At 41.4% G+C, this 72,089-nt stretch overlaps 2 long non-coding RNA genes across 2 annotated transcripts in view; both read right to left on the reverse strand.

Moving 5' to 3' along the window:
* Window positions 1-6,401: 6,401 nt before the first annotated feature.
* Window positions 6,402-29,429, reverse strand: LOC138739841 (uncharacterized). Its single transcript, XR_011342472.1, has 3 exons — window positions 29,344-29,429; window positions 9,135-9,313; window positions 6,402-6,474 (listed from the first exon to the last, which is right to left on the reverse strand). It is a non-coding gene; the product is annotated as an uncharacterized lncRNA (long non-coding RNA).
* Window positions 29,430-66,583: 37,154 nt separating this feature from the next.
* LOC138738821 (uncharacterized) overlaps window positions 66,584-72,089 on the reverse strand; it is a 20,057-nt gene continuing 14,551 nt past the window's right edge. The window contains exon 3 of the long non-coding RNA XR_011341785.1: window positions 66,584-68,137. This is a non-coding gene — a long non-coding RNA (uncharacterized lncRNA). The remainder of the gene's footprint in view (window positions 68,138-72,089) is intronic.

The raw sequence follows: 72,089 nt of genomic DNA on the forward strand, positions 1-72,089 counted from the left end.
TAGTGAACCCATACATTCCAGACAACTTATTCCTTCCTCAAATAAGGAAATCAAATTGGTGCACAAATCATCTCACCAAACCATGTGCAATTATGTCAAGACTTCATTACTTTTGTCTTGAAACAAAAAAAAAATCAACCATTTGCATCCTTAATATTTTTATTTTCAGCATTTCCTGGAACCAGCACAAAGATCCTCGTTTTTCAACATTTTCAAGTTCTCTCAAATTTTTTAAGTATTTAAGATTCAAGATTTAAGATTAAAGGTTCCTTTATTGTTCATGTAATAAAAACAGTTCAATATCACATATCATTTGCTTTTGTCTGCCGAGAGTCTGTGGATTTGCCTTAGTGCTTCTGTAGCCCCTGCAGTCACACAGAGTCCGGTCCAAACCATCGGCAACCTGAGGCTCCAAATCCGAACTTCCGACATGGTCAGAAAACCTTCAGCGCCCTTGGCACCCTCTTGCATCCCAGTTCCAATACCTGATACCTCTTCAGCCAGTCTCCAGTCACCTGGTGTGAATCCCTCAACCCCAGTTGCCAGCAGCCCACAACCTGTGTGAGTTCCTCATCATGAGTCACCAATAGCCTGCCCCATGTACATTCTTCAGCTGTAGAACCTATCACTGATTCCCGCCATGGGTCACTGACCCGTGAGTTATCTCTTCTGCTTCTCCTTCTCAAAAGGTGGGTGGGAGAGGGGGTGTTCTCTCCGTTCCCTGGAGTCTGTAATCCTCATGCCTGCTATCGATCGTAGATGCTACCATCTTTGGTACAGACCCCACTGTCACAGAATTTATAAATAAATCAGCTTCACAATTCCCCACTTCATCTGCTATGTTTTTGTCCATTAATTTAACCTCTTTATAATACCAAGGATGGCTAGAGGGCAACTCATGAAGGACAAGCAGCACTTTAATAGTTCCCATGTAATCTCATATTTTGTTATGAGATAGGAGGCTGTTCAGCCCATTAAGCCATTGTTGGCCCTGACAGCAATTACATTTCCCCCCACTCATTTTGCTCCCTCTCATATGCTCATCAATTCCACCTTGATTCTCCTCACATTTTCCCATACAATGCCAACTAACCTACCAACCAGAACACTTTAGAGATGTAGGAGAAAACCAGACCACCTAAGAATGAGAGAGGGAGGGAAATAAGTGGAGGGAAATAGCACTGCATTGGTTGTGAGACAAGGGCATGCAGTCTTTGAACATACACCATTGGAGATCGGGGTTAGGATTGCTTGTGTTATGTGTGGTGGAACACATGTGGGATCCTCAATGGACTGTTCAGCTGACTCGCCTCTAACCTGGTAACTCCTCCCCATGGTTTCCCAATAAAGGCTGATAGCCCTAATCTTTTCCATCAGTACCAGCCTTAGATTTGGGCCAGAAGCATGCAGTTATGTGCTGGATAATTCAGAATATTAAAGCCTTTAGACACTTGCTTTGTGACTGCCTGTGGTTATTGATTGAGCTCCTTTGAAGAAGACCGCAGAGCCCACCTCACTGACAAAAGACAAAGGAGGAAAAACCCAACACCCAATCTCAACCAACCAATTTTCCCCTGCAACTGCTGCAACCGTGTCTGCCTGTCTCACATTGGACTTGTCAACCACAAACGGGCCTGCAGCTGATGTGGACATTTTACCCCCTCCATAAATCTTCACCCGCGAAGCCAAGCCAAAGAAGAAGAAGAACATTGTGTGGTAGTGGTATTACCTGCTGTTACCTAGTGTGATTCTTAGAAATTCACAGCTGTTCTGCTCTTTGGCTCTAACTTCAACAATCAAGTACTACATGTACCATCACAAGACTAGATACTAGTTGGGCACAGTAAAAAATTATTCAGCCATGTCTACAGACACCCTGCAATGTTTTTAATTATGATAATAAATATGTATTACATTAAAATTTTAAGGTGCTTTGCATAATTTTTAATTTACAATTGGATATACACCCTGGTTACAGGCCCTTGCTGCCCACAAACCGCACTACCCAAATATATTTATATGACTAATTAACCTACTAATCCCATAGGTCTTTGGAATGTGGAAGAAAACTGGAGTATCTGGAAAACCCATAGAGAGAATGTACCAGCTCTTTACAGACAGCAATGTTTTCGAATGCAAGTCACTGACGCTGTAATGACATAGTACTAAACATTATACTAAACATGTTGGTTCTACGTTAATCTTGTGAATGACTGAGATGGAGAGGGATGTAAAACAGGTGGGGGGAGGGGTTGCACTACTAATCAGGGAGAATGTCACAGCTATATTTAGAGAGGGCATCCTGGAGGAAATTGATCGACTCTTCTTCGAATTCAATAAAGCAGCACAAACTTGAGGCAATTTCCCACCATCTATTGGGTACTATCTGCTCAAAGTCATTTTGAGGAGCTAAGCTGCTGCTTGGAATTAAGGTAATGGAAGTGAAATGTTTGACTTCAAATGATACCCATATTTTTGCAAAAATGATTTTGAGTTCTTTAACTTTTCTGTTTTCTATTTATATTTAAAGAATAACTCAGCAAATTTTAAAAAGATTTAACTTCCCAAACTACCTTGGTCAATTAATCCCTTCATGCTTTCATTAATTTGTTTCAAGTTCAATGCAACTTTTTGACAATTGCAGCAGTCCAAAACACAAAGCATTTTATTACGTTGTAAATATTTTTCCCCAAAAGGATCCCCAACTATTAGACTATTTATTAATTCTCTGTTTTTATCAAATTTAATATTGTTCATTCCCTATAGCCATCCCAAACAAAAGAGAATATTAGCAACCACATACTTGGAATTGCATTGTTATCACACTCACCTGGACTGATATATAAAATTATGGCTGTTTGAACAGGTTCGAAAGCATATATGGTAAAACACCCATTATTAAGCAACCAGCAGCCTCAATGACTCACAGAAACATGTATGCTCTCTGGAGAAAGCATTGCAGGGAGAAAGCCCCGTGGGAGTGGAGCTTCCCATGCATGACCCACTCTGACCAGGACCAGCCTCCCTCTGATCCTCCCCCACCGAGGTGGCTCCTGACTATCTTGTGAGCTCTCCAAATCCATCCCCCCCCCCCCCCCAACCAGGAGAACACTACCCTTCAAGCTGTACTTCTTAATGTGAGAGTCTACAAAACTCTCATCAAAACAGAGTGGTGCAATCCCATCACTGATTCCAACCATCAGCACCAGCTCATTTAAGCTGCAGGAGCTGTGGTCATGAACTATGCAGAAAACCTCCAGCAGACAGCAAGAGCTGTTGGTATGGACAAATTATCACAGTAAACTCCATCTTAGCAATGTCCACAATCTTTGTCATGCACCTTTCAATCATAGCCTTTAAATTTAAATTTTGACATACAGCATGGTAAAGGGCCCTTTCAGACCACAAGCCTGTGCTGCCAAATTACATCCAATTGAGCTACAAACCACCCCCCCCCCCCACCACCACCCCCCACCCTCCCAGTACATTTTTAAGGATGGGAGGAAACGGAAGCACTCAAGGAAAACCCACAAAGACATGGGGAGAATGTACAAACTCCTTACAGACAGTGTGGAATTTGAACCCCAGTCTCGATCACTGGCCCTGTAACAGCATTGCTCTAACTGTTACGCTAACAATGCCACCCTTTATAATGGATTTCTTTAATTGAAACTTAAGCTGTGGTATTTACTCTTCTAATGTCTCTCAACACACTCTCAGGAAATTGTAGTTTCAGCTTTTAAATACGATGTTGCTGATCATCCACTAGCAGAAAATATTGTATATATTTTGTCACCACTCAGTGATGACAGCGTCCCTCCAGTCCTCCCCAATAATAGAAATAAAATCCTCATTGGGTGGGTGCTTCAGGAGCTTTTATTTAAAAGCTACTCATTTGGCTAACTTCCAGTCCTGACTCCTCCTGGCTATCATTACAGAGAACCGACAAAGGCATATGTGGCACCCATTTAAAGGGAATGTGAGCAAGAATGGCATCCTGATGTCAGACGACAGCCCAGAAAAATGGAGTCCTCTCATGAGAATAAGGGTACACCCTGGATGAGTGCCTGCCAGCTTGCCCCCTGACTCACTATGGGATAGCATGGCAATGGGCATCTGGGATCTATGCCGGGGGAGCACCCAAATGTGAAGCCAAGGTGTGAGATGCGCTAGCCAAGACTTTGGCACCTAATGGATGACCTTGCACTGCCTGCTCACAGATATTGGTGGTAAAGGTGCACACATATGCCACCTAAGCCGGAGAAACCAGGCATGCGCGTCAGTGAACAGACAATTTTCTTTCTCCCACCTCTCCTCTGACACTGGGAAGCAGTTCTCACAGCAACCTGCTCCATCGGATGGGGGCAGGTTGATGGTGGAGAGCTGTTGTCATTGAGTTTGATTGTGTGTCTTTTCCATCATGCAGAAGGCACTTGTGTATATCAATCCATATCAAGCTCACACCAAGACACAAGAGAAACTTGTCCGTGAACTACTCTTTGCAGATGATGCCGCTTTAGTTGCCCATTCAGAGCCAGCTCTTCAGCGCTTGACGTCCTGCTTTGCGGAAACTGCCAAAATGTTTGGCCTGGAAGTCAGCCTGAAGAAAACTGAGGTCCTCCATCAGCCAGCTCCCCACCATGACTACCAGCCCCCCCACATCTCCATCGGGCACACAAAACTCAAAACGGTCAACCAGTTTACCTATCTCGGCTGCACCATTTCATCAGATGCAAGGATCGACAATGAGATAGACAACAGACTCGCCAAGGCAAATAGCGCCTTTGGAAGACTACACAAAAGAGTCTGGAAAAACAACCAACTGAAAAACCTCACAAAGATAAGCGTATACAGAGCCGTTGTCATACCCACACTCCTGTTCGGCTCCGAATCATGGGTCCTCTACCGGCACCACCTACGGCTCCTAGAACGCTTCCACCAGCGTTGTCTCCGCTCCATCCTCAACATCCATTGGAGCGCTCACACCCCTAACGTCGAGGTACTCGAGATGGCAGAGGTCGACAGCATCGAGTCCACGCTGCTGAAGATCCAGCTGCGCTGGATGGGTCACGTCTCCAGAATGGAGGACCATCGCCTTCCCAAGATCGTATTATATGGCGAGCTCTCCACTGGCCACCGTGACAGAGGTGCACCAAAGAAAAGGTACAAGGACTGCCTAAAGAAATCTCTTGGTGCCTGCCACATTGACCACCGCCAGTGGGCTGATAACGCCTCAAACCGTGCATCTTGGCGCCTCACAGTTTGGCGGGCAGCAGCCTCCTTTGAAGAAGACCGCAGAGCCCACCTCACTGACAAAAGGCAAAGGAGGAAAAACCCAACACCCAACCCCAACCAACCAATTTTCCCTTGCAACCGCTGCAATCGTGTCTGCCTGTCCCGCATCGGACTGGTCAGCCACAAACGAGCCTGCAGCTGACGTGGACTTTTTACCCCCTCCATAAATCTTCGTCCGCGAAGCCAAGCCAAAGAAAAAAAAAAAGAAGATATCAATCCATTAAATTTGCATCATTTTAGATATGTTTTTACAGTTATGACATGTTAATTAGATTTAGCAGTTTAGAAACCAGTTATTTATTGTGTTTGTAGTAATTGGTGAGTGATGTGATTTCTGAGGGGTGGAATGCTACATGTGGATTGTAGAGGAACACGCGGCCTCCCTGTCTGGAACATTGTGGATTGTAGGTGGACACATGACCTCCCTGTCTGAAATGTATTCAGAAGTTGCATCATCTATCAATCAAATTTGAAATCCAGCCACCTATTAGTACATAGCTTACCAATGGTTCATTTAAATGATTCAGGGTCATCACCGGCCAGACACCCAGCTCAGAACAATATAAAGATTGATGCATGCCACATTTATTTCACTCTGCCTCTTGATCCAAGTCCTTGATAACACTCCACACCAGATCGCTACTGTGGACATTACTGGAGGAGTCGTTGGTAAGGTGTGCACTACAGTTGGTACTGTGATAGATCAGTGCTTGCAGAGAGCCACACCCCTGTTAGTACAGGGAATCGGGAGTGTGTTTGAAAATCCCTGTCTGAAATGTGTACACATGGAGGAGTGTGAAGAAGATAGGTGGCCACTGGTATCAAAGTCCAACCTGGGTCCAATATGAATGTCTATAAAGTTGTTTAGTAGTAGAGTAATTAAGTATCATTTGAAATCTTCCCGTTTGTCTCCCATGTATTCAAAAACTTACCTTTGATGGTAACACTTGTGTGCAGCCTTGTCTCTCTGTGAATTCAATCCACATAACACGCAATCTCAAGCAACCAGAAAATTCACTTATCCAGCATCTACCAATCCCCATAGGTGCCAGATACCAGGGGTTTTATTGTATTTTTGATAAAGCAACTCAGCTTCTGACTCACTGAAGGTTTCTTTCACCCACAAGGCAGCAGTTCCAATAGATGATTTCTGTTCTCTTGAATGTGTGCAAGTATTCCCTGTGAAGAAATATTGACGAGGTGATTTACATCCTAATCAAGAACTTATCTAAAATATACCTTACTTGTACTCCACAGCCATCCATTGATATACTGATGCACTTGATGTTAGTTTCTTCCTCCAAAATTGCAGAGTGAATTCAATCATATTATGATCAGTGCCTCTAAAGGATTATTTTATATTCAGGTTTCTTATCAAATCTGCTTTATTACGCAACACTCGATCGATATTTGCCTTTCCCTGAGTCAGTTCAGCTACAGTTTGCTCTAAAGCGCTGTCCCGCAGGCATTCTATAAATGCTTTTCTTGGGATCCAGCAGCAACTTGATTTTCCCAATCAACCTGCATATTGAAATCCCCCATGGCTGTTGTAAGATTGCCATAGACATAGCTGCAGTTTCTGGCTGAATGGTGTACTAACAATAACCACTCACTCAATGTCACCAAAACCAAGGAGCTGATTGTAGACTTTGGGAAGGGAAAACTAGAGGTGTACAATCCAGTGATCATCTGAGGATCAAAGGTGGAGAGGGTGAGCAAATTTAAATTCCTGGAGTCACTATCTCAGATGACCTTACCTGAGCCCAACACACTAATGTCATCTTGAAGAAACCATGTCAGCACTTCTACTTCTTCAGGAGTTTGTAGAGATTTGGTATGGCATCCAAAACCTCTACAGATGTGCAATGGAAAGTGTGCTGATGGGCTGCATTACCACATTACCACCTGATCTCTGAGAGCAGAAAGCCCTGCAAAAGGTAGTGGACACTGCCCAGTACATTACAGGAAAAACTCTCCCCACCATTGAGAAAATCTACATGGAATGCTACTGTTGGAGAGGAGCAGCAATTATCAAGGATCCACACCACCCAGAACATGCTCAGTTCTTGATGCTACCTTGAGGAAAGAGTCTACCCCTATGTTGCTACTCCTCCGTTTCTCCCCCTATGTTTCTATCCCAGTGTTTCTACCATTTCCACCCCTCTGTTTCTACCCCAGTATTTCTACGTCTCAGTTTCCACCCTTTGTTTCTACACCTCTGTTTCTACCCCTCTGTATTTTCCCTGTGTAGGTGTCACAATGAGGTTCAGAAACAGCTGCTACCCCTCCACCATTAGACTCCTGAACAACAGGCTCAATCGAATATTCATTCAAGGACTCTTACTTTGCAAATTATTTATTACTGTATGCAGGAAAACTCCTGTTATCCAGAATTCAACCAACTGGCAACCTCAAGCAACTAGCAAAAAAAACAAGGAAAATAAATAAACTTCCAAAAATAAAATAAAGACTAAATTTTAAAAATTAAAAGTTAAAATTTTTTAAAGTAAATGTTCTCTGAAGTAACACATAAACCTTTGGTGAAGATGGGAACAAATATTCAGCTAGCAGAGTGCTTTGGTTGTGCTTGGCTCGTAGCAGCTGTTTAATAAAGTTATGTTTGAATAAAATGGCGTCACCCAGGATGAAGAGCTGGTTAATGCCGCTCACCGGTGGGGTGACTCTCTTAAAGTGTCTCCTTATTCCTGTTTAGTAAGATTCTTTATCTTTATTAGTATCTTATTAAGTATATTGGTAAGGCTTTGTCTCTAAACTTGAGGAGGGGAGCTTAATTATAATGTTCATCTTCTGGGCGGTTCCATGGTGGGGGAGGAACCTACAGATGCAACAACAGTTAAGTGTTTTCAAAGATTATGACTGTAAATAAATTAAATGCTCTAAGGTTTATATATTCATCCAAGTGAAGTTTGTTCAGTGTAAGTACAGTCTAGTATTTTTTTACTTTTAAACTGTTTATTCTTCATGGAAATGCATTAGTTAGGCAATGTAAGAGTGAGTCTCAAACAACCAGAAAACTTGCTTATCTGGCAATTATCAATCTCCATAGCTGCTAAATACCAGGGGTTTTACTGAATATTTATATTTTTCCATATTGCGAAGTTTGCTTATTTGTTTTTGTGCACGTATCTTTTCTTGAATACAGTTTTTTGCATGGCCAACAAGTAGAAATTCTGCCTGGCCCACAGAGAAAAAAAAATCTTGTATGTGATATTGTGTATGTTGTTTCACAAGGAAGGACTGTTTGGGGCCCGAATGGTGGTGAGGGAGGAGGAGGTGAAGCAACACTTCACTTGTGAATCTCCAGGGGTCACCTACTGGATCCAATGCTCCCGTTGTCATCTCCTTTACATCAGAGTGACTAGGTGCAGACTGGGAGATTGCTTTATTGAGCACCTCAGCTCTGTCCACCGCAATAAGCATGGATCTCCCATTGGCCAATCATTTCAATTTACCGTCCCATTCCCTTGCTGTCCATGGTCTCATGTACTGACAGACTGAGACCACCCTCAAATTGTAGGAACAGCCCCTCATCTTCAGTCTGGGCACCTTGAACGGAATGGCATTAATATTGATTTCTCCAATTTAGTCCCCCTTTCTCCTTTCTTCTATTTCTGTCTTTCTCTCTCTCCCTTTTTCCCTCTGTGACCTTTCATAGAGCCAAAATCACTTCTCACCTTTCCTCATCATATTGAGTTAACACCTTTTGTTTGTTGATGTGGACTCCTCCCTCTCCCATTTTCCCCCTTTTCTCACAGTCTTTATTGAGACGCCTGTCTACTTTTTGCTGAAGCCCCAAAACGTTGGTAATATATCTTTACCTCCTATGGACTCCGCAAGACTGGCTGAGATCCTCCAGCAATTGATCTTGTAGACTGCTTCTCATAGGCTTGTAGTCCAGGATGGAATTGATTATGCTGAGGTAAGCAAATTGGCAAGCGAATCTCCTTCAGGCACCTTAGTAAACAAAATTTCTCTCCCAATTGGCAATGACCAGTCTCTAAAATTAAAAAAAAACCTATTCTGTTATATCAAACATTGGTAAAAAATCGATAATGGCACTTCAAGTATGCTAGCAATGAGGAGAGAAAAACAGAAGAAAATAATAAAGCAAACTCAGTTTTATACACCATTAAATATCTCAGCGTGCCCCATTGTCCTTGGTCAGTTATTTCAGAATGTGATCATATTGTAATGCAGGAAATGTGAATGCCAAATTCACATCCTTGCATCCATGGCTTTAACCCTCATTCTCAATATCCTCTTTCAGAGGACCCTAGCATTGCCCAATGCCAGCCAATTGCTCTCCCTAATGTTTGCTTGATCCCTGTAGCCATCCAGCTGTTCCTCTGTTCCTTTGAAGCTTATTCTCTGACTAAGCCTTCTAGCCACTCTCTGAATATGTTGCAATTTTGCCCATTAATTCTCCTGGGAAGCAACCAGGGATGATTTATTACTTTAAATTTGATAGATGAATATCTGAAGCAAGTTACCATTGGTGTAAAAGTGATGAATTCATGGTAAACTTTCCCAAATCTGCAAGGTGTAATTGATTCTAAACCTGGTAAGTGAAACAAGATTAAACAGGGAATGGGAGGAAATGGCTTTGGTAAACATCAGCATAACTTTGACTTTCCTGTGTCATGTTTTCACTTCCACTGCTCCAGTGAGGATTCTCCACCATAAAGTAATTTTCTTTCTTTTAGCCATCTTTGTCTTATTTTGAATCAGTTTTTCTTATTTTCTGTATAATCTACTCTGTTGGATATACACTACAGCTTTACCTGTCACACTGATAAAGAAGCATGACATGCTTTTAATTATCCCTATTAACCTGTTTGGATTCATCCTATTTGGGATATTTCCTTTGTTCTACCCATTCAAGAGCTATCTTCTCTACTACGAAAAAATAACTTTTTTTCACTTACCAATACTGACAAAGGGTCCTGGACATGGAATGCAAGCTGTTTCTCCTTTCATGTTACCTGACCTAGATGTTTCCATCAGCTTTTGTTTTTACTTCAATTACCTTGCCTTTTTATAAAATGTAGTTCACATATTTAACCTCAACTGTTTCATATTATCCCATTTTATCCACTTGCCTTTCTACACCGTAAACCACTCCTTCACTTCCCAGTTGAATCAAGAGAAGTTAAGAACAAGATCAGAACATTTCAAAGTGCTTCATAACCATTTAAAGTACTTATAAAAGTGTACTTTATGTTACAACTACAACATTCAGCATAACTTCACATTTAGAGTCAGATAATACAGGTGATGCATCTGGAGTTCTCCCGTACTTCAAATATCACCTTGGAGAACAAGATTGCTTCTTCACAATTTTTCTGAAATAAAATTCAATTTTAAAATATTGATCTCTCCTTTTTTCTTTCAGATTTTTGAAGGACACTTGTGTTTTCCCAGCATTTTCTTTTTCATTTAAGAAAATGTTCACATTCCTCTCAATGTTACTTGATGTGCAAACTACAGCCAGCAGAGGGCAGATTTGGCTGGGGAAATTGGATAATTTATTTGCTTTCCTTGGCCTGAAAATTGAGTGCATGGCCTAAAAATGAATTTATCTCATTTTTAAAATAAATAAATGGAATGGGGAGGATAGCTTGGAAACCCTTGTTTCTCCAGATTAACATCTGACTAACCTAATGTCATTTAGAGAAGAAAGCGTGCCATTCTCGCCTAGTCTGGCTTTTATCTTGCTTCCTTCCCTAACAATTTGATTTTGACCTTAGATCTGGGATTGTCGCTGCACCCAGGCCAAATAAAATTGCCATGGTGGGACTTAGTTCTAATTTGCTTCAGTAGCAAGAATTCTGAGGATGATTTCAGGATTGTCGCAATGAGAACAAGAGGGCACCATCATAAAATTTAAATTAATTAAATAATGAAATGGGAAAGAAAAGGGCAGTGTAAATAAGCATCTCTTCCCACAAAGAATATAGTGCCTGAAGTCAATTTTGAGAGTAATCAAAGGTTATCAAAGCAAATAAAGCATTGATAGTGTTAGGTCTGCTTTGTTCATGAATGAGTGAGACAAACACCAGGCTGAGTCGAAATCAGGGTTCTTTGTTCTTTATTACCGGATTGTAACACTTGCGACTAAACATGTTAGTCGGAGAATGCATTCTGCCGTTATCAGCAAAATGGTGATTTTTTATACCCTTGCTTAGAACATCATCATATCATTACTTGTCCAATGACTAAAACTGTTGCTATCCTTTCCCTGCTAGCTTCCTGCCTCTCAATCCATCAATGTCTCTCTTATCTTGTAAGTACAAGGATGCATTTACATCTTGTTACAGCCCTGTACAGGGCAGGGTAACTCCTTACACATTCCCATCTCATGATGTTTTACCTTACAATAGGAAAATAGAGCTGAACATAAAGCATGATGCGATAAATAGCTGGAAATCCCCAATCAGATAGACTATTCGTGTTCTTATTATCTATGAACACAAACTATTCCCCAATAATGGTAGGTTGGTAGATCAAATAAGGATGATGGTTAATTCTCTCCTAAAATTCATTAAGAACTTGTTAAAATATAGTCACCATAATAAGAAAATAATAGTTTTCACACTTATGAATGGTAATAACTAAAAAGTATGAGTTTGTTGTTTCCATTGCCTCCACACTTGAACCTTCTTTCATAATCTTCTAAAACTACAGATTCTGGGGGCCGGGTGGGGAGGAGATGTGGTGTATGCATAAGTTCATTCCAAGATGATTCCTTGATTGTATGATCTCTTAAAAATTCAAAAACATCAGACAATTGCCCGAGAAATCCACTATCTAAGTTTGGCAGACATTGCAGTATTTTAGGACTACTAAAATTCAACCACATAACCTAGCTCAAAATATTTAACAACCAAAGCACAAACATTCTGTTCTCCATCTTAATATGTTACCATGAACTGGACAAAAAGCTAAATTTCACATGAAGATGCCATGCCAAAATATGGCTGTTAAAATGACAGGCCCAGCAGCAATGTCCATTACTCGTGGCTTACATGATCTTCAGAAATGCACCCATGTAGCTTGTGGTTAATATATTAGTCAATGGTGTCATGACGTAGCAAATACGGGTGACTGGAGAGGAAATGTGTTGCTTTTTATTGATGTCACTGTTGCTTGAATATTTTCATAGTTAGGTCTAAAGCTACAGTTCCGTGGATTCTGGCTGTCTCCAGAGATGATAATATGGTCAATCAAAGTGCCACATCCTTGGCCTTAAATATTCTCGCTCTTGCCTTCAGCAGGTTGCAAATCCTCTGATTCATCCAAGTGGAGGGTTATTGGCAGAGAGCGGGAGGTTTGAGCTAGTGGAGCTGTTCGAGTGAACCGGTGCGGACTCGAAAGGCCAACATGGCCTGTTTCCGCTCCGTAATTGGTTATATGGTTAAACGGTTATAAGGGCTGCTGAAAGTAAACATGAAGAAAGATTTTGAGCTTATTGTTGATAATAAAGAAAAAATACAACCCACAGAGTTCAGGTAAAAGTTTATTTTGCATCAATTTCAATCATTTTCCCCAAGGATCACTTAAGAGGGTTGATAAAATGTAAAGAAATTCAGATTTGTTTTCTAATTTTTATTTAAGGACATTTGTTTTGGAAAAAAATGTCACCATGAGAAATGAATGACTTTCATTGCATGACCATTACATAATTTGACAAATACTTCAGATGCCATTATCTCATTTATAGGGGCAAAAAGAAATTGGGCTCCTGTGAAATCATTATCGACAGCAAGAACATCCTCAATGTTACAAAGGCCAGGTGCCATAGTTTGAAATACATCTCGCATTCACTCTTGATATCAGTTAACACATAGCAACCTAAAGACATGGTTTTTAAATTGATGATGTTGTTTTCAATAACATTAGCCCAAATTGAAGACTTGGCCCATGATTATTCTGTCTTCTATCACTATAGTAGGTTCTTATTGCCTCTGAGTCAGAGGGCAAATTTATGCTGTACTGAGCAAATGCTGCACTGTCGGAGGTCCCAATAAAAATGAGGCTCCATCTGCCTTCTTACAGGAACATTAAATAATCTGTGGTGTTGAGGAGGTTTGCTTGTGTCTGGGCCAATATTCACTATTCATCAAACAACAATTTTAAAAAATCAGATTTCCCTGCTCGTAATTTTAATTACTGTTTTTTGGGATCTTGTGTAATTAATGACTACCATGTTTCATGCATTATAGGAGTGATTGCATTTGATGTGTAAACCATTAGGACTTTCTTTGTAGGCGTGAATGTTAGCCCGAGCGATCATTTTCTACCTGAAAACCGATCTCAGACTACTTTAGAATTTCAAGGTAGAATGGAAAGAGAGAAAAATGTTTATACTTCAGATTTTTGTCAGACCAAAATATTAAAATAAAATATGGAAGTGGAGGCAGAGATAATCAGAAATAAATTGGCAAATATCAATTTGAAACCTTTTCAAAGGTGGGGAAGGGGTGGTGATGGGAGAAAATAATAACTAATGGATCTGCTGAAAAAATTAGGAGGAATTTCTTGGCACAATGCTTAATTTGCTGCCATCGTCATTTGTACGTCACTCATTTATTTCCTTTAAACATGCAGCAAGTCTTTGATGCATTAAATGACTTTGAATGTTATTTGCTTGATTGAATGTTTCCCTCTCCCTCATCAGTTATTAGGTTTCATCGTGATCTGTTGATACAAGATTTAATGCTTGTAGAGATTTTCCCTTTCATTAGTTCCTTTTCATGAGAGCTTCTAATCTGGTGACCTTGAAACATCTTGGAGCACACCTGTTAAAGCAATACCATGACTGGCATCAAACATCTCTGGTGCATCTTGTGTCTCTTGGTTTTGCAAATGTCATGCTTGGAGAGCTGAGGCCTGGTTTTGAGTGGTGCAAGATATTGAAGAGATTTTTACTTCAAATGATGGCTTTTTGCTACAGTGTTTCTGACAAAGGTGTGTAGGCTCAAAAAGTGAGTAAGATGGTGTAAATTGCCTATCTTTTGCTTTCAGCTCGTAGTCCCATATTAATGTTTGGCCTTTGGCCTTTGTGCTGAGCTCTTTATCTTTCCACCATCAATCAATCTTAATAGAAAATACAATTGTACAGAATGCATCTGCAGGTCTTTATTCAATGCTTTTCTTCAATTTAATTCCTGGAGTTGGAGGCGTTGCTGACAAAGTCTGTCTCTTGCTGCTTTTGAAACTGTGACAGTGAGTTTCTTTGATGAAGTGCAGTTAGGTCAGAGACTCGAGGACTTTGACTGGCAAGGAAATCTGGAGTTGATGCAGATCCCATGAGGCTGTTTGCTTTTGTCAATAGAGGCTAGCAACATGGAAACAGGCTCTTTGGACCACCAAGCCTTCATCTCTACTAATTCCTTTTACCAATGTGTGCTTCTGTGTCCTTCAAAATCGTAAAGTTTAAGGGTTTGGGTGGTGCTACCAAATAGGCTCAGTGACTCAGTGTACTCTCAGTACTTCATGCTGCAGAAAAAAATATAGCCGAAGTGCAGAGAAATGTTTAAGTTGCTGTTTCTAATTCAACTTCACCAATCCCAGCATAGTTCTGGAGTGCTCAAATGTCAATAATCTGTTCAACAAAACTGACCTTGCAATATAATGTGTCCAGGCAATCCTTGATTTACAAGGATATATTCCTTGAAATCAGAATGCCCTCAATTGGAAATGCTGGACAAAATTGTTATGGATATATCAGGACTCTTCTTATTGTAATTCAAAACTAGATATGTAAGTTGAGTGCACACACCCTGAACAGTCAATGGCATTACAACATCCATCATAAATGAATGTTCATAAATGAAGGAATATTTTGTATCCAAGTACACCAACCTTGTTTAATTAGCCAGTTTTCTTACCATACCTTTATATTGTGAGCCATCAAAGTCTTTAAAATAATGAGGTTCAATAGTCTTCTTCTTTTTTCTTCTTCTTTGGCTTGGCTTCGCGGACGAAGATTTATGGAGGGGGTAAAAGTCCACGTCAGCTGCAGGCTCATTTGTGGCTGACAAGTCCGATGCGGGACAGGCAGACACGGTTGCAGCGGCTGCAGGGGAGAAATGGTTGGTTGGGGTTGGGTGTTGGGTTTTTCCTCCTTGTAGTATTTACTAAATAGAAAGTGCATGACACTGAGGCATAGTCAGAAAATAAATTGGCACTAGGCCAGAGGTGGAGTTAATGGGAAGGAAAAGCAGAACATAGTTGAGAGTCCTAAAGGAGAATGGAGGAAGTTGGATTCCATGAAGTGACAATCATGGTAGAAAGGCGGGATGTTGGAATGAAGAATGGGGGCACCTTCCATTTGTTCAGCTGGTAACGTTTTCTGGAGCAAATAATTTAAGAGGGATGATGCGAAAAATCATTGCTTCTTTTACTTGGTTTATCAAGTCCATTGCAACAATCAGTGCTGTTAAAACATGTCAGTGATGAAAAAATAGTGAGTGCATTGAGAGAAACTTCTGGAAGATTCTCATCCCAAAATAGATGTATGGATCCTTTAAATTATGAAGTGCTGCTTACAGGAATATCAAATGAGGAATAAAGCAGTTTGTTTGTCCAATATAAGGTCTCTGCCAGTGAATGACTCATTTGCTTTGATTCACTTTCTTGGCTTATGAATCATCAGTGGAAAAATTTGCTGGCTGAACAAATAGAAGTTATTTTTCAATATACACCAATATGTCCCTTAATGACATTTTTAAGTTAACCTGCTTGGTTACTATTTTCTTGCAGAGCGCTGAGCAAATGCAGTGACTGAATTAATTTATTTTACCTCAATTATTTAATTGCTTAATAAAAATGTGGATGGCACATTATATTTATTCCTCATATTTGATTTAAAATGCAGTTGTATTTTGCTTGTGTTTGCATGATCTGAAGGTCATTCACTGAGTACTGGTTTATTGATTTTTTTTTATATTGGATGCATTCTTGATCTGTGTGTAATAAACCAAAGTGTGGAAACAGGAAAGGAAATAAAGGTCATTCACATTGATAATATCCTCAAGCTTTCCATATTTTAAAATCATTAGGTGTCCAGCCTCGCTAAAGCTAAGAAGCCCAGTAGGATGGAAAATGTCAGGTATACTGATCATAAATGTGTCTTTTGATCTTGTCCTAGCCTGCCTCAGCCCTTTATCCAGCTCTGGATTATTTTTTTAGTGTTATTGGCATACTTAAAATTGATGTCAGTTCCAATGGCCCTATCAGTCAGGAAAAAAATGCAGACACTCAAGCTTGGGTCTTTAAAATTGATGTCAGCTCCAATGGTCCTATCAGTCAGAAACAAAAATGCAGACACTCAAGCTTGGGTTTAGATGGCATCTGTGCAACCACTGAGGGTTTTGCTGCAGGTAGCATGACTATCTCATAGCTACAGTTACTCATGTTTGATCCTAACCTCTGGGCTTTCTGTATAGAGTTTGCATGCTATGCCTGTTACTTTGTGGGTTTCCTCCAGGAACTCTCATTTCATCCCCCATCTCAAAGATGAGTAGGTTTTTAGATCAATTGATTGGCTACATTAAATTGTCCCTTGCTTTGGTGGATGGGAGCAGAACTGTTGGAGGGGATTTGACAGGTATGTGTAAAAGAAAAGATTTTGAGGAAATGAGTGGTGAAGGAGATTAACGAGGTTGCTCTTAAAAGCTAGCACAGACTGTTGCTAAAGCTTAAGGACATTATTTTCGATGTTCATCTTTTGCATTCTACTATCCACAATAAATGTAAATGAATTGGGAAGTCTTTGACCATAGATCATTAGTCTGACTGATTGAAAAACCAGGAAATACAAATTGTTGCAAGCAAAAGTAACCATAACTGTCTTAAGAATTAAATTGGTTGAATAAAGTGTTGCAGGCTTTGTGTAACTCCAGATCTACATACAAATTTTTGGCTCTTTACCGTCTTTTTCAAAAGACATTTGGTTGAGTCAAATATTGCAGGGAGTCAAAGAGACAACATGATTCAGAGATAAATACCAACTTTTCATATCAAAAATCACCTGAAATATCATTTTTAATGGACTTACACATATTTAACAATGGAGAACTGAAACTCGTTCCAGTATAAAAACATGAGAATCTTTGGACTGTGACTACTTCTGGAAGGAGCTGAATACCTTGAGCCTCACCACATGAGCATTTAGAGGCCTTGACCCAATAGCAGAGCCCACTTATTCACCCCATGACTTATCAGTTACTGCATAAGACATCGAAAACACCCCATAATCCACAAAACTTCAGTGGGAACAAATCATCGTCAACTCTGATGGACTACCTAAATAAAGGAATACTGGCAATAAAGTATAATCTTTCATGTTCAACTGGATGTGAAATGAAAATGCAAGTTCGCTTCTCAGGTTATTTATTTCTTATGTTTGATATCAAAGAAAATTGGCACAAGTACCCAGTGCTACATATATTAATTGGCTGCGGTATTTCTAAAACCCTGACAAATGACTGAGAGTGCTGTGCAGAAAATGAGGATAATTTCTGAGAATTAAATTGGCTGTAATGGAGAAGTAAATAATCTATTTCATGTATAATTTGCATTACCCTGAAGCGTAACATGTTGCACTCATCCTCAATCTGCTCATCTGGAGCTCATTAAAACTTCATGCAACCCAGAAAGGTCTGCTGCAATGGATTATTTCTGCCTAAAGGCAAATTTTAAAATTTCAAACCAAGTACTTAATACTTATGATCGACATCTGAACGTGGAACATGAATCTATTAGCGATTTGGTTTGTGAGCCCAAATTTTTTAACAGATTTTTATTGGTGATGATTTAGAAATTATAATCTCAAATTTTAAGCAGTTCCAGCCCTCAATTTAATTCTTGACTGTTATCAAGCCTGACATTTCTTATCAATTGAGCTGGTGATGGGCTGCCTTCCTGAACTGCTTTGGGCATAGCAGTATAATACAGTTAAGTGGGATCGTTGGCCATTTTGGAGAGTAGTTAAAAGTCAATCATGTTTCTGTGGGACTGAGACCATAAAGGATTTAGGTGGGCAAGGACAGCAGTTTTCCTCCCTGAAGAGCATTAAGAACTAATTGTATTTTTATGAAAACTTCAAAATCTATGTGGAGTTTTTTTTTGTTCTGTTTCTCGGCTTCTGGTCACAATCTTGCTTTGGGGTAAGGTTTTTGCATGTAGATCATGGGATATTAATAGTAATGGTTATAAATCATATTCAATTCCCAGCGCTTGTTGAGTATTTCCGCTGTACACCAATTAAATACTCATTTATAATACACTACCCTTCTACAGACAAGTTAGTAGAGGTCACCTCTAACTAAACCTGGGTTTTAATCTTTTATATCAACATTTAATCCATTATCTATAATCTTGCCCCCGAGTTGAAATGTCATGAGTTCAAGCCCTCTTCTATCAATTCAGCATTTAATACAGACCAGAGAGGTTTGAAATTCTGAGATGGTGGCTAGGGAGGAAAATAGAGTTAATTGCTGAACAGTCACAACTGACAGGGATTGATGACAATGAATTTGTTTTTCCCAAGGCTTAACTGGAAGAAGCTATAGATCATACAAGAGGGATAAGCAGTCTAGTGACATAAGAGCAAAGGAGAAAGTAGAAATGGGCATTTCAGTATATACAGAGAATCTGGATTGTAGAGCTGGAGAAAGGACAAAGAAGAGGAAACAAGGATTCATGCCAAGACAAGATCCCAAATGATATCCAGAGGCTGAGCAAATTGGCTAAATTGATCTCCTCAATCAGTCACAATGGATGTGACAGTGTTACGTCCAGGTGCATTGTTCGTCATTGAGATGCTACTGTGCATATCTGGCCCCCTTCGTGCACTAAGAGGCAGTCTTAAAAATCAGACCCTGTGAAAAAAATTATAAACGTGCTTGTTTTTATTTTTGCTGTGCATATTATTTTATGTAGTGCAAGTATTGGTGCATGATCGAATAGAATTTCCAGGCTCCAATGTACTGATTGAGTTTGCTGCACACTCAGCTCCTTGGTGCAATCCCTGACGTACAGCTTAACCAGCCTCCAATTCATGGATTAATGTAGAGCTGTCAGTCTATTTTCTAAAATTAACTTGCTGTAATGCAGTCGGAAAACAATTTTCCCCAATTGCAGTCCTTCAGCACTTTTAAAGTGTGTTTTCCTGTCTGATACCTTTACAGGGTCAAATTTCATTTACCAAACATTCTTAAAGTTGATTCTTATTTTATAAATGTTCTACATTACTGCCTGTCACATAAATAATTGGGTTTGGATTGATGTTTCCATTATGACTGAGTCAACTTTAAGGCTTTTGCAATACTCTGAGATAAATTGATCTGAAGATTAATTGATAACATTTCCATTTGAACATATCTTTAAATCACTGAGAAGAAGCTGAAGGTTCTTGATAATTAGAGCAGAGTTCATGTACCAGTCATAATACAGGAGATTTGATGTTCAAACAAGCCTTGTGCGAGAAAGCAACTGCCACTGTCCAATATAATGATACTCATTCTTTGTCCACAATAAAAAGCCTATATTTTTAATAAAGCAGGAGCCCCTACAGACTTCTCATTCACTTACATAATCTCCTCAATCACCCCAAACCCCTACTTGCAACAACCACCCTACTGGCCTTTTGTTACACATCTTCATTCTCTAAATTTAAACCAAAACAGATCTTTGGCACAATATGATGTTTACTGCACAATATAAAATGACTTTGTGAATGTCAGCTATAAGGATGTCATCAATGGGAAACAACCTTACATGACAGAACAGAGCAGGAGGACCTCTAATTAAACAGATCAATCACTCACAGTTTAGTTGTTGCTTGACTTCTGACTATGTAATGCTTCTCCAAATGTATCATGTTTTCTACCAATGTTTCAGACAGTAAGTCTATAGGGAGATTTATGAGCAGGTTGTGAAATGCTTTTTTTTCCCTGAATTCAAGATTTCAGCACAATTGGATTCCTCCCAGATGGTGCAAATTAGTAGATGTTACCCATGAAACACAATTTAACTGAGAGAATCCAGCAGAGGGAATAGTAAGGAAGACAAAAGTTCCCAGTAGAAATCCATATCTGGCCAACGTTCAGGAAATAATTCCTTGACAAGAACTTTAGTTAGGAAAAATATACTAGATTTTTGCAAAATATCTTCATTGAAATTCTTTTTTCTTTGGCTTGGCTTCGCGGACGAAGATTTATGGAGGGGGTAAAAGTCCACGTCAGCTGCAGGCTCGTTTGTGGCTGACAAGTCCGATGCGGGACAGGCAGACACGGTTGCAGCGGCTGCAGGGGAAAATTGGTTGGTTGGGGTTGGGTGTTGGGTTTTTCCTCCTTTGCCGTTAAACCACATTTACCATGTCAGAGCAGAGCAAGGACAGTATTGCTGGTAGCTGCCAAGGCAGCACAAGGAATAGACTTTTATGGGATTGGCTCATTCAAGAAATACAAGAGGATTCTAGATTTCATTCTTTCATAACCAGAGAACGAGGGTGGGGGTGGGTGGGAGGTGGTGAAGATAAAAGGGCAGCATTGGCTTTGCATTGCAGGGCTGTCTATCAACTTGTCTCAAAGCTGGGATTGAATTGTGATCAGGGGCAGTGAAACTGTAATTTTGTGTTCAGCATGCTCAGGCCAAAAAAAAATTGGGCTAGTGAATTAGTTTACTTCTCAATGGGATATATTATGACCTGAAATACAATTGCTAATCGCAATTGGATATACCTTATATAGGTATGATGAGGCTCCGATAGCTCAGTGGATAGAGCACTGGTTTTGTAAACCAGGGGTTGTGAATTTGTTCCTTGCTGGGGCCTCATTTCAGTGAGGGGCACTGGAAAAAGTGGTGACTCTGTCTTCTTTACCGTAGACAAAGTTAAAGAATTTCATGTATGTTACATTCTAAATGTAGTATTACATGACAATAATGGAGCCTTTACCTTCACCTTTAATAGTTGACTCCCCTTTATTTTTTGGCCCTAAAATGTGGTATTTTCCATATCGCATGTAAAAGTCAAACCACACCCCCACCCCCCCCATTTTTGACCCCAGTCATCCGCCCACTGGACTACTCACCACCCTGACTGTGAACTCTCACCTCGGCCCCGGCTATCCAAGCTACTGACACCCTGACCGAGGATTTGGCACCCAGTCCCGGCCACCCGCCCATTGAGCTCCCGATGCCATGGATGATGCAGGTATCACCGTACCCCCTAAATCTATCCTAAAAATTGGTCCACAAAATTCAACTATCGCACCTCTACATACCGTATTCAATGCAATTACTGTGTGTTTCAAGAACTCTGTCCCCTTTCTCTGCACACAATACACAGAGGTATCTGCGAACACACAGTGATTTTAATGATTTATGTCACTTCCACGACTAATAATTTTTGCAGAATATGAATATCATATGGGTCTTGCCTGCTGAGGTGAACTTTACCCACAGTATAAAGTTTGATCCGACATTACTTAAAAGGGTTGTGTTGCTTCATTGTCAAACATGGGCACAGAGATGGAGATGACGGAAGAAGAATTCTACATCGTTGAGATGTGGGTAAAGAGAGACAAAGGTGAAGCCCCTACTGAGAACAGAACCCTCTGTCTCTGAGAGGGGAAGGTCGGAAGGTATAATAAAATCCAGGCAGGGGTCAGAGTGGGGATCTGTGAGGTAGAGAGTGTTGGGGAATTGGGGGAAGAGAGGATTTGGAAAGTCAGAGAGTAGGGATGGAAGATAGGGGAGAAAACAGGGGATTGTGGAGATGAGAGGATCCAAGGGCTAGGGGAGTGGGAAGAAAGGGGAGCTTAAAGGAGTAGATGGGGGTGAGTATTGAGAGGTGTATGGAAACAGGGAAAGGTGTGGGGTGGTGGTGGGGGCTTGAGACAACAGGATCAAGCAGTGGAGGTATCCAAGGTGTCAGCCTTGCGGAGGCTGACATTGGTGTGGAAACTGGCAAGGGAGTTGGTATAACAGGGTGGTCAGGACCAGGGTAAGTATTTGCATTGATGGAGGCTTCAGGGGCTCCAGACTGTGGACAGTCGGGGTTAGCAACAGAGGCATCAGGGGCTCTGGCCTGTGGGCAGCTGGGACCATGGTTTGCAGCAGAAGCATTGGGAGCTCCAGTCTGTGGGTGGCCAGGGATGGGGTGGAAACTCATGTTGAAGGTGTCAGGAGCTCCAGCCTGCAGGCAGCCAGGGCCAGGGTGAGAGTTTGCCATGGTGGTTCCAGCACATAGGCATCAAGGGGTGAGGTGGAAAACCTGTGGAAGATTGCAGAGGCAGCAGTCTTCTGGGAGGATTTTTGATGGATCCAGCTGAGTGAATAACCAATGGTTGAAGGTGTGCATCTGGCAGGAGAGGTCCATGGAAAGTCATGGTGAGTGAGATCCAGAGGTATGGTAGTGAGAGCATGTGTTTGCTGGTATTTTTGCTTGGAGGTGAGGGTGGTCTGTAGAATTTGGTGAGAGAAGATAGCAATAGTCAGTGTAGTGTATTTGAGATCCTTGTGTGGGTCAAACTGGAAGGTCTGGAACCAGAGCTGGAAGCCATATGGCACAAGATGGCAGCGGAGACAAGCAGGTAGGAAAGATGTGTGGCTGTTGAAGCAAATCTGTGTAAGTACATGGTCGTAGAGCTCGTACAATGTGGCAGGACTGGTGGTTTACTGAGTCTTCCTTCGTCTTAGAGCAAGGTAAGTATGCAAATAACTGCAATGTTGAATAGCTAGTACTGTGAGAAGCATATGAAAGGCTTGCAGGTTGGAGGAATGAAGGTGCAGCGAATTGAGCAGCACGAGGTTAGTGGTGCATATAGCATATATACCATTTGAAGGTGAATTCATTGACTTTCACCACTTACAGGAGATCAGTACATCTCTTAGAGCACTGCTCAGTTTGACTTTCAGCCTTGATGCCCGCAACTGTTAACTGCTACAGTTTTCTCAGTGTGTTTCTGGAGAATACCCTTGCTTTAGTAATACAGGACATTTCTTATACTATGCATTTCATTCAAGAAGGCTACCAGTCCAGTATCTGAAAACTATGGAGTCTGTCCCCTCCTATGATGTAACATTATCCACAGGTAATGAATGGCCTTTTCAGTCTGACCCACCATCCACCAGCCACTGCCAAATTCAAACATTAAATAAGAATTGATTTGTACATAAGAGAAATGCAATGCAATTGGCCTGCTTATGAAAAGAGACTGCAGTAGGAAAAGTGAGTAAAGGCAAAAAAAAGTTTTTCCAGTCATTCAGTATTCCTTAGAAGCAGACTATTTTCTGTTGTTTGTTTCTACTGGAGTTTTTTTTTCTCTCCAGCTCAGTAAGCTGACTCACTAGGCACAATATTCAATTGGCAGCAGACAACCACTAACATTTTCTTCATCTATTGAATTCATTGGAAAGCTTCATAGCTGAGCCCAGTTCTGTCACCATGCTGGCCTGGAATCATGAGGAACATTGCCAGCCCTCTGATATTAACCTGAAGACTCTAAGAACTAATGTTTACGCTGCAGAATACTACTGGAAATTACTAGGGAAAAAATAATTCCTCTATTTAGAGTTCTCTTTCTTTGTTTTCTTTGTGCACTTGTGTACACTGAAAATATTTTCTTTCTAATAGCTATCAGACCCTTGAACTTCCCCTTGGGCAAACTTATCATGGACTGCTCCTACACTTTCTGACCATCCATTCCATAGGATGATGATGGTTCCTTTCAGTCAGTTTGTGGGATTTGAAATGAGGATGCCCCACTCAGTAGGGGTTGCACAGCTCCAGACCCACCATCTTGACATCCCCTCCTGGATCCAGCGGCACGGTGAGGTCCAAGACACCTGGGGGAGGTTCTGTTGCAGTGAATGGCCAGACCAAGCTTCAAAGCAAGGGATGGCCTTTCCACGCTTCATGGCATGTATTTGCTAGATGGCTATTAATCCTACGAGAGGGTTCGTCCACCCTTTAACAGGTCTTGTTTTTCATTCTAGCAAGCTGGCCGGGGAGCTGGTTATGTCGCTGACCATTTGATCAAGCAACAGGAAGTATTGGGTTACATGATACCAGTAGCACTTTGACAAGTGACCTGACATATACACCTACACCACTAAATGACCACCTGCCCTATTATTAAGTCACTTTTTATTTGTACTTGGATAACAAAATATTTATGGCAATCTTTTGTATTTATTGTCATTTTTAATCCAACAAGTACACTATTGTAGGTGCCTTTTAGTTGTTCGGGTTGTTGCTTTTTTTTTTACAAAGTATCTATCTGTTCACCTCCAGAAAGAATTTCAGTGCATATAACAATTAGTATTAATAAACATATTAAAACAAATCTTACTGTTTGTAATAAAGAACTGTTACATTGGCTGCAGATATAACAAGTTTTCAGACACATGCAACAATATGTAGATCAAGTAATAGTGAGCATTCGCTTAACATTTTTCTCATTACTCTGCAATAACATTTGGATCTAATAGAATGTCCATAAAACTATCTGCTTCTCCATAGAGGAGTTGCATAATTGAAGGAAATTCAATGTCCCAAAATGTGATGGAACCTAATATCTAATAGGTGGAATTTTAACAAGTCCCACCACCCAACTTTGAATGGATTAGAGAGTGGATTTAAAACTGAAATACTTTGAAACCTAATCTTCAGTTATTATGTTGATCCTTGCAAGTCTGTTGTTATCTAATGCATCGGTAATCAGATTAACTGTGAATATTTAAATGGACAGAATTTAGTTGGAAATTGAACTTAAAAATGATTAACTTTCTCTAGCTTCAGGAATGTGACAGCTGGAGGAGGGTAGGAACTGGGAGATAGGGGATCTGAATCTGTGGCTGAGGAGCTGGTGTGTGAAGCTTGGATTCTTAGACCACTGGAATCTATTTTGGGGTAAGAAGAAATTGTACAGGGTTGGGGGAGGGTGTCTCAGGTTGCACCTTAACAGGAGGAAGACCAACATTCTGGCAGGCAGGTTTGCCACTGCTTCATGGGTTTATTTAAACTAAATAGTTGGGGGGAGGGGGGGAGGAGGAGATGAACTAGAATTATAAGGATGGAATTAAATGGAAAGAGAGAATAAGAAAAGTTGAGAAAGACAACAGAATTAATGGGGCAGAAAGCTTGAGAAGGGATCAGGGAGTATGGCCAAGTGCAATAGGAATCAATGTGAAAGGGAAGGGAAGTAACGGACTAAAATTTTTATATATGAATGTACAAAGTATAACAAATAAAGTGGATGTGCTTGAGGCTCAGTTAGAAATTGGCAAGAATGAGGTTGTAGGAATAACAGGGATATGGCTGCAAGAGGGCCAGGTCTGGGAAATTAATATTTAAGGATTATACATCCTATCGAAAGGACAGACAGGTTACCAGAGGGGATGAGGTGTCTCTGTGGGTGAGGAATGAAATTCAGTCCCTTGTAAGGGGTGACATAGAATCAGGAGATGTAGAGTTGGAATGGGTAGATCTGAGAAATTGTAAGGGCAAAAAAGCCCGGAGCTATCTACAGGCCCCCAAACGGTAGTCTGGATATAAGGTGCAAGTTAAATCAAGAGTTAAAATTGGCATGTCACAAAGGTAATGCTATGGTTGTTATGGGGGATTTCAACATGCAGGTAGACTGGGAAAGGGAGTTTGTGGAGTGCCTCCGAGATGGATTCTTAGAGCAGCTTGTATTAGAGCCTACCAGAAAGAAGGCAATTCTGGATTTAGTGTTGTATAATGAACTGGATTTGATCAGGGAACTCGAGGTAAAGGAGCCATTAGGAGGTAGTGTCCATGATATGATAAGGTTTAATCTACAATTTGAGAGGGAGAAGGGAAATCGAAAGTGTCAATATTACAGTTGAACAAAGGGGACTATGGAGCAATGAGGGAGGAGCTGGCCAAAGTTGACTGGAAAGATACCCTAGCAAGGATGACAGTGGAACAACAATGGCAGGTATTTCTTGGAATAATACAGAAGGTGAAGGATCAGTTCATTACAAAGAGGAAGAAAGATCCTAACGGGAGTAAGGGGTGACCGTGACTGACAAGGGAAGTCAAGGACAGAGTAAAAATAAAAGAGAAGTGTGACATAGCAAAGATGAGTGGGAAGCCAGAGGATTAGTAAACTTTTAAAGAGCAACAGGAGATAATGAAAAAGGCAATACGGGAGAAAAGATGAGATACGAAGGTAAGCTACCCAAGAATATAAAGGAGGATAGTAAAGCTTCTTTATGTATGTGAAGAGAAAAAAAATAGTTAAGGTAAAAGTTGGGCCCTTAAAGACAGAAATGGGTGAAATTATTATGGGGAACAAGGAAATGGCAAACGAGTTGAACAGAGACTTTGGATCTCCCAGATGTAATAGTGGACGAGGACTTAGGGTAATGGAGGAACTGAAGAAAATTCATATTAGGCAGAAAATGGTGTTGGGTAGACTGATGGGACTGAAGACTGATAAATCCCCAGGGCCTGATGGTCTGCATCCCAGGGTACTTAAGGAGGTGGCTCTAGAAATTGTGGCTGCATTGGTAATCATTTTCCAGTGTTCTATAGATTCAGGATCAGTTCCTGCATTTTAAGAAAGGAGTGAGAGAGAAAACAAGGCCAGTTGGTCTGACATAAGTGGTGGGGAAGATGCTGGAGTCAATTATAAAAGAGGAAATAGCAGCACATTTGGATAGCAGTAACAGGATTGGTCTGAGTCAGCATGGATTTATGAAGGGGAAATCATGCTTGACTAATCTTATGGAATTTTTTGAGGATGTAATTATGAAAATGGACAAGGCAGAGCCAGTGGATGTAGTGTACCTGGACGTTGAGAAAGCCTTTGATAATGTCCCACATAGGAGATTGGTGGGCAAAATTAGAGCACATGGTATGGGGGTAGGGAACTGACATGGATAGAAAATCGGTTAGCAGACTAGAAACAAAGAGTAGGGATTAACGGGCCCATTTCAGAATGGCAGGTAGTGATTAGTGGGGTACCGCAAGACTCGGTGCTGCGACTGTAGGTGTTTACAATATACATTAATGATTTAGATGAAGTGATTAAAAGTAATATTGGCAAATTTGCAGATGACACAAAGCTGGGTAACAGTGAGGAGAATGTTACAAGAATGCAGAGTAACCGACAGGTTTGGTTAGTGGACAGATCCATGGCAGATGCAGTTTAATGTGGATAAATGTGAGGTTAACCACTGGTGGCAAGAACAGGAAGGCAGATTACTATCTGAATGGTGTCGTTAGGAAAAGGGGAAGTTCAACCAGATCTAGGTGTCCTTGTTCATCAGCCACTGAAAGTAAACAGGCAGTGAAGAAAGCTAATGGCATGTTGGCCTTCATAACAAGGGGAGTTGAGTATAGGAGCAGAGAGGCCCTTCTACAGATGTGCAGGGCTCTGGTGAGACCACACCTGGAGTATTGTGTACAGTTTTGGGTCTCCAAGTTTGAGGAAAACATACTTGCTATTGAGGGAATGCAGCATAGGTTTACGAAGATAATTCCCGGGATGGCGTTACTGACCTACATTGAATGATTGGAGCAACTGGGCTTGTTTATACTGGAATTTAGAAGGTTGAGAGGGGATTGAAACATATAATATTATTTAGGGATTAGACATGCTAGAGGCAGGAAACATGTTCCTGATGTTGGGAGAGTCCAGAACCAGATGACACATTTTAAGAATAAGGGGTAGGTCATTTAGAATGGAGATGAGGAAGAATATTTTCACCCAGAGACTTGTGGATCTGTGAAATCTGTGAAAAGTTAGATAAAGCTCTTAAAGATAACAGAGTCAAGGGATATGGGGAAAATGCAGGAACAGGGTACTGGTTGTGGATGATCAGCTATGATCACAGTGAATGGTGGTGCTGGCTCAAAGGGCTGAATGGCTTACTCCTGCACCTATTGTCTATTGAAATGCCAAATCCAATATAATCTTTTGTTCCAATACTCAAAGTGCATTAGGAGGAATCAGATGCATTTTTCAGTCTCTTCAAGGTACACCGTTGCAATCATTCCCTTCCACAAGGCCCACCTCAATTATCAGACCTCCAGCATCATCCAAGACTTCATAGATGCTCTCAATTTCATGATATTTCATCTTCGCTTCTTCTGACTATGATCTCTGACCACACCTCTCCAGTGCATTTGGGTGACCACCAGTCCCTACTTGGTTAGGACAGTTCTGACAAAAAAGGCCAATCCCAAATCTACGCCTCATGGTCCAGGGTTTGTATAGGAATTAGGTTCCCTTCTGACTTAGAATAGGCCCAGTATTGAGCCTCCTATGATCATAGCAAACCTCTGAAAGCTCATGCAAATCTTGTGTGGTTCCCCCATCACATTCTTGCACTGGAGTCATCAATGATGGATGAGCTGCTCAACAACAGGGCTTTCTGCATCGTAGTCACATTGCACGTACTGAGCTGAGATAGATTTTTAGAGATTGCAAAGTCATAGCCCCATTTTAACTTGCTCTCAAAGCTTTAAAACACCATGATCAAGAAAACTGCTTATATCCTTTAATAAACATGAAAATTAAATGGACCGATTCAGAATGTAACTGCAGCCATTTCTGGATCAAACTGTCCCATTCTGGAAATTTATCCAATATCATCCTTGATTGTCTAAAGCACTTTCAGCACCAGGTATCCATTAATTGTAGCTGACGATAACTTAAAGGTATTTAATAAAATTCTCACCAGCTTAGATGTGCACCCCAGTCAGTTGGTTGCTCAATATGACAATCATTGTTTCAGTTATTGATCTGCAGAGAGTCAAACCAGTGCTTCAGGAAGCTACTTTATCCTGAGAGAGGGATATCACTTGTTACACATGAACTCCCTTCACCCTCGAACAGGGGTGATTCAACATGTCCCTTCCAGTTTTTAAGCATTGATGAAGTATTTAATGCCCTTTTGTTTTGAAAAATGCATGTCAGTGGGCATTCCAGAGAGAAATAGGCTTCAATAATAGTTGGCCAGATATGGACCATCTTTACTTACCACCTCCAAATCCATGTCACCCACTCACTGATCTAGAACACCGCAGATGCTGAAATCTGGAGCAAAAACAAAGAGCTGCTGGAGGAACAATGGTCCAGGCAGAATCTGTGGAGACAAAGGGATGGTTACCATTTTGGGTCAGGAGCCTGTGAAGGTCTAATCTTAACTCCTCCCCCACCCTCACTCCCCAACATATGCAGCATCAATCAACCCAGGGCACAATCTCCAAACATCTGATTGCTTAAGACCCTGATTGAGGGTTTGATTCCCATACCCAATAAATAGTTGTGATCTCAGGCCAACCACCACCATTCGCAACCTCCAACTTCAGGTACTGATCAAGTCTCTGAGTTCTGACTTCCTCTGCTCTGACCCATTCTTCACTCACAGAACCCAGTGCACATGGATTGAGTAGTTTAATAGTTACCAACAGCTAGAGTTCTGGGGCATTGATGCAGTAGCATAAGTTGAAAATCAACCCACATGAATGTAAGCAATTCTACATATCTGGAATTTAAAAATAAAATATTATCTTCATAAAATGAACAGTAAAACCACCAGATTGTTGTGTAAACTCCTCTAGTTCACCAATATTCTTCAGGGAAGGAAATCCACTGTTTGGCTTATATATGATTCCAGATATATCAATGTTGATTCTTAATTGCCTCCTCAGTTGAGGGACAAAATGTAGCGTACATTCATGAATGAAAAAATAGCACATTGCACAGCCACTGCATTTTCCTTTGCAATTTGTCAAGTGTATGACACCGGTTCACTTGTGGAGTTGCAGCAACGATCCATGTAGTTGAAAAATGTAAATAAATATTAAATTAAATTAAATCCAAATTTGGTGTTGCATGCACAAAGACCTCACAGCTATTTCCTTCCATTAATGTCATTAGAGAATCACTTCCAATAGCAGGTTTAATTTAGTGCTAGATGTATTTGTGGATTCTCCACTGCTTTGGAATCAAATGTCAGCAAGCAACTGCATATAGCTGATGGCAACTTTAGGTTTCCCATGCTCATGAGCATGTGGGTGAAATGTGGAAGGTGCTCCTGCTTGTGTGGAGACATTTTGGTGAACACTGTTTTTGCCAAGACTTTCTAACGGAAATCCAAGCCAGAATGGCTACAGCACAGCTTCTCACCATCAGGACTTTGTCCAACACATCGAGTCACGTTGTATCTGCGCCTGCCCCAGCATGTTCATAGCAGCAGGGTAACGAGGCAGTTGAGACCATGCTCCCTATTTTAGCCATGTGAATACCAATTTTCAACCTTTACTTCCAGCTTAGAAACACTCTGCTGTCCAAGGAACCATCAGCACCATAAAACTGCAAGGACAGAGACAAAACAAACCTCATCTATAAAAAGTCTGGCTTAGCTTCTGTGTCATTTTGAAATTATGGTCACTCAATAAAGTTTCTCCTTCCTGCTCCTAAATGGGAAACTATTACTAGGAACTGAATACCACATCTTCTCAAACTCAGCAAAGAATAGGGTGACAATTGTGGGATACTCTGATGTTCCCACGATTGTTAATCGTTGGTTACATCGCGTCATAAATATGATGGCTTAGAATTGACATGATATGCATTCATAGAATCATACAGAATTGAAGCAGGCTATTTGGCCCAACTGATCCAAGCTGACCATTGAGCACCCTTCCGTATTAACCCCCATCAACCAGCATGTGGTCCATAGCCTGTTGTGACTACATGAATCTAGTGTTTATCTGGATATTTCTTGCATGCTGTTAGTGACCCACCTTCAACCATTCCCTCAGGCAGTGCTTTCAAAGTACTTAACCACTCTCTGGGTAAAGAACTGCCTCCTCATATCCTTTCTGAATCTCTTCCTCTTATCATAATCCTATGTTCTCCAATTTTATCCATCTCTGATATGAGGAAAATTTTCCGGTAATGTACCCTATCAATTACCAATGATAATTTTATATTCCTCAATTATGTTTCTTTACAATCTCCTATTCTTCAGAGGGAAAAGACCTACCTTCTTCAGTCTCTCCTCATAAATGAACCGCTTCTTCCCAGAAAACATCTTTGTTAATATCTACTGTACCTGCTGATCTTTTAAAACCAAAGCAATCCCAGTTAACCTAAGAGAAATTGAAGTCTCTCAGTGGAGAAACCTTAGTTTTATTGCATCATTGATATCTGCTGACATATCTGTATCTCTATCTCCAGTTGACTGTTGTGAGATCTGTAATACACTCCTAGCAGAGTGACTTGATGCTTTGCTGATCTTTTTGAAGCTAGGTAAATTTATAAGATTTGGTGGGGATGCATAATGGAACAGCTAGTGGAGTTGTAGCCTCGCAGAACCTGAAATGTGGATTCATTCTGTGTGAGTGTATGCATTTTCCCCATGACTAAATGAATTTTGTTTTGATACAACCAAAGATATGTGGGTTGGTATATTAATTACCTAGTTAAAGTGCTCTAATGTACAAGCTGGCAATAGAAGATTGTGGGGGGGGGGGGGGGGGTGAGAAATGGGTGTGGTTGATGGAAATGTCATGAGAATAGGTAACTGGGAAAATTACTGGAGTAATAGGATTGTTCTGTGAACCAGTATACACTAAGTAGACTGAATGGTCTCCTATGTGGCAAGGAAATATGGAAAGAAATGGAGAAATTTGGCTTGATTCAGTGGTGAAGGTGGTGGGGCTGAGTTGGGTAGGATGGGATTCATGGGGAAAATTACAAAGAGGACAAATTCTTGGATGAAATGAACAGATTTGACAATTAAGGAATCCAGAAGCAAAGATTCCTCGTGTTGGCAGAAGGCTCAGATTAATGTATCGATAAGCACCTGATACCCAAAACAACAAAACATTTAAAAGTGATTTAAGATCTAAATACCTTGTGGATTCGATGAAAAGTGAAGACAGCAGTAGTGAAATATACATATTTTCATCGATAGTAAAAATTTTAAAATTGGAAGAGATGTTTCAAGGCATTGGAATTTCAGAAGTTATTTGTTGAACATTCCAAGTATGCACAATGCAAAGCGGAACTTGATCTCTCCTTTCCTTCATGGTATTAATCTTCTTTTGCCAAATGCAGGGTTTTCTTTCATATTAAGGGAGAAAAATATCATCACTGCAGATTTGTGTTTGAGTTGGGAAGAAAGAATATATTGCCAAAGGAACATTGGCAATGTTTATAGTCACCCCAAACTCTCATTGTGACTTGAAAGATTCTTGGTTTATTATGACCTATATAATGCCTCAAATGGAATGCAAGTGCCCTGCAAACTTTCACAGAGTTCAGGCTGCCAGATGTGTCTTCTTTTGGTAGAGATGTTACACTAAAGCACCTTAGGTGATCACTGTAACAATGTTCAGAATATTGGTATTCTTGCCAAATTCTGGTTTGAAATTTATCACAAAATCAATCTCACTAAAACAGATTATCTGTTCATAGCAACTGCATTGCAAAAGATCCTTCCTTGTGTATATTAAAAAAAAACCATGACATCCTCAGGTCTTGAAAGGCTGTTTTTCTTCTATCCTTTCTTTTTATCTTTTTTTTCAATCATCACAAGTTCTCTTCTCGGAGATCTACAAATTTGATAGAATCAATGACTGAGAAATTGCTAAGATGTCAAACCCACAATTGGATTTCAATCATTTTAGAAAACATTTTTTATCTGCAAAGTGAACATGTCACACCAAGTCGTGGAACAAATCTAAAATCTCAAACTGATCATTGTCCACACAGTTAAAATATTCAAAGGAGTCACAAAGTACATTATGTTCAAAACTTAGCTGAGCTTAATTATGCTCTTATTTCGTGTAGCTCTCTCACCCAACTCAGCTATTGTGGAAGTTAACTGGTGCTGGTGCAAAACAAAATACTGCCACCACCTTGCAATTTGTAATTTTGTTTTAAGCAACATTTTAAGGATGTTTTAAGCAATGCTAGTTTTCTATACCCCTATATTGTGTTTGCCCCTTTAATTTTTCTTTCATTTACCATTCCCTCTGATTGCATTGCTGAGTAATCTCATACATTTATTATTCATTTCCTTTCTTTTCATTCTAGTCTACATATTTTAGACCAGACCTTAGCATATTTAGAGTGTTCTAAGCCACAAACATAACAACTATAGAGGAAAAATTTGACACTGCTATCTCAGCAGCTTGTTACATATTTGTTTTTATGACCATCCAGCACATTAATTTTGCACTGGAGCTTATGATCATCATGTTCAGGCGATGGTGGTGCAGTAATTAAATAACTGGACTAGTGCATCTGAGTTAAGAATCCAGAGTCCTGACTTCCTATGGCATCTGTAGAATTTAGTTAATAATTTAACCAATAACACCCAGTCTTGGTCATTACAATCATGAAAGAAAATTTCAAACTCCTCCTGATTCACCCTTGACCATTAGGGAAAGAACATAGAACAGTGTAGTATTTGAACAGGCCATGTCCATCCAAACGTAATGTCAAATTAAACTAAATTTCTGCTGCTTGCACATGATACATAGCCCTCTTTTCCATGCATGTATACTGAAGCCTCTTAAACACTAATATTATATTTGCTTTCACCACTGCCCCTAGCAGTTGTTTCCAAGCACTGGTTTCTGTAAGAAAAACTTGTCTCACACACCATCCCTAACCTTTTTCCTCTTCGCATTAAAAGGACATCCACCAACATTTGACAGTTTTACCCTGGGAAAATTATTCTGACTGTTTTCCCTCTCTATGCATCTCATAATTTTATAAACTTCTATCAGGTGTCCCCGCAGTCTCTGATGGCCTCGAGAAACCAATCCATGTTTGTCCAACCTCTCTTTTTCATTCATATTCTCAAATCCAGACAGCAACCTGATGCATTCTTTTGTGCCCTTTCCAAAGCCTCCACATCCTTCCTGTAATGGGGTGACCAGATTTGATTACAACACTTCAAGTGCAGCCATAGCAATGTTTAATATAGCTATAACATGATTTCATGACTCTTATACTCATTGCCCCGACTAAAGAGGCATGCAATACACCGTCTTTATAACCTACCTGCTTGTGTGACTACTTTCAGGGAGCTATGGACTTAAACCCCCAGGTTCCTCTGCACATCAATGCTGTAAAGAGTTCAGCTATTCATTGTATATTTTCCCCCTTTGACTTCCCAGAGTGCAACACCTCACACCTGTCTGGATTAAACTCCATCTGATTTTTCTCTGCACATATCTGTAACTCATCTATATCCCCTGTACCCAATGATAGCCCTCTACACTATCCACAATATTTGTGTCATCTGAAAACTTACTCACCCACTCTTCTACATTTTCATCTGTAATTTAGACACATCACTAACAAAAGGGATCCCAACACCACTGGTCACAGATCTCCAGGCAGAATAACACTTCTACAACTACCCCATGCCTTCTATATGCAACCCAATAGGAAACTTGCCAAATAAGTTACTAAAATCTACTAAACATGTTTAACTTGGTTCAAGTTAAGTTTATTTATCATCCAATTGTACAAGTACAACCTGATGAAACAGTGTTCTCCAGTCCTCAATACATCACACTGCAAACACATACAGACAAACAATGCAAATGTACAATACATATATAATATTAAAATTCCTGTAAATAAATTTTACTGTTAAGTAAATAGTAGAATCTCAGAGGGTTTGTATGAGCAGTTCATCAGTTGATCAGCAGTCTCACTGCCCATGGGAAGAAACTGCATCTTAGCCTGTTGGTTCTGCCTCTGCTATTCCTGTATCTCTTTCTCGATTGTAGCAGCTGAAAGATTCTGTTTGCGGGGTGTTAGGGATCCTCACTAATTCTGCAAGCTCTCTTTAGACAGAAATCGCAGTAAATCCTATCAATGGGGGGGGGGGGGGGGGGAGAAATGGTTTAGTAAGTTCTCAGTTAAAGGGCAATTGGGGATGGCAATAATGCTGGCCTTGTCAGCAATGCCCAGATCTTGAAAAATACATTAAAAGAAGACGCAAGGTTCTTCAAAGAATATTTGTATAGTAATCCAAAAGTTGACATGGACTATCAGTTCGATGCACAGTTGTATATTTTCAGCATTATTTTTTTCATGCTGGAGATGAAAATAATCCACAGTTTTCCACAGGGCACATATGATCTGAGTGAACAGCAAAAACAACCATACATCTCCTTAACCCTGGATTTTAAATCAGCGGAGCAAAGATTGCCAACATAAACAAAGTCAGGGTAAATGCATTCAATTTTCAATTCATGTAGAAAAAGAGAAATAAAATAAGAGGGGAAAATGTTGACTGAGAAACACAAAGTAAAAGCAAGCAAATTCTTTGCCTAAAATCAGTTGGCACCAGGAAAATCTCCTGGAAGAAAAGAGGGCAAGTGGTCATTGCTTGTTTTGTGTGAGATCTCATGACTGCAAAATTCTCTATTATGCAAAGCATTAGAATCTAATTATCTAAAATTGATAGTTTCCACAGTATTTTGTCTTTGTTTAAGGACTTTTGAAGTATGGTGACTGCTGTAAAGATGTACAACATGGGGTGTCATAATCAACAATAAGAGAAATAACAAGTATTTATAGGCATTTTGAAAGTTTCAGTGTCAAAATTATTTAGAACCTTTTAAGATGTGATCACTGTTATTTCATAGAGGAATCAATGCAGCTAATTTATACCAGGAAACACCACACAAATACGAAGTGGAAAAACAGATAGTGGAAAACTGAATTAAAAATAGAAAGTCCTGGAAATGCTCTGCATGTTAGGTGGCATCTATGGAGAGAGAAATAGTTAACCTTATCCACATTATCAAGTGATGGATCGCTCTGTTTATATTTCACAGAAGCAATACTATTTTATTAGTGTTAGCTGGAGAATAGAAAAATAGGTCACTTGATGAACATATTCTTCTATAAAAAGTGCATGAAATCTCCTTTGGCAAGGAGAAGCAAGTCAAATTTAGCATCTCATCTAGAAGCTCATTCTACATTCAAGTCTCAGAAGTTGGAATTTGAATTTGCAAAACCTTACTCAAAGAACCAAAATTGACACATATCATTTTGAATTTGGCCACCATATTTTGGAAAATGACAAGGAATTTAAAAGGATGCAGAGCACTTTTAGGAGAGAATAAAAGGGGCAGGAGTCTCTAGTTATGTAGAGAATTTAAAGCTGCTCCAATCTTTCTCCTTTGAACAGAGAAGATCAAGAAGTGTAATAGATGTGTCCAGAATGAAGGAAGGTTGTAGGGGTTGATATAAACAATCCTCTGGCAGAAGGGCCAACAAAAAAATGGAAAATATAATATAAATAGTGAAAATATCAGGACAAATATGTTTGTTTTGAGCTGGAATTATATTGTTTCATAAGATGGTGTAAGCGTATCCTTCAAAAGGGAATTGAATAAATTACTGAGACAGAAAAAAAGCCCAGGAATCTGGGAACCTAACAGGAAAGAAGGATTAATCAGATAATTCTTTAAGAGAACTGGTCGAGCCACAAAAGGCCAAATGGTTATCTTCAGAGCAATAAGAATTCAGGCGTGTTCATTGAATAAGACAGAAGTGGATACTAATGTTGGTCTTCTGTCATTTGCAAGCCAGAATGGGAGTGTGATGTTTATTTGTGAATTAATGACTTTAGAAATGATTTTCCAGGGGTGCTCTGTCCAACAAAGTCCTGATATAATTCTATACAAACAGATTTATTTCTTTGTTGCTTAACTCGATTTGCAGTGTAATGATCTACTGACATTTCGATCAGGATTGGTAATAAGACGAATATGAGTTCAAATCTCCATTCAATAGTTTGAGACTTTGAATGGAGCCTAGAAGTTATTTTCAATAAAAGGCAATCATGAAGTTGTCTGAAATTTGATTCATTATTGTCCTTCAGAGTAAAGGAATTTACTACTCTTATACACTGCAACTACAGTCAAATGTGGTTAACTATTTTTTATTATGTATTGTTTGTTTTTATTTACATGATAGAAACTAATTCCAACCTTTGAAATGCATGCTGCCTAATTACACCCAACTAACCTTTGACCCTGTACATTTTGGAGCAATTGTTAGCTGCTCTCTGAAGTAAATGATAGTCATAAATACTATAAGGATGATAAATGGTGCACAAACACTGCATGTTAGGACAAGTGGAGCTGTTCCCCTGTTGTGATTCCACTGCCAATGGCATGTCAAAAGCTGTCTTTTTCAGAAATTAGTCACAAAGTAGAACAGAGCACCTGTCACCCAGTTACACTGCTATTTTGAGCGTGGGTGGACTGAGCAAACTACAGCCTCATATTCCCAGCTTGATCCTGTTTCACAGAGAGTGCGTGGGACAGGAACAGGTGCCATTGACTCACTCTAATCACGTGGCACATAGACACGGGGAGAGGGGAATGCAGGAGAGCTGATTGAATTAAGTATATTTGTTTATGAAATAAAATTGAATGCAATTTTTCCTTTAAAACTCTAGAAATTAAATAATCAAGCAATTAAAAGAAACAATGAAAGCGATTACAGTATAATGTTCTCACTGGAGGATTGAAAGCCTAGTTAGTTCTAAATTAATAGATTAAACTTCAGGACAAATTCCCAGCAGCATTAAGTGTCAGTAAACAAGACTGTGAATTGTGGATTCTTTAGTCTCTCGCAGAATTAAATTGGGTTGTATTTCATGGACAGTTTTGATATGTTGCATGTCCTCACTTTTAACTTACTAATGAAGGAACAAAAACTTTTTTCATGGCTTCAACACATTCTAAGTATTTTTATGTACTTTAAGTATGGTCAGTGGTTTCAATGGAACAACAAAGCCCCAAATTTGTGCACAAAACCAACCATCAATAATGTAAGCTGATAATAAGCTGAAAATCTGATGAGTTATGTTTGTTGAAGGATAAGTATTGGAAATAGCACTGGAGAAGATATGCATGTCATTCTTTTAATTCACCTCAGAGAGAGGACAGGTACTCAACTGAACACTTTAAATGAATGACAGCACTTCCGGTAATGCAGCACTTCCTCGGCCCTGCATGTCATGTTTAGATCATCTGCTCAAATCTCTTGAGTGGAACATGAACCAGCAACTTCAGGTACAGAGATGAAGCTGCTACCTGTTAACCACAGCTGAGTCATGAGATACGGGGGTAACAGCTATGAAAAATAGCTTTGTGAATTCATGCCAGTCAGCCATCACTGCTTATGTTTTTCTCAGCTGATTTCCAAATTTGGAAAGGATGTTTGTTTGATATGAGGTAAACTTCCTTTTAAAGTACCAAGTGAGAGGATTGCAGCTTAGAGTGAGATGTCAATGACTTTTGTATACTTGAAGGAGATATAATAAAGCAGGTCTTTATATCGTCTTCAAACTTGATCTAAAGGAAGATGGGCTGAATTATATTGACTATGGCCACTGGTTCCATAGGAAACTGCTGGAGTTCACCACTTCAAACTGGACTTACATAGACTAGTTGGAAGTCCAGAATCCTGTGACCGGATCACATTAAACAATTGACGTATGCCCAAAAGCTGATGCTCCTCTAGCTTTCTAACACTGATCAGCTTGGCAACAGGTCACACGAAAAAAATTGGAGCAAAATCTTGGGATGGCTAACCTAGAATTGGACCTGGTCAAAAGGGTTCAGAAATCTTGGGAAAAAGGGCATTGAAAGATGGAGCAGCATTGTGTTTTGGGGGATGGAGCATGGCAGGAGCAGTAGAAAGTCTGCACCAGTGTTAAGGCACCAGGAGGGCTGGGGTTGGGATGTCTGGACTTGAGAGACTGGTCACACAATCAGCAAGGGTACGGAGACTGGGTGGCAACTGGTGACAAAGACAGAAAGCTCTTAGTAAATTGGAGTTCTTCAAAACCATTGGCAGTGACGCTAGAACATTTTTGTTCCATTAATTTTAATAGTCAGTGACCCTTGTGCAAAATATGTACCTGGTTTTCTGTTGTCTCTTGTTGTTTCAGTTGTCACTCTATAGTGTGATGAAAAGTTATGAAAAAGTGGAAGGGTTCAAAATGTATGTCATTAGAAACTTGTATTTATCCCCTTAGCTTGTATGAAATGCAGAAAACATAGTGTCATGTATCAGCACTTCTTGAATTGTCACAGGCATTGATTGTCTGGACCATTTGATAATAAAAAATAAAATCTACAAGTAACCATTACCTCAAATCAAATGAGCAAGCTAAATGCCCAAGCTGCGATATGTCCACAAATGCTATTCAACTGTGAAGTTTTTGAACAAAGTCCAACTTAATAGAAGCTCTTCTCCTGGACAAAATAAATAAAAAAGAAAAAAAAATCCAATGGCAACCAGGAAACATTAAGTTTATACTGAGAGAGCATCAGGCTGCACCACAGTATTATTGACAGAAAATAGAAGCAACTCAGCCCTGCACTACTCCCTATATCAAGAATGCCCATGGCATAGTGGAAGAGAAGAATGCTCATCCAGGTGTAGCGTGATCAATGACCACTCACAGTAAGGTCCAAAGGCTTTATTGATATAAAGATCCAAGCATGCCTAACCATGCTGCTGGTTCAAGTTCAAGGGCAGATATGGGGGAGGAGACTAGGGCTCTCGGTCTTTATTAGGGGTCTTGGGAGAGGGGCTACTGGTTCTGCAGGCGGGCCAGCCTGCCCAGCTCAGCGGGGAACATGCCCACAATACTATGGTCCACCACATTCACCCCTCCTTTTTAGACAGAGTCCAGCAGGGTGATGCAGAGCATTGTCTTTACAGTCCATGAGTTGCACAGTAATGTTGTAATGTTCACAGGTTTAGTCTCCCTGGTGGTTTTACCCGTCATTGGGACTTCCTGTTGACTATGCCTCTTCCTCCGGCTGCCCGATGGCTCAATCACTAGGCTGGCTGTTGGAGAGCTGAACCATGTCTGTGTCTCCCAGGTCCATGGGAGTGGGGGGGGGGGGGGGGGTGGGGGTTAGTTAGTAACCTGGGAGGGGAACCCTCCAGCGGTGGGGGGAAGCATTTGGTGGGCAGTGCTGGGGATGGGATTTCTATGTCCTCAACCTGGATGGTCCCCAGGGCTGGCTGATCGCTGCCCAAGGGTATAGGGTGCACTTCCAATGCTGAGATTCCCACTTGCACCAAGTCCTGAATGGACACTATGTCGTCCCGTCCATCTGGGTACCTTACCAATGCATACTGGGGGTTTGCATGCAGGACGTGCACTTCCTCCACCAGTGGGTCAGACTTGTGGGTTTTAACATGTTTCCAGAGCACCACCAGCCCAGGGGCCATCAGCCACACCAGCAGCATGGTTCCTGACGCTGACCTCCTAGGGAAGAAGATGGCGCATAGTCATACAGAGTAGGGACCTGGTAGCATGCAGCGCTTCCAGAAGTACCTCTTGCCACTGGGACACATTCATCCCTCTCGCCTTTAGGGCCAACAGGATTGCCCTCTAAATGATGCCGTTTCCCTCTCTTCCTGGTCAATCCCTTGGGGGTTGTAGCTGGTGGTTTTACTTGTCACTGGAGAGGAAGTAACTCCGCAACTCCTCACTCATGAACGCTGAACCCCAGTCGCTCTGCACATACACGGGGTACCCGATGGTGCAGAGTGCTTTAATCATTGTGGCTGTGGTCGTGTCTGGGCAGGGAATGACAAATGGGAAATGCAAGTATTCGTCCACAATGTTCAAGCAATAGCTGTTTGTGGATAGGAGGGGCCCCTTGAAGTCTATACTGAGGTGTTCAAAGGGGCTCTCTCTAGCCTGTAGAACTGCAGCTTGCATTCCGCACAGACCGGAAAACTGTGTGTCAGCGCTCTGATTTCCTCCACCAAGTAGGGAATGTTACGGGCCCTCGTGAAGTGGTAGAATCTTGTGACTCCAGGATGGCAGAAGCTATCGTGGAGGTGTGCAGGTTCTCCTGGACAATGCATCAGGGGTCTCGTTGAGCTTACCCGGCCGGTACAAGATCTCGTAATTATCAGTGGACAGCTCAATTTTCCACTGCATGGGAGGTCACGTGATGCAGGGAGAGTAAGAGGAGGTGGATTCCTAGAGCTCCCAGGATTTTTGATTACAAACAAGGTCAAAACCTCAACTGACCAGTCCAAAATGCTAAAATAAGGAGAGTGAGAAGAATTTTTTAATGCGACATGACAAAAAAAAGCAAGTCTTCAAGCAAGAGTATGAAAAAATCACCACCGAGGTGAGAGGGCAAGCCTGGAATGCCTCGTGGTGAGGAAAATGGCAGGGCCACCCCAGGGCCCGAAATGGGGAACCGCAGCTCCAAAGGAGGAACTCACCAGAAGGGGAGAACAGGTCCTGGACGAATTCGGCATCAATGCCGGCAGGTACAGAGGGAAATCCCTCTGGAAGCCCCTGGACAGAAGGAAAGGGGTGGGTCCCCCCCCCCCCCCCACAGCAGGACCACAAAGTCAGGCGCGCTCGTGGTGGGTGCGAGGCCTGAGGTGAAGTCGGCGTCGGGTGCGGGGCAGCAGCGGCAACCCCCATGGGGAATGGACCTGCCCGACAAAAGAGGAAGCTGCAAGAATCCGGCATTGCTGCCAGCACTAAGGGAGAGAGTGAAACTACAAGTCTCAGTGGGAGTCCCAACAGCAGGTGACTTCAGAGGAAGCAGAGCATCCTGTGAGTCCAGCGCTGGATCAGAGGAGGCAGGGAGCACCAGCAGCAGTGAAGAGGGGTCCAGCAGTCCTGAGGAGGAAGAGTCCAATGGCTAGGGGAGACCCTGTGAAGCTATAAGCTCCAGGGGAAAAGGACTGTTAAGCAGGGAGGCTCAGAGACCTCCCTGCAGGATGTAATTAACAAGCTAGGGCAGATGGAGGGCAGGATCATCCTAGCTGTGGACAAAAGTGCCCAGGACATGGGGGAAAAACTGGATAGGGTCCAGAGCACCCTATCTGAGCTCATGGGCAGGATGACCGAGGCAGAAGAAAGAATAAATAAGAATGAAGATGATATCCATATTATGTCCAATAAAATGGAAAAGTTAATAAATGAAAGGGAGAGCATCTGAAAGAAGCTCAGGAGGAACAATATTAAAATAGTGGGGCTAAGGGAGGGAGTGGAAGGTCAGAGCCCAGTGCGCTTCTTTCAAACCTGGATCCCTGAGGTGTTGGGTAAGGAGATACTGGGTGAAAGAATAAAGGTGGAGAGAGCACATCGGTCCCTCTTCCCCAAACCTGGTTCTGGATAAAGGCCGCGCTCTGTTCTGGTAAGACTGTTGCAGTACCAGGACAGGGAGAAAATATTATGAGCGGCAGCGATCGGGGCAAAGAGAAGGGGACCCCTCCAGAGCTAGAGGGGAACAAAATCTTTTTGAACCGGCTAAGAGACTGCTCAAGCAGAAGAAATATGAATGTGTGTTGAGGTACCCGGCCACTCTGAAAATATCATTGCCAGAAGGAACAAAGAAATTTTTTATAGATCCAGATAAAGCCCAGGAATATGTCACAGGCTTGTCCACGTTGGGGAAAACGACGGGAATGTAAATTCTGGTCAGGGGACCACCTGGACTTACCCACGCTGGGGAGCATGACGGGAATGTAAAGGTTGGTCAGGGGACTGCCTGGACTTACCCACGCTGGGGAGCACGACGGGAATGTAAAGTCTGGTCAAGGGACCGCCTGTGGTAGTTTTAATGAGTAACAAATTTGACCCATAGGGGGATATAGACATGCCTTGGACTATAATAACATGATGTTTTTTTTTATATGTTATCTAAATTGTATAAATACAGAAGTTGAGAAAGAGCTTAGATCGAACAAATGAAAAGTTGTAAAAGTAGTTTTTTCTGGTGAGCTCAGGAGTTGGGGAAAGGAGTTGTTATCAACAAAATAGAGGGGGGAGGGAGATAGTATGGGATTAAGGAAAAGTATGACTGTGAATGTCTTTTGCATTTGGTTTCATGTTGTTTTGCTCAGTTATTTGAATTATTGTCTTTGTCTTTGTCTCCCCCTTGTTTTTTTAAAATTTCCTTACTGGCGCAGCTCGGGTGGAACGGACCAAAGGTCGGACGGTAAGAGATTGGGGGTGCATGGGAGGGGGAGGAGTCGTAGTGAAGGAGAGGTACCTTGGGAAGAACCTGGGGATAATGACTAAGAGCATAAAAGTAGTTTCTTTTAATGTTATCGGCTCAAACAGTCCGGTGAAACGGAAAAGGGTCAGTACACATTAAAAAAATGGGGGTGGATTTCACCTTTCTTCCAGAGACACTCTTAACTGAGCGGGAACATCAAAAATCAAAAAGAGAGTGGGTGGGCCAGGTTATATCCTCCTCATTTGGCTCAAAAGCTAGGGGAGTGGCACTTTTAGAAGGAAAAGTGTTCCAGTGCAAGTGCAGAGGGTGACTGCAGATAAAATGGGTAGATTTGTAATGGTGCCCTGTCAAATATACTCAGAGTCCTGGACCCTAGTCAATGTGTACATTCCCAATTTTGATGATTAAAAATTTATACAGGACATTCCCTTATGTTTGGCAGAGGGAAGTGAAAATATTTTGGTAGGGGGCAACTTTAATTTATGCCTGGATCCTGTATTGGACAAATCCACAAAACGTATAACTAGGACTGGAGCAGCGAAAGCCACCATTGACTGTATGAGGGAGTTGAATTTAATAGAGGTGTGGTGTTGAATGCATCCAAGAGAGAGAGAGACTACTCATTCTCCTCGAAACAACATGACTCCTACTCTAGAAAAGATTTCATTTTGGCTTCAGCCCATTTAGAGGGTAGGATCATGGAAGCTGAGTACAGAGCGAGACTTCTCTCAGACCACTCCCCCGTGATCTTGATTACAGACATGCCAGATAAGCAGGACATGGCATATAGGTGGCGTCTTAACACTTTGCTATTGAAAAAGCCAGAGTTTTGTAGTTTTATAAGATCTCAAATGACTCAGTTTTGTGAGGACAACTGCACCTCTACTCCAGATAAATTTCTTCCATGGGACACCCTCAAGGCGTACTTGAGGAGTCAGATAATTGGGTATACAAAGGTGGTCAAAAAAATTATTTGAGGGAAGTGGAGGAATTAGAAAAGGACATTACCCAATTTGAGAAGGATTTTCAGGAATCAGGCCTAGAGGACCATTACCGAGCTCTCACAAACAAGAAATTGGAATATAATATGCTTCAGACGTATAGTATGGAAAAGGCTATTATGAGGTCAAGACAAAAATATTATGAGTTGGGGAGAGAGCACATAAGGTACTCACTTGGCAGTTGAGGCAGAACAAGCCTCTAGAACAATTAATGCAATATGAATGTGGAATGGCCAGGTCTCATACAAACCAAAAGAAATTAATGAGACCTGCAGGGATTTTTATGAAGGATTATACAAATCTGGGGACCTCAATCAAGAGGACAAGTTCTTGGCCAGATTAGACCTCCCCTGCCTGAACCTAGAGGATCAGGCAGGATTAGATCTTCCTTTTACTGAAGAAGAACTGGGTAAAGCATTGAGTCCAGTGCAAATAGCCAAGTCTCCAGGGGAGGACGGGCTCCCGCCTAAGTTCTATCGAGAATTTAAGGACTTATTAATGCCTCTGTATATGGAGGTGGTAGACCAGGCTAGAAAAACAAGGTCCCTTCCGGAATCTTTTGCAGTGGCGATTGTTATGATGATTTTGAAGAAGGGTAAAGATCCATTTATGCCCTCTTCCTATAGGCTCATTTCTCTGCTGAATACCGATTACAAGATCCTATCCAAAGCCTTAGCAAATAGATTGGCATTGCATTTGCTGAAATTGATAAACAAGGATCAGACAGACTTTGTGCAGGGAAGGCAGGCAGCAGATAATATTAGCAGATTGCTGAGTGTTATGCATCTGGCACAATCTAGAAATGAGAAGGGTCTGGCCATCTCCTTGGATGCAGAAAAGTCCTTTGATAGACTGGAGTGGGAATTTTTATTCAAGGAGCTGGAGAAGGCAGGGTTGGGACCAATATTTCAAAATTGGATTAGGGTGCTATATCACACGCCCAAGGCAAAAGTTGTAACCAATGGGCAGATCTCTCCAGCCTTCCCACTTATCAGATCTAGTAGGAAAGGATGCCCACTTTCACCAGCTCTCTTTGTGCTGGCTATGGAACCCTTGGCTGAACCCATTCAGCAGGATCCAGACATCAAAGATTATAGAGTGAGCCAGGAAGAACACAAAATTAACTTGTTCACTGACAACATACTGATATATTTGACAGACCCTACGACTTCCTTGCCTAGGCTGCACGAGGTACTGGAGGACTATGGGGAACTTTCTGGGTATAATATCAATTGGGATAAGAGCGAGGTGATGCCACTCACTGAGGGTAATTATAATCAATTTAAAGGAATTAATAGTTTAAAGTGGTCACAGAGGGGTCAAATACCTAGGAGTTAATATTGATAGTGACTTGAATAATTTATACAAGTTAAATTATGCCCCTTTGCTGGGAAGAGTCGAGGAGGACTTAAAGAGGTGGATGCCCCTGCCTATCACTCTGGTAGGCAGGGTCAACTGCATCAAAATGAATGTGTTGCTAAGATTCCAATATCTTTTCCAAACATTGCCTGTGCCATTACCCCAGGGTTTCTTCAAACAGTTATCACATGTGGTTAGGAGGTTTCCTTTGAATGGTAAGGTACCAAGGGTCTCTATGGAAAAATTAACATTGGACTATAGTCTCGGCGGATTGAGATTGCCCAATAATATTAAAAAATATTATTGGACAGCTCAGTCAAGATACATTGCCTCCCTTTTTCAGGGAGGAGATGTACCATCCTGGACACAAATTGATTTGCACCTGGTGGGTGAGAAGATAGCAGAGGATTTTATTTATAAATGGGGCATTAAATTGTTGACAGGGAAGAAGTGCAACCCTATATTAAAACAAGTGATTAGCATCTGGGCCAAAATCAACCAGTATTTGGATATTAAGATGGGGCTTTCACCAAAAACGCCCTGGACTCTGAATAAATTAACACCACTGACAGTGGGTAACAAGATTCTGAACATCTGGCTCCTTAATGGAGTCAGATGTATAGAGGACTGTTATGAGCAAGGGCAATTAATGTCGTTTGAACAGCTTAAAAATAAATATGATTTACCGAATAAAACATTCCACTGCAATCCTCAAATAAGGTATTTTCTACAGGACGTATTAGGTCCAGGTATGGTCCTACCTCATTGCAGTAGCATAGAGGCCCTGATTCGAAGGGGGATCGGCAAGAAATTTATTTCAGCAATGTATTACCTGTTCCAGTCAGAGGGACCCAAACCGGGCCTTCATAGGTCGAGAGAAAGATGGGAATTGGACTTAGGTATTACAATTGATGAGAGGTGCTAGTCTGACCTATGCCGGGAAAGTATGACCACGGTCATTAATGCAAGTTACAGGCTGGTCCAGAATAACTTTTTGCACCAGTTGTACATAATGCTGCAGAAAATCCATAGATCAAAGCCGGAACTCCCGGACAAATGCTTCAGGTGTGGTGTTGCAGCCGGGACGTTTGTACATGCAACCTGGTCGTGTGCCAAGGAAAGGACCTTTTGGGTGGATCTAGGCCAAGTCCTGGAAAAAATTATAGATAAATAGTTCCCTCAGGACCCAGAGGTTTTCCTGCTGGGGAATATAATGGATGTAAGGCTTACAATGAAGCTGTCCAAATTTCAAATCCAATTTGTGTTAATCGCACTGGCAGTGGCCAGGAAGTGCATTGTGGTGACCTGGAAGTCCGACTCTATTCTTAGTATCGAGTGATGGAACAAGGAAATGCAAAGTTGCGTTTCCCTGGAGAAAATAACTTACATCCTGAGAAACAAGTACAGTACCTTTTGGAAGATTTGGCAGCCATACATGCACTACATAGGTGCATGGAAGTGATTGTTCTACCATTCCCTGCTGCCGCTCCCACTCTCCCACACTGATCCCGATCAAGGAAAGTCAAGAATGAGCACCTACCCATGCCGTGATAGTCCCTGTTTCTTTTCTTGTTTTTTTTAATCATTTGTACTCTTATTCATTTCCTTAATGTTAGTGTTTGTTATTGTTATCGACATTGTAGTATGAACAAATTGTTTGGTTTTATAGGTGGAGGAGGGGTGGCCAATGATGCGGGCTTGTATATATAGTCATAGAGAAAAGGAATGTATAGGAGATGGTGAAATGCCATCGTTGGCAGGTCGCGGTATATGACTACAAGCCTGAATGAAAAATTATAAATAAAATATTCCAAAAGAAATTCTCCACTGCATGATCTTGTCATTCTTAGTTTTGTTCTGCTGTTTGTTATTAAACATAAAGACGACGGCACTCTGGTCCGTCAGCAGGGTGATTGGCCTGCCAGCCAAATAGTGCCTCCAGTGGTGCACCGCCTGCACTATAGCCTGTGCCTCCTTCTCCACAGCAGAGTGTCTGCGTTCGGGGCCCTGCAGGTTGCGCGAGAAAATGCCACTAGCCTGCCTGCCTGGTTCGGTGTGGCGGCCAGGGCGAAGTCGGAGGCATCACTCTCCACTTGGAATGGGACCGACTCGTCGATGGCATGCATTCCTGCCTTGGCGATCTCGTCTCTGATGCTCTCGAAGGCCTTACAGGCCTCCACCGACGGGGGAAAGGTGATGGTTTTCACCAGGGGTTGGGCCTTGCTGGCATAGTTGTGGACCCATTGTGCGTAATACAAAAAGAACCCCTGTTTACCTTTTTAAAGCCTTGGGGTTCTATGGCAGAGGTAATTCTAGGAGGGGGCGCATGCACTTAGGGTCGGGGGCAATCACACCATGCTCCACCATGTACCCCAGATCACCAGCCACTCCGTGCTGAACACACACTTCTTTTGGTTATGTGGTTAAGATCAAGGGCGGGTATGGGGGAGCAGACTAGGGCTCTCGGCCTTTATTAGGGGTCTTAGGGGGAGCGGCTATCGGTTCTGCAGGTGGGCCAGCTTTCCCAGCTGAGTGGGGAGCATGCCCACAATACCATGTTCCACCATACTAGGTACTGGGTTTCATTTTATTTAAATCATTCTCTCAAAATGTTGTTGCCTTTTTCATCATTCTTCTTCTATTCCAAACTTTATGTGTAAGCTGTTGAACTACCACAGTTATCATAGATCTTGATACTGTCATCACCTTGTGTTCATGCACAAAGTAGGAATCACTTGCAAGTATCTATAAGTGTTGGATTCCAAGTCAATATTGCTCTATCTAGCTTGAGGTAAACAGATAGCAAATTGAAACAGTGAGATGCCCTTTTTCAGGAGTTAATGAAGAATTAATTAAAGAGAGGTATTTAAGTTTATTTATCACAAATTACTTAGTACAGAGAAAAAGGCAGAAGGTATCCAAGTAGCTATACTGTGTAGCAAGATTGTGAGGAAGAATAGGCAATTAATAGGGCAAAATTGCAAGTGTAATATTAAAGATTTAACAGGGTACTTTGTAAACAAAATTGAAACGGGTGATGAATACAGCATAAGAGGTCTTGTTATTTAAATGCCAGCAGTATAAGAAATAAGGTTGATGATCTAGTAGTGCACCTGGAAGTTGGCAGGTATGACATTGTGGCCATTACTGAGTCGTGCTTGAAGAAAGGCTGCAGCTGGGAACTAAATATTCATGGATACACCGTGTATAGGAAGGACAGGAAAGTAGGCAGAGGTGACGTGGTTTGCTCATTAAAAATAGAATGAAATCTTTGGAGAGAGGATGCATTGTTTCAGAAGACATAGAATCCTTGTGGGCATAATTTAAAAAGAGCCTAAAAGGGGTTGGATACAGTAGCCAGGGTGTAGTACAACATACAGAGGGATATAGAGAAGGCATGCAAAAGGTCAAGGGAGAATTCTAAATGTGAATTTATTGGGAAAACCAGGTTGGTGCTGAGATAGAATTTATCGTATGCCTTCAGGGTGGCTTCTTAGTACATCTTGTGGCTGGGCCGACCAGGGAAATAGCAATTTTGAATTGGTTATTGTGTAACGAACCAGAGTTGATAAGGAAGCTGAAGGTAAGGGAACCCTGAGGATAGCAGTGATGACAGTATGATAGAATTCATCCTGCAGTATCAGGAGAAACTAACATCAGTGTACCAGTGGAATAAAGTGGACTAGAGAGGTATGAGAAAGGAACTGACAAAGGTTGATTGGAAAGGCACTCTGTTGGGGAGGACAGCAGAGCTTGAGTTTCTGCAAGGTGTAGGACAGGCATATTCCAAAAAAAAAGAAATGTTTGAATGGAAAAATGACACCACTGTGGCTGAAAAGTGAAGTCAAAGCCAAAGTAAAAGCAAAAGAAAATGCATAAAAGGCAGCATAAATTAGTGGGAAGAAACAGGACTCTTTCTCTTTGGCTTGGCTTCGCGGACGAAGATTTATGGAGGGGGTAAAAGTCCATGTCAGCTGCAGGCTCGTTTGTGGCTGACAAGTCCGATGCGGGACAGGCAGACACGGTTGCAGCGGTTGCAGGGGAAAATTGGTTGGTTGGGGTTGGGTGTTGGGTTTTTCCTCCTTTGCCTTTTGTCAGTGAGGTGGGCTCTGCGGTCTTCTTCAAAGGAGGTTGCTGCCCGCCAAACTGTGAGACGACAAGATGCACGGTTTGAGGCGATATCAGCCCACTGGCGGTGGTCAATGTGGCAGGCACCAAGAGATTTCTTTAGGCAGTCCTTGTACTTTTTCTTTGGTGCACCTCTGTCACGGTGGCCAGTGGAGAGCTCGCCATATAACACGATCTTGGGAAGGCGATGGTCCTCCATTCTGGAGACGTGACCCACCCAGCGCAGCTGGATCTTCAGCAGCGTGGACTCGATGCTGTCAACCTCTGCCATCTCGAGTACTTCGACGTTAGGGATGAAAGCGCTCCAATGAATGTTGAGGATGGAGCGAAGACAACGCTGGTGGAAGCGTTCTAGGAGCCGTAGGTGATGCCGGTAGAGGACCCATGATTCGGAGCCGAACAGGAGTGTGGGCATGAAGAAACAGGACTATGAAGCTTTTAAAAACTTACGGAAGATCATTAAAGATTTCCTTTGAAAGGAAGCTAGCAAATAATATCAAAAGAACACTAAAAGGTTTTTAAAGTACATTAAGAGTAAAAAAGAGATGAGAGTAGATATAGGACAATAGGAAATAATGCTGAAGAAGTTTCAATCAGAGACAATGAGATGGCAGAAGAAATGAATTAGTACTTTGCATCTATCTTCACTGTAGAAGACATGAGCAGTATACCTGACTTTCAGATGTTTTAGGGAAGAGAGGAGAATACAGTCACAATCACCAAAGAGAAGGTGCTTTGGAAGCTGAATGATCTAAGGGTGAATAAGTCTCTGGACCAGATGGAATGCACCCTCATGCTTTGAAAGTAGCTACAGAGATTGTGAAGGCAATTGTAATGACCTTCCAAGAATAAATAGATTCTAGCATAGTTCTGGAGGACTGTAATATTGCAAAGATCACTCAGCTATTTAAAAAGGGAGGGAGGGTGCAGAAAGGAAATTATAGACCAGTTAGCCTAATTTTGGTGCTTGCAAAGTTGTTGGAGTTTATGGATGAGATTATGGAGTACCTGTAGCTGCATGACAAGCTAGGCCAAAGTCAGCATGGTTCCCTTAAGGGAAAATCATGCCTGACAGTTTTTTTTAAAGGAAGCTACAAGAAGGTTAAACAAAGGAGATGTAGTGGATGTGGTAGATTTGGATTTCCAAAAGGCCTTTGACAAGGTGCCGCACATGAGGCTGCTTAACAAGATAAGAGCCTATGGAATTACAGGAAATGCAATAGCATGGGTAGAGCATTGGTTGATCAGCAGGAAACAGAATGGGAATAAAGGGATCTTATTCTGGTTGGTTACCAGTTACCAGTGGTGTTCTGCAGGGGCCAGTGTTAGGGCCATTGCTTTTTACATTGTATGTTAATGATTTGGATTACAGAATAAGTTTGATTAAGTTTTGTAGGTGAAACAAAAATAGGTTGAAGGGCAGATAGTGCGGAGGAAATGGTGAAGCTGTCGAGAGACTTAGATAGATTAGGAGAATGGGCAAAGAAGTAGAAAATTAAATACAATGATGTAAAGTGCATGGTTATGCACTTTAGTAAAAGGACTAAAATGGCAGACTACTATTTGGTTAAGGGTAAAATTCAAAATTTGGAGGTGAAAATGGACTTGGGAATCCTCGTGCAGAATCCCCTAAAGGTTCATCTCCAACTTGGGTCAGTGGTGAAGAAGGCAAATGCAATCTTGCCATTTATGTCTAGCGGAATAAGATGCAAGAGTAGGGTTGTGATGTTGAAGCTTTATAAAGCACTGGTGAGGCCTCACTTAGAGTATGGAGTACAGGTTTGGGCTCCTGATTTAAGAAGGGCTGTGCTAGCATTGGAGAGGGGTTAGAGGAGGTTTCACAAGAATGATTCCTCAAAGGAAAGGACTTTACTCCTTGAACCTCATAGAAGGATTTCGAATGTTGAAAGGCCTGGACAAGAGTAGATGTGACAAAGTTGTTCCCATGGTAGGTAAGTCTAGGGCAAGAGGGCACAACTTTAGGATTAAAGGGCACTTAATTAAAACAGAAATGAAGAGGAATTTCTTCAGCCAAAAAGTGGTGAACCTCTGAAATTTGCTACAATGGGCAGCTATGAACCATTTATTGAAAGGTATCTAAATAGTCAGGATATCAAAATTTATGGGAAGAAGGCAGGAGAGTGGGACTGAGTGAGAGAATGGATCAGCTCATGATGGAATGGCGGAGCTGACTCAATGGGCTAATGGCCCACTGTTCCCATATCTTATGGTCTTGTGTTCATCTGCAAGCAGACTAATGGTATCTCTGACATTGATATGGTTGTATAAAGAGCACAATTACAGAGTATGGGATGCAATGAAAAGAATGATGAATTAGCACCAAGCAAGGGTAGTACAGAAAGTAGTGGAGGAAGACAGGAGCATCAAAATCAGGGACTTGCAGGTTGGGAAATAGCTTCTTCCCACAGACTGTGAGATTAGAACTATAGACTATTACAGCATAGAAACAGGCCCTTCAGTCCTTCTAGTCTGTCCCAAACTATTATTCTGCCTAGTTCCATTGACCTGCACCCAGTCCATATCCTTCTAACCCCCTCCCATCCATGTTCCTGTCTATCTTTTTCTTAAATGTTAAAAATTGAGTCTGCATTCACCACTTCAGCATTCAGTAAATCTTCTCTGCACTCTTTCAATCTTATTGATATATTTCCTGTAGTTAGGTGACCAAAAATGCATACAATACTCCCAAATATGGCCTCACAATGTCTTGTACAACTTTACCATGACATGCCAATTACTCTACTCAATACTTTGATTTATCAAGGCCAACATGACAAAAGTTCTCTTTACGATTACCTACCTGTGATGCCACTTTCGGAGAATTGTGTATCTGTATCCCCAGATCCCTTTGTTCTATCACTCTCCTCAATGCTCTAACATGTACCATGTTTGTCCTACCAAACTGCAACACCTCACAATTGTCTTCATTAAATTCCATTTTTTCCAGCTGGTCCAGATCCCTCTGCAAGCTATGAAAGCCTTCCTCACTGTCCATTACACCTCCAATCTGCATGTCATCTGCAAATTTGCTGATCCAATTTATCACATTATCATCAAAATCATTGATATAAATGACAAACAACAATGGGCACAGCACTGATCCCTGCAGCACACCACTAGTTACAGGCCTCCAATCTGAGACGCAATCATCCAGTACCACTCTCTGGCTTCTCCCATAAAGTCAATGTAAAATCCAGTTACTACTTCACCATGAATATCCAATGTCTGAACCTTTTTGACTAACCTCCCAGGTGGGGCCTTGTAAAAGACCTTAGTAAAGTCCAAGTAGACAACATTCATAGCCTTTCCTTCATCAACTTTTCTGGTAACATCCTCAAAAAACTTTATAATATTGGTTAAACATGACCTACCTTGTACAAAAACGTTGACTATCCCTATTCAGTCCCTGACTATTCAAATAATTGTATATCTGATCTCTTAGATCACATTCCAATAATTTACCTTCTACTGATATCAGGCTCACTGGCCTATAATTTCCTGTGTTATTTTTGGAGCCTTTTTTAAACACCAGTACAACAAGCTACCCTCCAATCTACAGGGATCTCATTCCTGGTTAAGGACATTTCAAATATATCTGCCAGGCCCCCTGTAATTTCTGCACTAGCCTCCCTCAAACTCTGAGAGAATACTTTGTCAGGCTTTGGGGATTTATCCACCCTTAATTGCTCTAAAACAGCAAGCACACCTTCTCTTGTATCTGTATAGCTTCCATCACCTCTCTTCTTGTTTACCTCACTTTCATAGACTCTGTGCCAATTTCCTGAGTAAATGCTATTGTAAAAAACCTATTTAAAATCTCCCCATCTCTTTTGGCTTCAGAGATAGTCGATCACTCTGATCTTGGCCATATGGTGCAGAAGGGTGGGATGGTAAAGAGGAGAGCTGCAGTCATAGGTGACTCTATAGTTAGGGGGGGGGGGGGGGGGCAGGACAGAAAATTCTGTGGACATGAGAAAGACAACCACATGGTATGTTGCCTGCCGGGTGCCAGAGTCCAGGATGTCTCTAATCGGGTCCATGCCATTCTGATGCAAGAGGGAAAGCAGCCAGAAGTTATGGTACAAGTTGGTACCATCGAGATAGGTAGGAAAAGGGATGAAGTCCTGATGAGCAAGTTTAGGGAGCTAGCCAGAAGGCTGAAGAACAGGACCTCAAGGGTAGCATTCTCAGAATTGGTGCCAGTGATATGTGATAGTGACAGTAAGAATTGGAGGAGTTGGCAGATGAATGCGTGGCTGAGGAATTGGTGCAGGAGTCAAGTTGCAGATTTTTGGATGATTCGGATCTTTTCTGGGGAAGGTGGGACCTGTACAGATTGGATGGCTTACACCTGAACTTGAGGGGCATGCCATATTGTTGTGGGCAGGTTTATTAGTGTGGTTTGGGAGGGTTTAATCTAGTTTGCAAGGGGGATGGAACCCGGAGTGATAGTTCAGTGGAAGAAGCACATTGAGTTAAACTAGAGTGAATGTTTAGAGAGGCTTTGAGGAAGAAGAAGCAGAATATAGTGTATAAAAGTAGTAAGGTAGAGGGGCTAAAATGCATGTACTTGAATTCAAGAAGCATCAGGAATAAAGGTGATGAACTGAGAGCTTAGATACATACATGGAACTATGATGTAGTGGCCATTACAGAAACTTGGCTGGTACCAGGGCAGGAATGGATACTGAATATTCCTGGATTTTAATGTTTTAAAAGGGATAGAGGGGGAGAAGGGGAGGAGGGGATGGCATTACTGGTCTATGATACTATTACATCTGTAGAAAGGGTAGGTAATGTAGCAGGATCTCCTATTGAGTCAATATGAGTGGAAGTTAAGAACAAGAAGGGAGCAGTGACTCTACTGGGAGTATTCTATAGTCCCCCTGGTAACAGCAGGGATACCAAGGAGTAGATAGGGAGGCAGATTTTGGAAAGGTGAAAAAGTAACAGGATTGTTATCATGGGTGACTCCAATTCCCTAATATTGACTGGCTTAGTAACAAAAGTTTAGACAGGGCAGAGTTTGTTAAGTATGGATTCCTATCACAGTCTGTTGACAGGCTGACTAGGGGGAATGACATATTAGATCTAGCATTAGTAATGAACCAGGTCAGGTCACAGATCTCTCAGTGGGTTAACATTTGGGGTACAGTGACCATCACTCCTTGTCCTTTAACATTGTCATAGTCAAGGATAGAGTCAGAGAGGAAAGGAAACTACTTAATTGGGGAACAGCTAATTATGAGACTAAGGCTAGAATGTAGATATGAATTGGGATGACATTTTTGCAGGGAAATGCACTATGAAGTTGTGGATGATGTTTACTGATCTCATGCAGGTTGTTATGGATAACTTTATCTCGGTGAGGCAGAGAAAGGGCAAAGGAACCATGGTTGACAAGAGAGGTGGAAAATCTAGTCTGATAGAAGAAGGCTGCATACATGAGGCAGCAAGGATCAGATAGATCTCTTGAGGGATGTCACGTGATATGGAGAGGGTAGGCATGATCCCAGAGCTCCCAAAAGAGAGATAATTAAAGGAAAGGAAATTTCAAAAGAAGTACCAGAACACGAACAAGCGTAGGAACACGTTAGGAAAGTAAAAATGACCAAAAAATAGTAAATCCATGGCCAAGAATGGGAAAGAAACAGCTCTGAAATTGAAGACCAGAGCTAAGGAGACTCGTGGCAAGGAACATGGCTTGGCCGTATCGAGGCCTGCTGAAGAAACTGACACTTCAAAAAACCAGACCGTTCTGAGAGCGGTCGTGGTCCCATGCTGCCTGATGGCAGAAGGAAGCCCCAAGATCGATAAGAGAGGGAGAGAGAGGTTTGAACCCCCCCCCACCCCCCACAGCAGGAGTGATGGACTGAGCGCCCATGTAGTGCGGGCAATCCTAGTGGCAGCTGCAATGGGTGAGAAGGACATGAATCGGAGGGGCGGAAAGCGGCAGAGACCAGCTCAAGGTGGCACGTTAAGTGGTCAGGAGGCATGGGTGTTGGCCCCGACCCCAAGAAAGGTGGCGCGGCTTACCTGGACTCTGGTGGCAGATCCGGCCCGGAGTCGGAGGGAGCGGAAAGTCATGGGGATCCGGATAGCGTTGAATCTGATGTGGAGTTGGGCTCTGGCGGCAGAGCCAGCCCAAGGTTGCATGCTGCAGCTGTCAAGGATAGTCCAAGTGGTGTCAGGTCAGCAGAGGAGATGATCCCCAGCAGCGGGTCCAATGCTAGGTCCACAGATGACAAGAGTGACAACAGTGAAAGTTAAGAGACTGGGACTGATGCTGAGATCCCAGGTAATGCTGCAGATGGAGGAGGGAGCCCACGAGGTGTTTCAGACTGCAAGGGGAGAGGGTTAAAGAGACAATGCACACAGGAAAGGCTTAAAGCCTTCCCTGAGTGATACAATGAGAGCACTTAGATTTATGGAGGACAGGTTCTCCCACTCAGTGGAAAAAAGGGCTGAGGACATGGGGAGAAAACTGGACAAAATGCAGGGGACCCTCTCAGGATTGATGGGAAGAATAGCGGAGGTTGAAGAAAGGGTGGGGGCGTTTGAGGATGGCATAAATACCATGGAGAAGAAAATAGACACCCTCATGAAAGAAAAAGACTGGATATGGGGGAAATTGAATGCCCTCAAAAATTACAGTAGGTGGAATAATATTAAGGTAGTGGAATTAAAAGAAGGAACCGAAGGAACCCTGTACGTTTTTTTCCAAACTTGGATTCCCAGGGTGCTGGGCGAAGGTGGTCTTGGGGAGAGAGTAGAGAGAGAGAGGGAACCTCATCCCAAAATCTAGCCCTGGGCAAAGACCACGCTCTGTCCTGGTAAAGCTACTGTGATACCAGGACTGAGAAGAAATTTTGAGGGCAGTGGCAGTTGAGGCTAAAAAGAGAGGGGGCCCCATGGATATAGAAGGGAGCAAAGTTTTTTTTTTACCCCGACATCAGTGCACCACTCTGAAAAGTCAGAAAGGCATTAGAACCAGCAAAAAGATTAATAAAATAGAAGGCCCATGTGTGCTAAGGTACCCAGCCATCCTTAAGGTGGGGGAGCAGGAGGAAAGAAAGTGAAGCCAGAAGGCAGAAGATTTGCCCATACTAATGGACAAAAGGGAGAGCCAAGGCCAAAGCAGGAACTAACCCACAAAATATATGGATTTGTAGTGAACAGGAATGTATTCTGCAATTAATAGCAAGAGAACAGTACAGAGAATGAAGTTATAACAATTACAAGTGAATGTTACATTGATAATTCCTCTTTTTGGGAGTGCGGGAAGCAGAGGGAGGCGACGATTGGTGCAAACTGCACAATCTGTAGTAGTGGGAGGGAGTGGGGGATGACATCCGGAGTGGGGTGGTCACTGAGCAAGTGGGAGTGGCTATAATGAGAGGCAAGGATTGTGAGGGGAGAACAATAGGGGGTCAAGCAAAGGTATGTTTATAAATAGTGTTTATGTTCTTCTTTACATTTTTATGGTTAGTTGTTTTAATTTTTTCCTGTCTTTGTTGTCATCCTTGCTTCTTGCTTGTGAAGTATATTGCCTTCATTTGTATTTTTTTATTCTAAGGTGGCTTTTTAGGTTTTTTTTCTGTTTTTATCCCTCAGGGTCTGGTGTGGTTCAAGCAGCTGGTGATAAGGGGCTGGATAAGGAGGGTTCTCTGGACCACGAAGGTACAAAGGAAAGATTGGTACGAAAACCCCTGGGGCAATGGCTAAAAGTATAAGGTTTGTAAGTCTTAATGTGAACGGTCTGAATGGAACGATAAAGATAAAAAGAGTCTTGGCACACATTAAGAAATTGGGAGTGGACCTGGCCTTCCTCCAAGAAACTGATTTGACAGAACTAGAACACCAAAAGTTAAAGAGAGGATGGGTGAATAGCCCTCTTGTCCTGGAGCCTTAAGACTGTGGGAAAGATGCTGCCTTCAAGCCTGTTGCTCCACCCTTTCATATTCTTCAGCCTTGTCCCTGATGGGAGGAGAAAGAAGAGATTGGGTCCAGAGTGTGATGGGTCTTTTAGTCTGTCAGCTATCTTTCCTAGACCGGGTGAACTAAAGGAGACGGAGGTTCTGATCATCAATGTTTTGGGCTGGATCTCTTCATCAAGCCTGTCAACATTTTGAGCCAGAACTCTTCATGAAAAATGGAAGGCCTTGATGTAAAGTTCCAGCCGAAACATTGACCATTCTTTTTCCCCCACTAATGTTGCTCAACTAGCTGAGTTCCATGGACAGATTATTTGTTGATGCAGCCTAATGGTTTAGCATGTCTTGCACACACAGGAAAAGGGTGTACAGACTCTAACTTATCACCAGTGCTGCCTAATTGTATCACACTGATCCAAGTATTAATCGCATGGAGATTCTAGTGCTGAGCTGCTGGGGAAAAAAAATACAATCTTTTTATTATCACTTGTGTTGAAAGGATCCAAAGTGACTTGCATGTTTCTTATTAACAGTAAAGGGATAGGGTTAGTTATGGCAAAATTAATAATTATGTACCCTTTTCTCAGAGTATGCTGTTGCACCAAGTGGGGCAATAGTTTTCATTAGTACCTGAAACCGTACACTTTTTCTAACCAAAGCAACTGTATTAGAGATCATTTTCACTAGGTCTCAAACACATTGAGGAGAAGATGGCTGCATTGCAGAGCAACTTCGCATAAAAAGGAAGGAAAAGAGGAGAGAAGAAAGACCCTGAGTTCAAAGCAATGCTCACAAAGTCTGCTGCAACCAGGCAGCAGTAACCAAGATCTATGCATTTGGAGAGGACATCTGTGGCAGTATCTGTGAAATTAACAGAGGTTTTTTAGTTTCTTTGCCACAGGGTCTTCCTAGGCTGTAGATAGGAAGAATTTAGAAGATTATGGACTGAATACAGGCCAACTAGACCATTCTTTTCTTTTTTTTTTCTTTCTTTCTTTGGCTTGGCTTCGCGGACGAAGATTTATGGAGGGGTATGTCCACGTCTGCTGCAGGCTCGGTGGTGACTGACAAGTTCGATGTGGGACAGGCAGGCTCAGTTGCAGCGGTTGCAAGGGAAAATTGGTTGGTTGGGGTTGGGTGTTGGGTTTTTCCTCCTTTGTTTTTTGTCAGTGAGGTGAGCTCTGCGGTCTTCTTCAAAGGAGGTTGCTGCCCGCCAAACTGTGAGGCGCCAAGATGCACGGTTGGAGGCGATATCAGCCCACTGGCGGTGGTCAATGTGGCAGGCACCAAGAGATTTCTTTAAGCAGTCCTTGTACCTCTTCTTTGGTGCACCTCTGTCTTGGTGGCCAGTGGAGAGCTCGCCATATAACACGATCTTGGGAAGGCGATGGTCCTCCATTCTGGAGACGTGACCCACCCAGCGCAGTTGGGTCTTCAGCAGCGTGGATTCAATGCTTGCAGACTCTGCCAGCTCGAGTACTTCAATGTTGATGATGAAGTCACTCCAATGAATGTTGAGGATGGAGCTGAGATAGCGCTGATTGAAGCGTTCTAGGAGCCGTAGGTGATGCCGGTAGAGGACCCATGATTCGGAGCTGAACAGGAGCGTGGGTATGACAATGGCTCTACATACGCTGATCTTTGTGTGTTTCTTCAGGTGGTTGTTTTTCCAGACTCTTTTATGTAGTCTTCCAAAGGCGCTATTTGCCTTGGCGAGTCTGTTGTCTATCTCGTTCTCGATCCTTGCATTAGATGAAATGGTGCAGCCGAAGTAGGTAAACTGGTTGACCGTTTTGAGTTCTGTTTGCCCGATGGAGATGTGGGGGGGCTGGTAGTCATGGTGGGGAGCTGGCTGATGGAGGACCTCAGTTTTCTTCAGGCTGACTTCCAGGCCAAACATTTTGGCAGTTTCCGCAAAACAGGACATCATGTGCTGGAGAGCTGGCTCTGAATGGGCAACTAAAGCGGCATCGTCTGCAAAGAGTAGTTCACGGACAAGTTGCTCTTGTGTCTTGGTGTGAGCTTTCAGGTGCCTCAGATTGAAGAGAGTGCCATCCGTGCGGTACCGGATGTAAACAGCGTCCTCATTGTTGAGGTCTTTCATGGCTTGTTTCAGCATCATGCTGAAGAAGATAGTAAAGAGGGTTGATGCAAGGACGCAGCCTTGCTCCACGCCGTTGTCAATGGAGAAGGGTTCGGAGAGCTCATTGCTGTATCTGACCTGACCTTGTTGGTTTTCATGCAGTTGGATAACCATGTTGAGGAACATGGGGGGGGGGGGGGGGGCGGGCATCCGAGACACTCTAGTATTTGCCAAAGCCCTTTCCTGCTCACAGTGTCGAAGGCTTTGGTGAGGTCAACAAAGGTGATGTAGAGTCCTTTGTTTTGTTCTCTGCACTTTTCTTGGAGCTGTCTGAGGGCAAAGACCATGTCAGTAGTTCCTCTGTTTGCGCGAAATCGACACTGTGATTCTGGGAGGACATTTTCAGCGACACTAGGTATTAGTCTATTAAGGAGAATCCTAGCGAAGATTTTGCCTGCAATGGAGAGCAGTGTGATTCCCCTGTAGTTTGAGCAGTCTGATTTCTCACCTTTGTTTTTGTACAGGGTGATGATGATGGTATCATGAAGGTCCTGAGGCAGCTTTCCTTGGTCCCAGCAGAGCATGAAAAAGTCATGCAGTTTGGTATGCAGAGTTTTGCCGCCAGCCTTCCAGACCTCTGGGGGGATTCCATCCATATTTGCTGCTTTGCCACTTTTCAGTTGTTCAATTGCCTTATATGTCTCTTCCCGGGTAAGGACCTCATCCAGCTCTAGACTCAAGGGCTGTTGAGAGAGCTGGAGTAGGGCGGATTCTTGGACTGAGCGGTTGGCACTGAAAAGAGATTGGAAATGTTCTGACCATCGAGTGAGGATGGAGATCTTGTCGCTGAGGAGGACTTCGCCGTCTGAGCTGCGCAGAGGGCTTTGGACTTGGGGTGAGGGGCCGTACACAGCCTTTAGTGTCTCATAGAAACCCCTGAAGTCGCCAATGTCGGAGCTAAGCTGGGTTCGTTTGGTGAGGCTAGTCCACGACTCATTTTGGATCTCCTGGAGTTTGCACTGAAGATGGCTGCATGCAAGACAGAAGGCTCATTTTTTCTCTGGCCAGGAAGACTTTGCAAGGTGAGCCTGGTGGGCATATCTAAATGAAATGTCCCTTAGAATGATCTAGACCATATTGAGTAGATAAAAGCATTTTTTTTTTCCCAACAGCTATCAGGCTCCTGAACCTACCCTAACCACACAAACCTTAAACGACTCCAACACCACTGTATATACAATTGTAAAGCCACAATTTTTATTGCTCTATGGTAACTGTGAATATTTATCATCTATCTTTTAAATTTAAATTTAGACATACCACACGGTATGTGGTACATTCATAAGTCTGTACCACCAAATTAACTTACACCCCCAGTACTTTTCAAAAGGTGGGTGAAAACCAGAGCCCCCGGGGAAAACCCACTCAGACACGTGGAGAATGTACAAACTCCTTGCAGACAGCATGGGATTCAAACTACGCCAACCACACCACCCTTATTTCTTTTTAATTTAATGTATACTGTTGTTTTTTTTTAAACAAAGCACCTATTCAGTTGAAACAAGGAAGAATTTTGGTGCGTTTCTACATTGTACACTATTTCTGATGATAAACTCATTTTATTATCATTGAATTCATTCTAAGGGACATTTCATTTAGATACAGAATAATCATGGAAGGTCAGTGTGGATTAGGTAAGGGAATTCCACCCTTGACTAACTTTGTTAATTTTTTTGAGAAAGCTATAAAGTGGAGCAATTGTGTTTGTGTGTTTGGTTTTAGCAAGATTTTTTATAAGGTTCTACATGGCACACGGATAATAAAATCAAAGTCCTTGGGATTGAAAGGAGCATAGCAAGTTTGGTCCAAAATTGGCTTTGTGATGAGAATCAATGGTATTGATTAATTGGAGCTTTGTGATTAGAATTGAATTTTGAAATGTTTATTGGCACATCTACAGTGAAAAGCTTTTTGTGCATGCTATACAAGCAAGTCAACCCATACTTTAGTGCAGCAAGATAGTGAAATTTTTTAAAAAAGTGTAAGCCATAGTGTTAATAGGAAAATGTGTAGGATGTGGAGATAAGTAGAGTTAGACAGTGCAGGGAAGTCTTTGAGGGGACCATTCATATGACTATGATAACAGCATGTCCTTGAATCTGGAGGATAATTTTTTCAAGCTCATTTATCTTCTGCCCAATGGAAGAGGGTGTAACTGGGGTGGGATGGATCTTTTAACATATTGGCAGCTTTCCTCAGGTAACAGGAGGTATAAATAAATAAAGTTAATGAAAGGGAGGTTGGTTTGCATCATGGCGTGAATTGTGTACACAATTCTCTGCAATTTCTTGTGCTCTTGGGCAGAGAAGTTTCCATACCAAGCTGTGATGCATCTGGACAGGATACTTTCTTTCATGTATCTGTAAAAATTGGTAAAAGACATTGGGAACCTGCTGAATTTCCTTAGGCTTCTGAGGAAGTAGAATATTTGATGTGCATCGATGTGATTGGATCAAGAAAGGTTCTTGGTAATGTTCACTCCTAGGAACTAGAAGCTCTCCACCATCATCTCCTTTACCAGTATTTGTTATGCCCAATTAATAATAGAAAGATCATACAGCTGACAAGCCAGGGAGAGTTACACTCACATTTTATACTAATCTACAACTGAGTTAGCATTTGGGGAAGCGATGTTTGCATGACAATGCCTTTTGCTTACGTTAGATGCCACTAAGTGTTAATAATCATGTCAGTGATCTTGGTTCCACTTACAATGCTTAACAAATAATTAACTTCTACAACTCCCCTTTCTCCAGTATTTAGGCTTGTTTGAAAAAGTGTCACATGAAAGGCCTGTCATGAACAGTGAAGCACATGAAATACAGGATTGTTGCTGCATGGATAGAAAACTAGCTAAATGACAGGAAACGGAGAGTCAAAGTAAAAAGTTGATTTTTGAACAGGTCAGTACAAGTCATGCTTAACATTTGTTAATGGTTTAGACTTTAGTGCACAATTTCCATATTTTCTAATGTGACAAACTTTGAAGCTTTGTGAGATTGAGGAGGATAAAAATAAAGGGGGTCATGGAAGAAATTCAATGATGGGAAATTATACGTGTTAAATTTTGGCAGAAAGAGTAAGAAGTGGCAATATAAATTGGAGAGCTCAGAGAACATAGTTAAAGAAACATAGGGTACTGATTTAAATGAATAGAGGCACAGAGTACATGGGCTATGAGCTGATGAACCCATATAAAACAGTGGCTAACCAGAATATGTGCATTATATCTGATTTGGGTGCCATGTTTTTGGAAAGATGTACACGCAGAAGAGGAGCATTTGGGATGGCGCAGGGAACAGAGCAGTTAGTGCACCTCTATTACATCACCGGTGAGCTGGGTTCGAATCTGGCCTGTCTATAAGGAGTTTGTATGTTCTCCCTATGTCTTCATGGGTTTCCTTCCACCCTTGATAATTGGGCTACTTGGGCAGCATTTGTTCATGGGCTGGAAGGGCCTATTATCTTGTGTATGTCTGAATTTAAATTTGGATGACAGCACCAGAGAAGTTGAGTTGTTCTCAGAACAGAAGGAGTTTGCAAAGAAAACTGAAGGACTCTAAATTATTTTAAGCCATGAAGGATACAGCCAGAGTAGAATATGAAAAACTGATCCCATTGGAGAAAGGATTGAAACACAAAAGTCTGCAGACACTATAATTTAGTGAAAACACCAAGAAGAAGGGTTGAAGCCAAAAACATCATTTATATTCCTTTACCTTCTATGGACAATGAGAGACCTGCTGAGTTCCTCCAGCATTTCTGTGTTTATAACCATTGGAGAGAGGTCCAAGAAACAAGGAACTCAGAATGAAGGTGATTGATAAAAGAACCAAAGAGACATGAGGAAATCATTTTTTTACACTGGGTGTGATTTGGTCTATAATGCAACACCAGGAGTAGGAATGGAGGCAGACTCAATAGCACATTCAAAAGGAAGAAGGATAAGCACCTGAAATGAAGGCATTTATAGGGCATGAGGAAAGGACGTCAGTGTGAAACTGTCTGATATGGAATCATTGGTAGGAATTGTAACCATTTTGTGATTCAATGATTCATTTTTAAAATGTTTTTATTTTTCACACTATGAACCATATTGACCAAAATACACACAAACATTTCCCTCTTGAATATACAGTGTAATTTTCTCCCCTTTTTCCCCCTCCCTTCCCTCCCTCCTTCCCACCCCCTCCCCACCCACTAAACGTTCAACATATAAAATACATTAAACCCATTAAACAATGTCATCACACAATGAAAATAAACAAGAAAATCATGTCATCTACTTTTACACACTGGATCAGTTCATTTTGTCTTCTTTTTATTCTGTCATTTTAGGGGGTGGAGGTCCGTGGTAAGACCTCTCTGTTGTGTTCCATGTACGATTCCCAAATTTGTTCGAATACTGTGATGTTATTTCTTAAATTATATGTTATTTTTTCCAGTGGAATACATTTATTCATTTCTATGTACCATTGCTGTATTCTCAGGCTATTTTCTGATTTCCAGGTTGACATTATACATTTTTTTGTTACAGCTAAAGCTATCATAAAAAATCTTTTTTGTGCTTCATCCAAATCGAGGCCAAGTTCTTTACTTCTTATATTACTTGGAAGAAATATCTCTGGATTTTTAGGTATGCTATTTTTGTGATTTTATTTAATACCTGATTTAGATCTTCCCAAAACTTTTCCACTTTCTCACATGCCCAAATTTCATGTACTGTTGTTCCCGTTTCCTTCTTACAGCGAAAACATCTATCTGATAGTTGGGTCCCATTTATTTAACTTTTGGGGCATGATGTATAGCCTGTGTAACCAATTATATTGTATAATGCGTAACCTCGTGTTCATAGCTCTGGAGTATAGCTTTCCCCATGTTTCATTCTTTATCTTTAGATCTTGTTCCCACTTTTGTTTGGGTTTACAGCTTATTTCATCGTTCTCTTTCTCTTGCAGTTTGATGTACATGTTTGTTATAAATCTTTTAATTATCATTGTGTCTGTAATCACATATTCAAAACTGCTTCCTTCTGATAACCTCAGCCTGCTTCCCAATTTGTCCTTCAAGTAGGTTTTCAGTTGGTGGTATGCAAACATTGTACCATGAGTTATACCATATTTGTACTTCATTTATTCAAAAGATAATAAATTATTTCCCAAAAAGCAATTTTCTATTCTTTTGATCCCTTTTCTCTCCCATTCTCTAAAGGAAAGGTTATCTATTGTGAAAGGGATTAGTTGATTTTGCGTCAATATTAATTTTGGTAGTTGGTAATTTGTTTCTTTCCTTTCTACGTGAATTTTCTTCCAAATGTTGAGCAGATGGTGCAGTACTGGTGAATTCCTATGTTGCACCAGCTTTTCATACCACTTATATAGTATATGTTCAGGTACCTTCTCCCCTATTTTATCTAGCTCTAATCTGGTCCAATCTGGTTTTTCCCTTGTTTGATCAAAATCTGATAGGTATCTTAATTGTGCTGCTCTATAATAATTCTTAAAGTTTGGTAGCTGTAAGCTCCCTTATTTGTACCATTCTGTTAATTTATCTAGTGCTATCCTCAGTTTCCCCCTTTCCATAAGAATTTCCTTATTATTTTCTTTAGCTCATTGAAGAATTTCTCTGTTAAGGGAATTGGTAACGATTGAAATAGGTATTGTAATATGAGTATTCCTTCTCCTTTGGGTGTTGTCTCCTCCATATATCCAAAAGTTGCATTTCTTGCATCAATTTAACCATAAATTTGGCTACTTTGTTCTTTCTGCTAGTCTTTTTTCCAGTTTTATCCATCTTTGAGTCCAAATTAAGGTTAATGTCTCCTCCTATCAGTATATTACCCTGTGTATCTACAATCTTCAAAAAGATATCTTGCATAAACTTTTGATCCTCTTCATTAGGTGCATATACATTGAGCAAATTCAAAAATTCTGAATATATCTGACACTTTATCATCACATACCTCCCTGCTGGATCTATTATTTCCTCCTCTATTTTGATTGGTACATTTTTATTGATTAATATAGCTACTCCTCTGGCTTTTGAATTATATGATGTTGCCGTTACGTGCCCTACCCAGTCTCTCCTTAATTTCTTGTGTTCCACTTCAGTTAGATGCGTTTCCTGCATGAATGCTATATCATTTTTTTCTTTCTTCAGTAAATTTAACAGCCTCTTCTTTTTGATTTGCTTATGTATTCTGTTAATATTTATAGTCATATAGTTCAACATGGCCATTTCATACTTTGTTTACCTCTCATTTCCGCTTCCACATCACCACCTTTCCCCCATATCCATTTCTGTTTTCTTTTTTTGAACGCACTGTAAGACAACACTTCTAAAACATAAAATATTTCCACTATTCCCACATCTAAAATTCCCTTAACCCCAAATGTCCCCCCCCCCTCTCTGAGTTGCCCCTTGTCCCTTGCTGTGCAACCACAACTCCCCTCTCCATTTGGATTGCGAACCCGCTCGCAAGTGTCAACTGATTTCGCAGTGACTCTTATTCTCTCCCACCCAACCCCCTCCAGAAAAGACTTTTATCTTCACATATAACAAAGCTAACCCTCTTTCCCCCCCCCCACTTCCTTTCTTCCCTTTTCTTTCGCTCCTTTAGTTCTTACTTATACATTATTTTTTCTTCTTTATATGAAGTTTGTCGTCATTCTTTGTTCTTGTTACATCTCTTCATCTCTCTTTCTGTCTTTCAGGCGTTCTGCAAATTCTCGTTTTGCTGTCCCATGATAACTATTTTAAGCACTGCTGGGTACCTTAACATAAATTTATAGCCTTTCTTCCATAGCATTGATTTTGCTGTGTTAAACTCCTTCCTCTTCTTCAGGAGCTCAAAACTTGTGTCTGAGTAGAAACAATTTTTTTGACCTTTGTATTCCAGTGGTTTTTTTTGTCTTCTCTCAATTCTTTTCATTGCCTTCTCCAGTATATTTTCTCTTGTTGTATATCTCAGGAATTTTAATAAAATGTATCTTGGTTTTTGTTGTGACTGTGGTTTTGGGGCTAATGTTCTTTATGCCCTTTCTATTTCCATTCCTTCCTGCATTTCTGGCATCCCCAGGACTTTGGGGATCCATTCTTTTATAAATTCTTTTGTATCTTTGCCTTCTTAATCTTCCTTAAGGCCCACTGTCTTTATATTGTTTCTCCTACTATATTTTTCCATTATATCCATCTTCTGAGCTAACAACTCCTATGTTTCTTTAACTTTTTTATCACTTTCTTCCAATTTTCTTTTTAAGTTGTTCACTTCCATTTCTACAGCTGTTTCTCGTTCTTCCACATTTTCTAATCTTTTCCCTATTTTTGTTATGACCAGTTCTATTCTACTCACTTTTTCTTCTGTACTTCTCATTTTTCTTTTTATTTCACTAAATTCTCGTGTCTTAATGCTTTCATATGTTCTTGAAATTTTTTTTTATCTATGTACTGTTCATTCATTTTACCTTCTATTTCTCTGTGCAGAGCTTGGTGTTCTCCTTCTTCTTCTTCTGTGTCTACTCTTGGGTTTGTGTTTTCTATTTCTCTTCCTTGTATCTGTGTCTCTTCTGACTTTCTTGTTGAGCTGCTTGTCTCACTTTGTGGGTATTTTTTTTATGGTGTCTTGATGTTGGTCCTCTTCTTCTGGGCTGGTTATCTGTTGTGTCTCTGGTTTCCTTTTTTCATTCTCACCCCTCCTGTTCCCGTTATTTTCTGTATCTTCCAGCTGGGAGCCCTGCTGTCGGGTCTCTCTCAGCTGGACCCCCTCCCATCGGTGTTGTCTTTATCGTGTGCATCGCACATGTGCAGTTGTGCACCTCTGTTTGGCTCCATGAGCCATCTTTGCAGTCCTACGTTGGATGGGTCACGACCCTGCAGGGTCTCCACTGACCTCAGGGAGTGGGCTCCTCTTTCCACAGCAGGTCCCTGCTTCTTCGTACAGGTAAGGCCTTCACCTTTCTCTTCTGGCGTCTTTCTTTCTTCTTTTCTTCCCGTTATTTTTGGCTTTTCTTTCTTTGGTGCCATTTCCTCCACACCTTTATTTTTTATTTGTTGTGATTTGTGTGTCTGGGGCTTTGTTTTTTCCTCACTTTTTTCCTTCTTTTCTGGAGAGGGCTGGTATTCTCCTTCCGGCCACTACTCCATCACGTGACTCCCTCCTGATTCAATGATTCTTAAAGGAGAAGGTGGAATTGAAAGAAAAATGTCATCATTGAACACAACATGGTCAAAGACCACAATATAATTCATAATTGACATAATTTTCCAAATTATGTGTCAAATATAACAAAACAATTGTGGCTTTAGGTAATAGGAAAATCACTTTGGATTGAGGTGAAGAAATCTATAAGCAGCCATCTGTTCCTCTTTGTCACTAAGACATCACTTGAAACCAATTGACAATGCACTTGATGTAATTTATAAATGTGTCATGTCATGAAACTACAAGCAACAATTTCTGCAAAGTCTTTTTTTGATAACTAAGAACCTTTATTCTGTACGTGCAGGGAAGAGCTGAAAACCAAATTCAGTGGGTCATCAAACACCTCTCCATCATGTTCTTTTATTGCTGATCACTAATTCAGTCAAACAAATGTCAGCCATATTGACAAAACAGTCTTTCATTGTCGCATCCACCATATGTTCAGTTCAGACAAACACCACCAATATTTCTAACCATTCTTGTCAAACATAAGCCAACTTAACATATCAGAATGCTTTAATAAATGTAATTGACTTATTTTAGAAATAACTGCCAGGATTTTGTTTGGGAGAAAGATAAGGAAGTTTGTATAGTGTCTGACTATATCAAATCTGCGGAGTCTGATGGTGCAATCCTGCTCCTTCAAAACCTGTGAAAAAGGCCTTTGTGATGTTCTCCAGCTGTGCCACTGGAAGGTATCGATAATGTTGTTGCATCATTCACATTCTGTCTAGTTCAGTACTGAATTAGAATAGTACTAATGACGTTAAATATATCTTCAAATTGATGCCTGTCCTCACTTAAGTAAATGTTACTGCGGTAATAGTAGCTATGGCAACCTGGTAGTAGATCAGTACCCTCCCCCCACTGGGAAATAAGTTTGCATTGATGAAGTTACTGAACCAGCAGCCAGAGCTCTGGATCATTAATCAAAAGGTCTATTTGAATTCCACCATGGCAGCTGGGAAATTAAATTCAAATAACTAAATAAATCTGGAACAATAACTGTTGTATTGTTGAAAAATGCTTTCTAGGTCATTAATGCCCTTCAGAGAAAAAAGTCTTCTCTCCTAACCTAGTCTGACCAATATGTGACTCAAGACCCTCCATGAGATTGACTTTTAACCACCTATTAAATTGAAGGACAGTTGGGTTGTTCAGTTGCCATTGCTGAATTTCTCAGGCATCCCACCCATCCCTATTTCCGTAATCTGCTCCAGGCCCTGAGAATTGCTAGATGCATAATAATTGTTCTATTTATCCCCATTCCTTTGGCTCTAACATCAAAAGTTGGTTTCAGCCATATAAACCTAATCCTGAAATTCATCGCTTGAATTTCTTCAGTGCTTATGCTCTTTTAGAAGCCCCTTAAAACCAACCTCTGGCCAAGCTCTTTCTTTCTTTTATGTTGAGTCAATTTGTTCCAATTACACTCCTCTGAAATGCATTGAAAAATATTACCTTTTTGGAACCATCAAATCAATGAAATCTGCTGCTGCTGTTAAAATGCAAGGAGAAAAACAGTTTCCAATCTTGCATTTTTTTTGTTGAAGTAGACAGCTAAATTCAGAGCTCTGAAAGAGATCTATTGGGCATCATCAATATTTCATAGCTTCTCCATAAAATGCGGACAACTAATTGCAGTCTCAGCAAAATTATAGGAGTAAATATGTTTAAGTACATCCTGGATCCATGCTCAAATGACATTTTAATAAACATTTGTGTCCTTTGAGGAAATAATTGAGGAATACTGACAAATTTCATTTTACAACCAGTCGGTGCTCAGGTGACAGAGCAGCTTTCTTACAATTGATGGGGATGAAAAAAAGTGTTTCTGTTTTCCATTGAAAAATAGGAAGAGACATTTAGCTACCTATCTCCCATACTACAGAGCCCTAATTGTGGCTGAGCTCATATTAAATTAAAAGGATTTTTCAGACATTCTGGTATTCAGAGGCTGGGTGGTCAATGTCCGCTCCTTATTTTGTTTTGACAGGTGATGGGCTATGTTGGGCTCATGCAGTTTCCTGTTTTGAACATATTAAAATAATGCTGCTTTAAAAGGAGCAGGCACTAAATTTGTCTCCATTAAACAATTCTTGTATTGGTACTGCCAAGTCAATGCCTCGAAGTAAAAAGTGTCTCTCTTGTCTGAGTATTCTTGGAACAACACATAGATGCAATTCGTCCATCCTGCCTTCCAATTTTTTGCCCCTCCCACAACTGAAATACATTTGAGTGTCACTGTCAAGTAGGCAGCGGACTCGAATGGGATGATTTAAAATAGAAAAATGATTCAAGTGTCTTGGTTTAGCATCTTATGCTCATTGAATATACTAGTTCATGTCAAAACAAACAGCATTGAGCTTATAGAAAGGCATGATTGTGGGTGAGAGACAGCAGGGAGGTACTTTACCAGTTTTGTGCCCTGCCCAAGTTGTTCTGTTTTCAAGTTTTCAGGTACAATTTAGTGTAAGGAAGAGAAAAGCAGGTCCTTGGTTAACAGTGGGGAGAAAACAATAGGTGTTGATTGAGGGGATAGGGAAAGGCTGGATCAAGAAGCAGTTGAGAAGTGAGGCTAAGATTACAGTTTGGGCATATGTTAAGAGTTGTGAAGTTGTCCTAACAAGGAGAGTCTGAGGGAGGAAATTGGAGGATGATGTGGAGAGCTTAAACAACATTGTCAATGGTTTTTTTAAATCTACATGACATATTTAAGAGAGGATTAACATCGTGGACTCTTTATCACATGTCAGGTAAAAATGATTTCCTTTTCTAACACAAATCAGTTTATATTTTCTCCCGTGTCCACATGGGTTTCCTTTGGGTGTTCCTGTTCCCTCCCACCCCTCAAAAATGTATGGATAATGTAGGTGAATTGGTGTACCTGGGAGGCACAGCTGTTTGTTAATATGCTGGTAATGACAGGATTCAAGAGAAGAGGTTATAACAATAACTATTTACTACTATTTACATGCAAGTGGGAGCTCTGTACATGGTGACCGTACCATGCCTGGACTCCATTGAACTCAAACCTGCTGATCCGGAGCTTGTGCATGAGCAGACTGCTATTGCAAATACGGAGGCTGCAATGCGATTGTAGCGGGTGCTAAACGACCAGTCTGCATCCTCTTTCTTTAGTAACCCCCAACGTAAAACAGTTCGCAAGTTAGCATTACACAATGAACACCACCGATGTGGATCAGTCTTTGTACTTGGGGTTCGGTTTGCAGATGAACCTGGAGCATGTCCTGTAATAGCCCTCTATGTAGGTATAGGCCTGTGGTACCTCAGTCTGAGAATGTGCACTGTCCATTATCTCAGGTGTGGCTACTGAGGGACTACCACTATCTTTAAGCTCAAGTCCTGTATTCTGGTTCAGAGTCTCATCAGGATCGCATTGAACTGGGACCGCTTCCTTACAGGAAGGATGTGTCATCGGTTTCTCCTGTACACCTTCCCTTCTGATCGGACTAGGTATGACCTCGGCTCCTTTCTGGCAGCTTTTTTCTATCATGCCAGTCTGGTCATAGCCCTGCGGAGTTTGCATCCTGACAACTTTTCCCCTGTCAACGGCTCAAGCAGTTGGCTTGCCTTGTTATAGCATTCCTTTTGTGACAGTCTTTTGCTCAACAGCTGGGCCTTGATGTCCTGTGGATTTCTCATTTGGGGCTCCAGAAGCTTCCTTGCCACAAGTAAGGTCGTGCACATCTGTCTCGACATCAGTCTCTGTGCTGGAGACCCAAGTGTGGCGTCCTAAGCTATGTTCCTCAGGTTAAGCAAATTGAGGAATATGTCAATTTTCTCCCTGTAGGACTTTTCCATGAGCCGTTTCGCACTTCTTACAGCTCTCTTAGCCAACCCATTAGACTGGATATTCTGGGCTGCTGGTAATGTGAGTGAAGTCCCACTCTGCTGTGAA

Source organism: Narcine bancroftii, chromosome 7 (assembly GCF_036971445.1).
Source record: "Narcine bancroftii isolate sNarBan1 chromosome 7, sNarBan1.hap1, whole genome shotgun sequence".
Lineage (NCBI taxonomy): Eukaryota > Metazoa > Chordata > Chondrichthyes > Torpediniformes > Narcinidae > Narcine > Narcine bancroftii.